Source organism: Lynx rufus, unplaced genomic scaffold (genome assembly GCF_022079265.1).
Source record: "Lynx rufus isolate CCGP_SWC_20201006 ecotype Redwood Valley unplaced genomic scaffold, mLynRuf1.p SCAF_7, whole genome shotgun sequence".
NCBI lineage: Eukaryota > Metazoa > Chordata > Mammalia > Carnivora > Felidae > Lynx > Lynx rufus.
Window position 1 is genome coordinate 44,547,078 of NW_025814889.1, and position 68,225 is coordinate 44,615,302.

The 68,225-nt window shown below is 38.2% G+C and overlaps 2 protein-coding genes across 2 annotated transcripts; both read right to left on the reverse strand.

Moving 5' to 3' along the window:
* Positions 1–4,359: 4,359 nt before the first annotated feature.
* Positions 4,360–22,689, reverse strand: LOC124502405 (NKG2-A/NKG2-B type II integral membrane protein-like). Its single transcript, XM_047067044.1, has 6 exons — positions 21,932–22,689; positions 21,534–21,611; positions 21,018–21,071; positions 20,325–20,476; positions 4,769–4,872; positions 4,360–4,537 (listed from the first exon to the last, which is right to left on the reverse strand). The coding sequence occupies exons 1-6, from the start codon at positions 22,116–22,118 to the stop codon at positions 4,417–4,419; spliced, it is 696 nt and encodes a 231-aa protein (XP_046923000.1). The 5' UTR covers positions 22,119–22,689; the 3' UTR covers positions 4,360–4,416.
* Positions 22,690–32,564: 9,875 nt separating this feature from the next.
* On the reverse strand, positions 32,565–50,290 carry LOC124502575 (NKG2-A/NKG2-B type II integral membrane protein-like). The gene is made up of 6 exons (XM_047067290.1): positions 49,989–50,290; positions 49,583–49,660; positions 49,075–49,128; positions 48,448–48,599; positions 33,422–33,525; positions 32,565–33,165 (listed from the first exon to the last, which is right to left on the reverse strand). The coding sequence occupies exons 1-6, from the start codon at positions 50,173–50,175 to the stop codon at positions 33,045–33,047; spliced, it is 696 nt and encodes a 231-aa protein (XP_046923246.1). The 5' UTR covers positions 50,176–50,290; the 3' UTR covers positions 32,565–33,044.
* Between the last annotated feature and the right edge of the window lie 17,935 nt (positions 50,291–68,225).

Below are 68,225 nucleotides of genomic sequence, written 5' to 3' on the forward strand. Positions count from 1 at the left end.
TCTGAGCCCTGGGCACTCTCACTGCTTCAGAGCAGAAATCATGGTTTTCCCAGCACTGTGTGCTGTGTCAGGTTCAATCTCCATTAAAGAAAATAGAAGAAAAGGGGATTTAAGTTACATTGAAGTGAAAACATTCAGGATCCCTGGTGGGACAGAGGAAAGAGCTTTGTCTCTCTAGTGGAATGGGATGCTCCAACTGGGAACAGTCCTTTAGCTGGGGCTTCTCATGATCACATTGTTTATTTGGCTCAGAATGGCTCCTTGCCTAAACCAGGAAGCCAGAGGATCCCTGTTAAAGTACATAAGATTAAAAGGAAAGCATTAAAGGCTGGTCATTTTGGGGGCGCCTGGGTGGCTCAGTTGGTTGGGCATCCGCCTTCGGCTCAGGTCATGAGATCTCTCTTGTCCTGAGTTCGAGCCCTGCACTGGGTTCTGGCTGACAGCACACAGCCTGGAGCCTGCTTCGGATTCTGTATCTCCCTCTCTCTCTGCCCCTCCCCCACTCACTCTCTTGTTTCTGCTTCTCAAAAATGAATAAACGTTAAAAAAAAAAGAATAATTCCCATGGTTTCTTATGGGTACAGGTAATAATTTACGCGCTGTTTTTTGTATGTATTTAGACATGTAAAACATGCTTTGGAAGAAAATGGGAGGTGTTCTACATTAGAATGTATTTAGCAGCATCTCTTAAATTTCTCCATTCTTAGTGGTAATAGATGCATATGTGTGGATGGGATACACCAACATTGGAAGGGAAAGGACATTTCGGTCCCTTCTTCCCCTTGGACCCTGAAGGATCCCCGAATCTAGGAATCAAACAGGTTATCATGTCACACTTTAACAATCCCTTTCAAATTCTTCAATTCCAAAAGAGACAGTCTTTGCATATGCCTAGATAACACACTTTGTGAGGAGACTGGGGTTCTTGACCAATAAGGGAAACAACAGTAATTCCAACTTGATTTCAGAAGAGGAAACATATATACAGAAAAAAATTACTCTAGTGCACATACATGATGCGTATTGAATTTCTCACCTTTTTTAAGTGCAAATTTCTTTAATGTATATGATCAAAATCGTTGTCAAATTACATTTCTATGCCTGGCTCTTTCACTGGCTGGAAAGAAGAAGACAATTATATGGCTTTGGTTTTATTGGAAAATGGCCTTTATTGAACATTGGGAAAAGCAAAATATGAAGAGATCACAGACAGCACGACCTTCATGTGCTTGGGCTTTATTTTAAGGATCTGTAAGCATTATGTTATTTATTATTATTTGTTCCTCAGAACAGCCTATGAAAGTGTTATAATTCAGATTATCACAACACAGGTGATGGCACAAAAGCTTCAAGATCTTAAGCCGAAATACCTGAGAGAGAGTGAATACTTATGGGCCAAGAAGTACTGTTCAAATAATCTTCAAGTAACTATGAACAAGATCCTCTTTTTATCATATTTTCCTTCAGAGGAACCTGAGCCAGAGCAGTTCTGTAACTGAGCCCCAGGGCTAAGAGTGTGCACTTAGAAATTACATGAAGTGACCAGTTTCACTGCCAATGTCCTTAGACTGTATTTCATTCTGCTTATACCTTATTTGATCAAGGACCATGGTGAAAGCATCTAAACCCCCATGTTTGGCACTGTACAAAACTGCTTTACAAGGATTTTGGGCACAGAAGCAAAAATTCCAGATGGGAAGGGAAGAGAGTACTAAATTTTAAATCTATTTCCCGGTAATTTTCTTTTACAAGCTTATCTATCTCATGAAATGTAATAAAAAAAAATCCCTATGGCTACAATGTTAGATTAGGTTATTTTCAGTGAATCTACATTTCTTCCCTCTGACCACTTTGAAAAGAGTATACTCTACAGACAACCATGAGAAGTTGGCCCATGTGATTTGTTTTCACAATATAATGTAAGGATGTGATCACTTGTTTTCACAATATAATGTGAGTGGGAATGTGATATCTTATGAATTCAGAGACCGGGCAATAAGAAACCCATTTCTGCTAGCTGTTACCTCTGGTATTAAAGATCATATGCCATGTAGCTTGGTCCTCTAAGAATGAAACCTATAAAGAGATCTGAGCTGAATCTGTATGTAGTCTGCAGTCAAGTACATGCACGCCCAGCCTCAATCAACCCTATCATAGCCCAACCACAAACAGGTGAAAGAAAAATAAATGCTTAATTTTCAATGTCATTGTAATCTTGGGTTGTATGAAACACGACTTTAGTAATTAGTTACAGCTACCATTAACAATTATTCAATTCATTTTGAATGTTCATATAATTTTTCTAGAAGAGCATGAGGATTATGTACAGAGAAAATGAAGAATATGTCTATCTCCATAAACAAAAGTGTATATGAAATATGAATTTCTTTTGCAAGTAATAATCCAGTTTAAACTCTCTCCTTCTTATAATTGATTTGGGCTGGAAATATCTCTGAGTCATTATCAACTTACTCAAGTTTATCTTGAATTCTGGCAATAACTAGCTGTTGGACCCATGCAAATATCTGTCGATTTTAATTTTTTGTTTTCTCCATTATTTAGCATTTTATTTTTTTGCATTGTTGTAAAGACTGTGAGAAGTGTGTGCATAAAAACATTAAAAAAACTAAATCTCTTCCAAAATATCTGAACCCAGGTGAGGAAAACAACATATAAGACACTGGTTATTATCCAATTAGAAACCAATCTCTACCTTGAAATGAGTGTAACCTTTGATCGTGTGGCACCAAGACAGATTGGGAGAGTACACTTTGGTTCCATTCTCAGAGGAAGTGGGGCCAATTTGAATGGCTCTTATACACCCACTCTGTGGTTGTTCTATGATAATCCCTAGGGGCAGTTCATTTAGTACTCTCAGCTCCAAATCCACCCTCAGTGCCCTTTTCTCAGATAACGGTGTAAGATCCTATCCATTTTCTCTCTGGTCATCTCACATGAAATTGACTTTTGTCAGTAAGAGACAATGGAGAGACAGTGCAGCAGAAAGGGCTCTTCTTCCTGGTTTCATGATATTTTCTCTCCTTTGGCCACTATGGCTTTGTTGCGAGGTGCATGCTTGCAAGAAGTCCTGTGTATTCGTCCTCCAGCAAGTTCTTATAGCCAATCTGTCAGTTTCCTGCCTTCTGGCCTTTTCTCCTGATGCTCTAACAGGGAGTTGTTCCTGTTTGCCAGTCACAGCCTGAGATCCTTCCTCACCAGGTTCAGCCCGTGGAGTGTGGAGCTGCTCTGTCCCAGGCCATTTCAGTGAGCGTGTCAGCCGTGAAGCTGTGTGTAGCCACATCGTCTACAATGGCATCTGAATCCCATCTTCAGAGAGTAGACCTGGCTTCAGTGATCCGTCCTTTAATTCTATGATAGTCTTTGTAATTTTCTTTATTTTAGTAGGCTTTCCTCTTCGTAGACTTTCCCTTCCAAGCAGATAGTAATTGTTTACCTCAACTTCCCCTTGTTTCTGTCTCCTGCCTTAATTCTGACTCATACCTTTGTCACCCTGGGTTGCTCAATCCTCATTTGAGGCCTTTTAAAGGCTAGGAGAAATCAATTAAGTTGGAAATGTAAGTGCAATTACTCACTTCCTTCAGAATTTTACAATAATATTATGATATCTAACTTATATACAATTTGTTTTACTAAACAGCAAAAGCTTAAGAAATGAGTAATATATACCTGAGTATATTTTTTTACATTAATATAATTAAATTGGAGAAACAGTTCTGTGACACCAATGGTGAAGTCTCAAGTACACTTTGGACTTTGGGTGATTTATATGCATTGATGTGAATTCATCCTTTAACATTTTTTTTATTTTTATTTATTTTGGAGACAGAGAGAGAGAGAGACAGAGCCTGATTGGAGGAGGGGGCAGAGAGAGAGGGAGACACGGAATCCGCAGCAGGCTCCAGGTTCCGAGCTGTCAGCACAGAACCTGATGCAGGGCTCAAACCTACAAACTGTGAGATCATGACCTGAGACGAAGTCGGACGCTTAACTGACTGTGCCACCCAGGCGTCCCAATGCAGACTCATCCTTGGTAAGAAATGAAACCTTCTAGTGAGTGATGGTGATAATGGGAGAGTCCATGGATATGTGCAGACAGGGACAATATAGGAAATCTCTGTACCTTCCTCTTAATCTTGTGAACCTAAAATTATACTAAAAACCATCTCTTAAAAATATGCAGAGAAAAGGATTGGATGGTTTTTGAACTAATGAGAGATGTATTCTTTATAAGAGGGAAAGAACATCCAATGGAAAAAAGACAGCCTCTTTAACAAATGGTGCTGGGAGAACTGGACAGCAACATGCAGAAGGTTGAAACTAGACCACTTTCTCACACCATTTACAAAAATAAATTCTTTATAAATGATGAAATAGCATTATGCCAAACTGAAGCAACTAACATGCCTGGTGCTTACAAACATACAGTCTTATTCCAAAGCAGGGTGCAAAACCAAATTTTTTTAAATAAAAATAGAAATATGGACAATTCTTGTCACTCTTTGAAGATACTGACAACCTGAAATAGAAAGAATTATACCTCATTAATCTTAACAATATATACCGGGGTATTTTGTTGAATAAACCATTAACTTGACTAATAGTTATATACCTCAATCCGAATATTTCCCATACTATTCTATGGAAAAACATCAACAACTCTGTTTATCTGATTCTACACATATTGCTCTGTTTCTTTCAAAGATTAATCCTTGTAAGGCATAAAATACAAAGTTGTCAAGAAACTTACACTTTGGAAGAAAACGTTAAGGCTTTTGGCTGCACAGATGAACTATGATGGCTTTTCTGGGAGCCTCTAATCCATACAGTATAAGAGAGTAATTTCGACAAAAACTATGAGAAAATAAATTTCATTAGAAGTCAAATACAAGCTCTTATACTCAATTAATTCTGTAAAAGCAAATAAAAGTTCATCTTTTCTTCCTTTATAGAAGCTTTCAAATTATAATATAATGTTATGCACTGGACACTAAAGTATAAAATTATCTTAGTAAGACTAAGTGAAGAGGACAAACTGACCGTGAAAACAATTTCAGAGTTTAGAAAATGGATCACAGGTAATAACACTTATGAAATACGTACATTGGAAAAAATCCTGGAGATTCAAGTCAGAAGCACATTTGTCATCTTCTCGCCTAGGATGCTCCCGTGCCTCCCCACCTGCCCACCCCTGGCTCAGTGATAAGAAGACTGCAGCTGTTACAACTGGGAGAAGCTGCAAAGAGCAAGGGTGCTGGGAGACCTGATCAGCACTGGGGATGGGGACAGGTACCCATTGATGTTTGAGCTCCAAGTGCTGATTTTGCTCGGTAATGATGAAGAAAACCCATTCTTGTCCTGGTCAGAGCTTGCGGTGTTTGTGTCAAGAACTGTGAGCCCCATAAATATAATGGAAAGATACTGGATGTGAGAATATAACGGAAGAGTTGACATTGGCTCTCTAACACTCTTAGCTGATGGAGAAAATATGCACAGATGGAGAGGAGACTAAGAGGAACCCAGGAGAATGTAAGAGCACAGGAGGTCAGAGAATTGGTAGTAAAGTTATGAACAGTCCCCTCCCACACTCAGGCACACGTGTGCAGACCTCACATTGTGGAAGGTGGAAGCCTACTGACCTGCAGTGTTTGAACACATCCTTTCTAAAAAAAAAAAACAACTAGTAATTAACATCAGAGCTACAAAGTCACATGGTCATAAAGTAAGCAATAAGAATTGGGAAAAATTGAACAAGACTATCAGCAGGGGGACTTTAGTGGAGAAGATTCTGCCATAAAGTTTTTGCACACAAAAAAATAGTAAATCTAGGGGTGTTGGGTGGCTTGTTGGTGAAGCGTCCAGCTTCGGCTCGGGTCATGATCTCCCAGTTGGTGAGTTTAAGCTCCGCGTCGGGCTCTGTGCTGACAGCTCAGAGCCTGGAGTCTGATTCAGATTCTGTGTCTCCCTCTCTCTCTGTCCTTCCCCTTCTCACACACACACACACACACACACACACTCTCTCTCTCAAAAATAAATAAAACATAAGAAAAAAATTAAAAATAATAAATCTAGGAAAAATTAAATAATGCGTGTTTCCTAAATGATATTTTAAAAGGTGTCCATCTAAAAGTTAAAAAATATGATGAGAAATTGGAAAATGTCTTCCAACAAAGGGAAAGCATAGGTCAATAGAAACTTCTACTGGGATAAGTTGTTGTACATATTACAAAAAAAATGTATTTAAAAGTCATATATATTGTACATACTACAAAAAAAGTATTTACAAGTCATATTTATAAATATATGTAAACTACACAGAAAACTTAGTTGCAATAATTACATGAACATGTGATGGCAGAAATATAGCAAGTAGGAAAGATCAACAGAGAAATAAAAGTATATGAAGAAACCACAGAGAATCTAAGTGAACAAATACATACCTGAAATGGAAAATTCACTGAATTTCCTCTACAGAAAATCTGGGATGCAATAGAAAAGAACTGATGAAATTGGAGGAGTAACAAAATTTATTTATATCTTTGGATGAGACAGAAAAAAGAGAAGAATTTACAGAATTCAGAGACTTTCAAAACAGTATCAGGAAAGCCAGCATAGGTCTAAGTAGTATACGAGAACAGCAGAGGCAGAAAAAAACAGGACAACGATCATAAAGTGCAATGAATGAACAACTTACTAATATCATTTAAAATATTTATAGACACCAGAAACTTAGCAAACTGCTACCAGAATGAACACGTACAAATCCATGTCTCATGACATCATAATGAAATGACCAAAGAACACTGGCAAATACAGACGAAGAAATACACTTGAGGGAAGAGAGTGGATTGTGAAGTCACTTAAGTCAGTGTGAAAATCAGGGATGGGTGACACATCTTCCACCTCCATCAGCCTTACAACACATTATCTACCACAGAATCCATACCCCTGCTCTGCACACTAGTTCCGACTAGAACGGGATACAAGCAGCAAGATGAAGGAACAGAAAGAGACAGACCCTAAACCCCCCATGGAAACAATCCCTTAAAAATATCCAGACACAAACCATGTATAATCAGTCTAATCAGTTTTGATAAAGGTACCAGGACCATTCAGTAGGGAAAGACAGCATCATTCAAAAAGGGTGTTTGGAAACTGACTACCCACATGCAGAAGAATGAGGCTGGATGTTTACATTTACACCACACACTAAAATTAACTCAAAATGGACTAAAGACACAAATATAAGTTGTAAACCTATAAACTTCCTCAGAGAAAAAATGGGGGAATATAAACAACATTGTATTTGGCAACGATTTCTTGGCTATGCCACCAAAACCACAGAGCAGAAAGGAAAAGTCCATTGTAGACAAATGGGCGATATCAACCTAAAACATTACTGTGCATTAAAGGGAATGATCAACAATGAAAAGACAGAGTGGAAAAAACACTTGCAAATCATATATCAAACAAGGGAATCATATCTAAAATATATACGGAATCTACAAGTCACTAACGACAAAAACAAACACCGAAAACACAAAGAAAAAATGGGAAAAGAAATTAAATAGGCATATTTCCAAGGAAACATACAAATGGTGAAAAATCATATGCAAAGATGCTCAATATCGCTAATGATCAAAGAAATGCAAATCAAATCACCATGAGTTGTCTCCTCATACTCATTAGGATGGATGCTATAAAAAAAAATGTGTCGGGACGACTGGGTGGCTCAGCTGGTTACGATCTGACTCTTGGTTTTGGCTCACGTCATTGTCTCACAGTTTTTGGATTTGAGCCCCACATCGGGCTCTGTGTTGATGGCGCAAAGCTGGCTTCAGTTGCTCTCTCCCTCCCTCCCTCTACACCTCCTGTGCTCGCTCTCCTCTCTCTCTCTCTCTCTCTCTCTCTCCCCCTCTCTCAAAAGAAATAAATACATATTTTTAAAAAATGTTTCAGGGGCGCCTGGGTGGCGCAGTCGGTTAAGCGTCCGACTTCAGCCGGGTCACGATCTCGCGGTTCGGGAGTTCGAGCCCCGCGTCGGGCTCTGGGCTGATGGCTCAGAGCCTGGAGCCTGTTTCCGATTCTGTGTCTCCCTCTCTCTCTGCCCCTCGCCCGTTCATGCTCTGTCTCTCTCTGTCCCAAAAATAAATAAACGTTGAAAAAAAAAATTTAAAAAAAAAAATGTTTCAGTGTGGAGGTTGAAAGCGAGGAGACTCACACACTGTTCTTGGGAATGTAAATCTGTCAACCGTTATGAAGAAGTGTATGGAGCTTCTTCAAGAAATTAAAAATGCAATTACCACATGGATCAGCAATCCCACATGGAGGAAACTAAAAGAATTGAAAGCAAGATCTTGACGATAGGTGCACACCCATGCTCAGTGCAGCATTATTCATAACAGCCACGTGATAGAAGCAGCCCAAATGTCCACTGATGGATGAATGGAGAAAGAAAGCGTAGTATACACATAACACTGTAATATTATTCAGCCAGAAAAAGGAAGGAAATCCTACCACCTACTACAATATGGATGAAACTCCAGGACATTATGCTAAGTGGAATAAGCCAGTCATACATACGAAGTAAAAATAAAACTGTATGATTCCACTTATACGAAGTATCCAAAGTAGTAAAAGTGATAGAGCAAGTAGAATAGTGATTGCTCAGGGTTGAGGGGAAAGAGGAAAACGGGAATTATTGTTCAGTGAGTTGAGTTCCAGTTTTACAAGCAGAAAGTTCTAGATACCTTTTGGGCAACAATGTGATAGCACTCCTAACCTGTGTGCTTAAATTGGTTAGGTGCATCATCTAGTTAAGGCAAGTGTAAGATGCGAGATAGTGTAAGATTCCCACTATATCACAATTTTGAAAAAGCAAAATTATACAGACAGTAAATACATCAGTGATTGACAGGGTTTAGGGGAAGGAAGGATGGATAGGGGGAGCACAGAGGATTTTGAAGGAAGTGAAACTCTTCTGTATAACTCCATAATGGTTGATACATGTCATTCTATACTTCTCCAAACTCCTAAAATGCACAACATCAAGAGTAAACCTAGACCACCCCACTGAGGGCTTTTGCAAATGAGAGAGTCCATGAACTGCTTGTGCATTGACACATAGACAGTAGGGGAATACAGCATATATCGGTGCTATGTCTGAGTTTTGCTATGAACCTAAAGCCGCTCTAAGAAAGTAGTCGATTTTTTGAACATGGGTAATGCGGTAGATTTTATGTTATGTGGGCTTTTATTTTGCAACAGCTGAAAAATAAAATGAAAGGCAAACAAACAGAAAGAAGTGATCTTGACAAAAAGCAAGGGAAAAACAACTCATTATATTTAGGAAAATAGGAATGTGACTAAAAGAGGTGTTTTCACCAGAAAAATACTGAAAAAAAAAAAAACGAAGCAAACCCACTCCCTGCACACACGCAGAAAAAAACAAAAAAAAAACACCTGTCAAACAAGAATTATAAATTCAGCAAAACAGTCTTTCACAGAAGAAGAAACACAAAGACCCCACATCAAACACAAAACCAAACAGGGTTTCTACTTAGGACACCTGCTTTTCAACAATGTTCTTCAAGCTGCAAGTAAATGACGCTAGATGGTAATGCATATCCACAAGAAAGAATAGAGATCAGCAGGAATGATAAATATGTCGGTAAAATTTACAATCTCTGTGTGTATTTTCCTTTCCTTTACAATCTCTGTGTGTATAGCTTTAAAAGATAAGATATTTGAGGCCATAATTATAGCAGTCACTGTATGGTGGGATCTATAGCATAAACCTTATAGTTTTTAGCATTTGTTCCTTTTTGTGGTACAGTCTCCACAAATGCTTCATTTCAGGGACCCAATATGAAATCACGAAAGCAGAGAAGGTAAAGATGTGAACCAATTGTGTTCAGAAACCAGGGCTAGCTTTCCTCAGGACAGCACTGTTAGAAGTACATGTTTCTCGTTCTCTCTGAAAGTAGGTTGTTCCTTATGAAACCTTTCCTAAGCCGAGGTGGTATAAATTGAAATCGCAAGTATCATTAATTCACATGGGAAGATTGTTGAGCTTTCCCCGATGCAAAAAATAACCAGCGCCCAAAAACCCAAATCACAAAAGATACCCTCCCTTAGGCTTTTCTGACACCTCAAAACACACCTTGTGAGTGGATGCACAAAATAAATTGAGATGAAGCACAGACACTCAAAAATACAGTTCAAACTTCTGCTTGATACTGATATACAGAGTATATAGTTTCTGAGAAATGAACTTGACAGGACGAATCTTGCTGCTTGGGGTGTGAGCTGACACTAACAGTAAAACCAGTACTGAGCACAATTTCCACTTTTCGCCTTTTCTCCTAAAAACAAAAGTCCCCTTCAGATTTCTCCTCTTCAGCAAAAACTGGTACTGATGTAGTTCTTTCACAAAAGCAAAGTGAAGTCATGAAACTTTTTGGAAAGTTGAAGCATACCCATAACACATGGTGGGAACGGAGCTATGTTAGTGTTAATTTAATATATTTTGTTGGAAATTAGTCAGGATTAATGTGACGTAGATGACAATCAGTTAATGATACACGTATAAAGAGCGCCATCAGCAAGAAAGAGACCGAGGAGGCCACAATGCTCATCTGCCCACAAAATCAATCGGAACAATAAACCAACAACTTCAAGCTAAACACGGCTCAGGGAAAGCTCTAGACAACAAAGAAGTCGCAAAAATCAGGTGCTGATCAAAAATCCAGGATGGTCCCGTGGAAAGTAAAGGAAGCATTTTGCCTGCATCACCCAACCCTCCAGCTGAGAGCCACTTGGCTCCTGGAGGAATGCCCTCTGGGGAAGTCACCTCATGGAGAGAAGGGGAGCAGGAGAACCCAGCAAGCTTCAACTCTGTGCATGTGTTCAGCTTTTGCAACAGAGGTGCCTCACCAATGCTGATCCCACTTCATGCACCAGCCCAGAGTGCCCCCTCTACACCTATTCTCAGAGGCTGGAGCTGTTGCAACAGTGAGGGTTGCCTTGAGGAGCTCTTCTCTTAGGGATTGGTTGCCATAGCTCCTCGTCTGTAGGAGACTAGAGCTGCCTCTGATTTTTGCCCACTCCTGTCCTAGTTGGGGCTTTGTCTCACACTACTGGGGCTGTTTCCTGACCCCAACGTCTTAATATGTGCCTTAGCTGCAACTAGTGGTGCATACGTTGCTGCCCTGAGCCCCACTCACCATGTTCCATTTTATGACCCTGTGTCTTCATTGTAAAGGATGTTCCTGCTATTCGGAACCCCAAAACCTCCCAGGCCTTGACTCTGAACTGCCATAGCTAACACCCGAAGACTTTTCTCCGCCTATGGTAGCTCAAGGCTCTGACCCGTCATTGGTAGGCCAAGTCACCACTGCCTTGAGCCCCATCTCTTCGGTCCCACTGTAGGACTCAGACGCTTCATTGCTGCTACTATACTGCTGCATCCCAAGACACTTTCAGTTTCCACGTGACCGCTTAAGCTGTCATTCGAGGCCATGTGGCTAGAGGTCTGTGTCCAGATCCCCGGGTCCTGGTACATGGCTTTAATAAATCATGAATGGATCATTCTGCTGCTCTCTAGTGACTGCCACTTGGGACAGACTTGAACCTTTGACTCACCCTCCCCACTGTATGTTGCTACCACACGCTGACCACTGGCTCCAAGCCACCACTGTACCTTGTCATCCAGGGCCTGTGTGACTGCTATATTCCTGTGCCAGTCAGAGTTACAACAGTGAGCCCCTGAGACCCAGGTATAGTTGCCATGGAATATCTACACATGTCACCTCCCTAGTGCCACAGCCACAACAAGGGAACTTATGTACCGAGACCCAGTTGTTATGGTAGTTCCATGTGGTGCCTGGTCTTGGGCAACAGCTTCAAAAGTGCTTTGAGGGCTCTGAGGTCAGCATGCCATGCCAGACACCAAAAAGGAACATCTCACAAGATCTTCTTCCCATAGAATGACAGAAGAAAGCGTGATGACATTTTGAAAGTGGTCAAAGGGAAAGAAACAGTCAACCAAGAATACCTTACTCAGCAAATCTGTCATTTAGAAATGAAGAAAAGATAAAGACTTTCCCAGCATCCTGGAGGGTGGTGTGTCAACGTATCGACACTTGCCCCATATTGCAGTCAGGGGAAAGCAGCAGAATGAGGCCTGTGGTGGTTAAAGTCAGGTGTCAGAAGAAATTAGACCTGCCCTATGCAAATGTTAAAGGGCATTCATTAAGCTGAAACTAAGAGACAAAAATTGGTCACATAAAACACATAAAAAATATAAAATCACTGGGAGAGACAAAAGGGAAAAGATCCTTGACTTTGGTTAGGTAATGAACTCAGGGATAAGCCCTCAAAATCACAGGCAACAAAAACTAAAATAAAAAAAGCAGGACTGCTTTAAATGAAAGACCTTCTGCCCAGCAAAGGAAAGAATCAAATAATTGAGAGATCATGGACAGAAGAGAAAAAAATATCTGAAATCCAATATCAGATAAGGGACTAATATCACATGTATATAAAGAACACAAACAATGAAATAAAAGCAAAGAAAGAAATCTAAAATAAAAATGGGCCAAGGGCCTCAGTATACATTTTTCTGAAGACATGCAAATGGCCAATAGGTACATGAAAGGTGCTCAAAATCACTGATCAGGGTAATACAAATCGAAACCACAATGAGATATCACCTCACAGCTGTAAGAGGCTCTTTCCAAAAGATAAGAGAGAATTAATGTGGTGAGGATGTGAAGAAAATGAAATCCTTTGGGGGAAATGTAAACTGGTGCTGCCACAAAGGAAAATAGTATGGCAGTTTTTCAGTAATGTCACTTTTACATACGTATTTAAAGGAACTGATCAGTGGGCCACCTGGGCGGCTCCTAAGGTTGAGTGTTCGACTTTGGCTTTGGTCATAATCTTGTTTGTGGGTTCAAGTCCCCTCTTGGGCTCTGTGCTGAAGCTCCAAGCCTGGAATGTGCTTTGGATTCTGTGTCTCCCTGTCTCTCTGACCCCCCCACTCCTCTCAAAAATAAATAAACATTAAACATTTTTCAAAATAAATAAAGGCACTGATCAGCTCCTCAAAGGTCTATCTGCACACCCATGCTCGTTGCAACATTATTCCCAATAGCCGAGAAATGAAAGGAACCTAAGTATCTGCCAACTGACATATAATTAAAGAAAGTGTGATATATATACACATACATACCCATACACACACACACACACACACACACACACACACAAACACTGAAATATTATTTAAGCAGGTAACAGAAGAAAATCTTGCCATTTGTGGGCAAATGGAAGGGCCTTGAAGGCATTATGTTGAGTGACAAAAATAAGACAGAGAGAGACAAATATTGTATTGCCTTACATAGGAAATCTAAAAAACTGAACTGGTAAAAACAAAGAGTAGAATGTGTTTATCAGGAGTTGTGGGTTGGGGGGTTTCGGAAGATATTTAAGAATACAAATTAACGGGGCTCCTGGGTGGCTTAGTCAATTAAGCACCCAACTTTGGCTCAGGTCATGATCTCACGGTTTCTGAGTTTGAGTCTCATGTCGGGTTCTGTGCTGACCGCTCAGAGCCTGGAGCTTTCTTCACATTCTGTGTGTGTGTGTCTCTCTCTCTCTGACCCTCACGCACTCATGTCTGTCTGTCTGTCTGTCCCTCTCAAAAAATAAACATTAAAAAAATTTCTTAAAGAATACAAAATTATAACTAGCAGATAACAATTGCTGGAGGTCTAATATACAATGTAGTGATTACAGACAACATTACTGTTTTATAAACTTTGAAGTTGCTGAGACTAATTCTTAGCTGTCCTCAACACACACAAAGAATGATAAACATGTGACATGACAAAGGTGTTACCTAACATGGCCACAGTAGTCATATGGCAATACATAGACTTATCAAAGGAACACATTGTAGACCTTAAATGTATACAAGGTTAGACGTCAATTTCATCTCCATAAAAACAAGCAAAAGATTTGTAATACCTACCACTCCTACTAAGGAAAAAGCTTAAGAATATAGCTAAGACATCAATAGAGGAATTAAATGGAACTCTAATATATGTTTAATACAAACGATATCATGCAAAATGGAAAAAGAAAACAAGACATAAATATAGAGTAAATAGCGAATGGTATACTTAAATCCAACTATCCCAGTAATTGCATTCATGTGAATTAAATAAATATTCCAATTATACAATAGAAAGTGTCATCCTGAATAAAAGAGTAGCATCCATCTATATGCTCCCTGTAATGGACACATGGTAGATTCAAAGGCAAAATTGGAGAAAATAAAAGGATACCAAAAAAATAGACCCTACAAGGAATAATCAGAAATGGCCAATAACAAAGCCAATATTCTAATGACAAAGTAAGTGTTAAAACAAGAAATATTAGTAGAAATTAAAAGAAACATTTCAAAACGTTAAGGCTCTCAATATAAGAGGAAGATAAAACAATTATAAACATAACATTATTCACCTAACAAGAGAATCCTTAAACACATGGAATAGACATGACAGTATTAGAAGGATAAATAGACAACTCAATGAGTTTAGTTGAAGACTGAAACCTTTTCCTTCAGTAAGACCAGCTATTCACAAAATCAGGGAGACTAAGGAAGACTGTCAAAATACTAGGAACTAGCTTGACGTAACTGACGTACATAGGAAGAGTTCCAGGGCATCGATAGGGATCAAAAATTTTGAGGATGGAAATATTCAAAGTATTTTCTCTGAAGACAAAGAAATCAATGAGAAGAAACAATGGAAAGAAATCCGGGAAATTTCCAACACGTGGACAGTGATAGACTTCTGAAAAATTTACCTTTCAAAGATGAAATCTTTGAAAATATCTTGTGCCGGATGACAGAAATTACCTTGTACTGGTTGATAATAAACTGAGACTACATCATAACTGTTAGGATGAAACTAAAGTCGGGTAGAGACAATTTTGACCTTCGTCAATTACGCCACAAAGGAAGAACATTATAAATGCATGGTCTAAGTTGCTTCCCTCTCAAGAAGCAAGAAGAGAAGGGCCACTTAAGGTTATAGAAGGAAGAAATGATACACATACGTTTAGCTAAAACCTGACTGTAAAAGATGTGTAGTCGAATAAATCAAAGAAGCCCCAAATGGATCAATACCCAAATATCCAAGAACGTCAGCAATAGAATCAGTGAATACATTGTAGTAGAATCCGACAACAGAACAACAAAGAGATGTGGACAATTTACAACCGGTGCAGCTATAGGGATGAATCACACAAGTTTACCTTCACCTGAAAATGCCAAAAATACAATATGCATACCGTATGATTCCATGTATATAAACCGTTTTTAAAATGCAGAAAAGAACTTGTTAGTGGCATTTTGCAATGCTGGTAACACTCATTTTCTCATTCCATGCAATGGTCACACTGAAAACTCAGCCCGTCTATTGGCATGTATAGCTGTGATCCATCTGTATGTACATTACACCACAATAAAAACTATCAGAGGAGGGGCGCCTGGGTGGCACAGTCGGTTAAGCGTCCGACTTCAGCCAGGTCATGATCTCGCGGTCTGTGAGTTCGAGCCCCGCGTCGGTCTCTAGGCTGATGGCTCGGAGCCTGGAGCCTGTTTCCGATTCTGTGTCTCCCTCTCTCTCTGCCCCTCCCCCGCTCACGCTCTGTCTCTCTCTGTCCCCAAAATGAATACAAACCGTTGAAAAAAAAATTAAAAAAAAAAACTATCAGAGGAGAATATTATGAAGAAACGCAAATATATTTAAATGTGATTCCTCTGATGAAGAAGGCACCTGAAAAAACTAATATTTATTCTCATTTTTAAAAAGCCTTTAGAAAGGGGCACCTGGGTGGTTCCATTGGTTGAGCATCCAACTCTTGATTTTGGCTCAGGTCATGATCTCAATTTGTGAGTTGCAGCCCTGCATTGGGCTCTGTGTTGACAGCGGGAACCTGCTTGGAATTTTCTCTCTCTTCCTTTCCCTCTCTCTGTCCCTCTCCTGTCCACTTCCCTCTCACACAAAATAAATAAATAAATGTAAACATTTTTTAAAAACTTTAGAAAGATACAAATGAATAGGAAACATCCAGGAAGATCCTGAATAGATAAAATAACTCTGAAAAGGAACTTGTATAAACTCACCGTTTACCAAAGGACAATTTAGGGGGCAGCTGGGTAGATCAGTCAGTTGTGCTCCTGCCTAGGTCATGATCGGATTGTTCCTGAGATGGAGCCCCAAGGCAGGCTCTGTGCTGACCCCCTACCCCTCCCACCATTTGCATTCTCACTGTCTCAAAATAAATACATAAACATTTAAAATAAAAAGGAAGGTCTTTTTTAAAAAAAATTAAGCTTTATTTATTTGTGTGTGAGTGTGAGAGACAGAGAGAAAGAGAGAGAGTTAGTGGAGGAGGAGCAGAGAGAGGGAGACACAGAATCCAATGCAACCTCCAGGCTCTAGCAGTCAGCACAGAGCCTGACGCAGGGCTCAAACCCATGAACCGCGAGATCATGACCTGAGCCAATGTTGGATGCCCAAATGACTGAGCCACCCAGTCACCCCCAAGAAAGTATTTAAATTATGAAACTAACATTAAAAAAAACATAAGGACACTAATTAAACACATGAGAAAGTGCAAAATTTGTACCCACACAATACGAAATTCAGATTTCCAAAAAATGCACATTCATTGGAATAGTATAGTCTTTTCAATAAAGGCTGTGGAAACAATGGAGTATTAAATACTATTAATAATTATATACTTTATACTATATTAAAATGCTCAAAATTGATCACACATAATTGAAAACAAAATCTTTCGAAAAAAAATTTTTTTTAATGTTTATTTATTTTTGAGGCAGAGAGAGACAGAGCATGAACGGGGGAGGGGCAGAGAGAGAAGGAGACACAGAATCAGAAGCAGGCCCCGGGCTCTGAGCCATCAGCCCAGAGCCCGACGCGGGGCTCGAACTCACGGACCGCGAGATCGTGATCTGAACTGAAGTCGGACGCTTAACTGACTGAGCCACCCAGGCGCCCCGAAAACAAAATCTTTCAAGACGTATTATAAAAAGTGCATGACCTACAGTTGGGCAGAGATATTTTACACAAAATACCAAGAACACAATCCATGAAAGAAGAACTTGATGAAGTGTAGTTCATCAAGATAATGTCTGCTCTTTGAAGAGAAAAGAAAGTCATAAACTTGTGAAGAAACATGTACAAATCATACATCTAATAAAAGGCTTGCCGCCAGGGTACGTAAAGAGTTCTCAAAATACAATGAAACAAAGTAAAAATATTACCAAAATATTTCTATAGATACTTCACCAAACACCATGTGGACATGGCCAATGAGTACAGGAAAAGATGCTCAACACCATGAGTCTTAGGAGCATTCAAATGAAAACCACCCCAGACCAGACTTTCTGTTCTGGAAAGATAGACTGGATAGACTTTTCCCTATTCCTCCCACCAATACAGCTACAATCCCTGGGTATTATTCCTAAGACAACATAGAGTCAGAAAGATAACGAGAAAGACGACAGATCCCAGCCCTGGAGACCCAAGGAATGACATGGTGGTGAGCTCCCCGGAATTTCCCTCTACTTCACATAGACTGGTGTCAGAGAGCCTAACAAACCACAGACACCAACAGGTACATACCCAAGTCTCCAAAATATTTTTTCTCTCTGGTCAAAATGACAGATAAAAGGCATTCTAGAAAGGTAGAAAAGCTTTAGACACTAACTGGGTGATTCTAATAAAAAACCATTGACTATCCACCAAAAATATCAATAGGCATCCTAATCAAGACTTTGTCTGATAAAGGAAAACTAAGAAAATGTATCACCACCAGACCCACTCTGAAAGACCTCCTAAAGGGAATAAATGGTAAAAGAAGGCATTTTGGATCATAAGGAAGAAAGAGAGAAGAAAACTAAGAATAAAATTCTTACTAGGTTAATGGACTTTCCTTCACCTCCTGTGTTTTCGAAATTGTTCGATATTTGAAGCAAAATTATCAGTTGAAGCAAAATTATAAATTCCATGTGATTCTCAAAGTAAGTGGAGAAATAGTTAGAACACTTAGAGTATAACTGGGACATGGTAAGGGGTCATAAAGTCAAGTAAATCTCTGCATTTTACTCAAACTGCTGTGGGTTGTGATGGACTGTATAGACCGTGATCTATGAATATATACTTCTCTATATAAAGATATATAATATCTATATTATTTATGTAAAGTAGATTAGAGAATATGTATACATATATAGCTTTATGTATATAAAATTATTGATGAAGAAAAGACCTACTTTGCTATAAATGATGCTCCATCACAGAGGTAATGATGTAGAAAAATATAACCTTCACTTTTATCTCAGCATCAGAAATATAGCATCACAAAAAATAAATTCTATTTGGATAATAAACCATAATTAAAAGTTAAAACATAAGTAAATAAAGAAAAAGGTAAATGCAGGAATATAATAGAGGAAATTATATTCATGAACTTTCGCTAACTCCTCAAATAGGTCCGTAATAATCATTGTAACACACAAAATGCTAAGTAGGACCATGGTAACATTAAAATTCTATTCATTCCAAAAAGAGAGAAAGAAAAATGAAGAAGGAGGTGGGGAAAAAGAAAAGAAAAGAAAATTGACCAAAGAAACTATACGGCTTAAGGTACAATGCTGAGTGAAATAAGTCAGTCAGAGAAGGACAGATATCATGTTTTCACTCATATGTGGATGTTGAGAAACTTAAGAATAGACCGTGGTGTAAGGGAAGGGGAAAAAAATAGTTACAAACAGAGAGGGAAGGAGGCAACCCACAAGACACTCTTAAATACAGAGAACAAACTAAGGGTGGATAGTGGGGTGGGGGATAGAGGAAAATGGGTGGTGGGCATTGAGGAGGGCACTTGCTGGGATGAGCATTGGGTGTTGGATGTAAGCCAATTTGGCAATAAATTATATTTAAAATAAATAAATAAATAAATAAATAAATAAATAAATAAATAAATAAAAATTCTGATCATTAAAGACTCCAGTATGAGAGTGAAAATGCAGATGCAGGTATTTGCATCTTAAAAGCTCAAAAAAGAGATCATATCTGAAATATGACAAAGACTTCTAAGAAGTGAAAAGAAGACACCATCCTGGAGAAATGGGCAAGAGACACAACCCAACACTTCTCATTCTCACAAAAGAGAATAGCCTTGAGATTTACAACCCAGGAAAATGGTACTGTTTCTAACCATCAGAACTTTTAATTCATTTTTCTGAGACTGCTGAGCTTTGGATCAAAGGCCTATTTGGTACAACATATTTTACACCATAAAATAGAAAAATATAGGGATAATTTCGTATAGTGAAATATACACATATCTACGACTGTGCAATTTCCTACTAATGCTTACAGGGAAGTGTAGTATAATTATACATAAATACAATCATTTTACATTTATACATCATTATTTTATTATGAAAACCATATTATATTACATAGTTATAATATGTATATTATATATATTATGTAGTTATATATGTTATGTAGTTATATATATATATATATGTAGGTATATATAATAAGTGATTATGATATGTTGAGGAAGACATAGAAAAGAATTTTCATAAAATTTTATTCATAATATCCACATATTAAAAAAAACTAAATTTCTGAGAATGGTTTTTAAAATGTCATATTCATATAAGACAGCAGTGAAATTTCACAAACTATAGACATATGTGTTTATATAGACACATTACAGATAGTATCTGGGAGAGAAGGGAGACACACAGAAAAATGCACATTGAATGATTCCATTGGTATAAAGCTCCAAATAAACAGAGATATTTCATAAAATGAAAATGGGCAGGCCTGATAAAGGCTCTAAACTTCTGTCTCATGATGTAATTTGTAACTGTGTGATTCTATTTTGTAATCAATTTGCACATCATATGCCTAGTTTCCTTGATGTGTTGTAAAATTAAATGTAAAGTCTATTTCAGGAAAAAGAGCATTTCTAGAAACACAGGTTTCTATGAAAAGTAAGACCTAGAAATGATCAAATATACATTAAAAGTATAAAAATGTAAATAATGTGTCATAGAGTCAAACCATGGAATATTAGACTTTAAAATATGTAAACTATAAATACATATGTAACTATGGATGAACTCTACAAGCATAATATTAACTCACAAGCTTTTAACAGAATCTGGAAACATCTTGAAAACTTACCTCATCCTCTTCATCATCATAGTAGAGCAGGGTAGAATTCTTAGAAGCACAAGACGTCAAACTCTCGTTCCATGATTTTTCCTCAGTGCTAATGTAATAGCAGTTGTTGGAATACGTAACCCACTCTTTCAGACAATGACAACAGAGACACGCTGGAGACAGATTATGAGATATTATCCAAAAAGCTTTGACTATTACAAAATGAAAATTTACATACTGTATATGGATACACATACGTGTACATAACATATTCGTAGACCCTCACAAGCTGGTAAAAGTAAAGCAAAACACACACACACACACACACACACACACACACACTCAGAGAAGAGTCAGGCTTTCATCCCCTAATTTATTGTGCCCATATAAAGCAAACACAAAAATGTCCATCTCTACATGTCCTTAGAGTCAGTGAACAAAACCACCTTTATGGAATGATTTATCTTTTATCATGTTATAGGAGGAGGGAACGTGAGGCAATTGTTAACAACAGGTACAGTAATTTTAAATGAGTATTTCTTAGTGTTGTTGCCTGAGAAGTAATACTCTCCTATAATCATTATTTCTGAAAGTTCATTAGGCGATTTCCTAATTCACTTTTCCCAAAAGAATCTATTATCCTCTTTGCCTAGTTGAAGATAGAGCTAAAATAGACACGAAACTAATATCAGAACTTTGCAAGGGATGTTGTACCTTTGTGGATCCTTGTTTCCAGGAATGTTTTGTTCTGTTCTGGTCCTTCAGTAGCTAGAACATTAAAGCAATTCTCAAAAAACATAATATTCAATGAAATAAATCATAATAATTTGAGTTTCCTACTTTAAAATTGGGTGTGCTATTTTACCAGACAAATTTAATGAAGTAATGAACATGAGGGAGGAAATACTTCAAAATATTAAAAAACCAAACCTCACCATCTCTTACAATATTTGGTTTAAGCAACCTCAAGAATTAATGAGTATTTCACCATAAAGTCTCTTCTATGACTTGCCTTAGAGTTATTAAATCCAAATATATGTTTAATTCTCCCTAAATGTATTCTGTTATTTCTACTTTAGATAACCTCTAAATAATCATTCCACACTTAGAGCATGCATTAAAAATGCGTTAAAATGAGATAATAAATTCAAAGTATTTACACACTATGTCGAGGAAGTAATGATCAGTAAGGTGAAATATTCCCTTTTAGTCATTCAAACACGTACTTACAGGGGATAACAGCTATTTTTACCACAGTGGACATCAAGACGAGGCAGAGGATTCCTAAGATACCAGCAATGAGCTTCTCTGGACATGATGGTGAATAGTAGGAAGAGAAAGGCAAACACTGAGAAAGGATGCCTGGAAACAATCATTTACGAGATATACAAGCAAGAGAACCAATAATGCACAGGGAATCACATACAATAACCTGCACCTCAAACCCATCACTATCATTGGAATCTTCTCTCAGAATATACCAATGCATTCAAATCAATACCATATTCCAACCTCCAGCTCTGGTCCTCACAAATGAAAACTATGTGAAATCCTATTCTTTCCCCACACACCTGCACCCTACCTTCACATCCTAAAACAGATATACCTGCTTGTATTAAATGTTTTACCTTTGCAGGGAGAGTTCTTGCCATTCCCTTGAAGGTCCCGAGAAGCATTTTGAAGATTCAATTCTGCATAGGTTATCTCCTCCTCGGTTACTGAAATGGAACTTTCCGTGCCCTTAGGTTGCACTTGCTGTCTTTTTGAGCCCTTAGCATGATGGAGTTCCGCATAAGTCACGCCTTGGTTGTTCATGTCTGCAGCTGAGTAGTGTCAGCTACAATGTGGATGAAACTGCCCTGAAGGTCTTGATCAAGAGTGTGGGTCATGTGCTGACGACATTGCTAGTCCAGTGACACCGTGTGGGGTGCAGGGTGAGGGAGACTCCTCATTTGCAGTTGAATAATGTAAAATCTGGTACTAACTTCCATAGAGCTTGAAATAAGTGTTTCATGATAGAATAAATGTTTTTTATTTACAATAATAGCACAATAATACTGATTGGAAAACATGTAAGGCACTAAATTAGTGAAAAAGAAAGGAATTCATGAATAATAATGTCCTCATGAATGTAAGGACAGTTTCCACAGACATATTTCAACACTATGAGAATAACCAGGTTAAAATTAAAACGCTGTATTAGAAACAAAAGTGTTGCACCATTTTTTGACAATGTTAAAGCCATTATTGGTTAAAAATTAAGTGCTCTAAGATGGGAGAATATTATTTTTAGCACATGTAGGAATTTCCTGTTGCAAATGACTTTTATTTGTGGTTTTAAGTTGTTTCCAAAAGTAATGCAGTACTATCAAAATGATATTTTATTTTGAACATCTGCAGAGTTCTGAGAATTGTTAAATTTTAGAAGAAATATTTCATATGTTGCAAAATGTTGCATGGCACAATAAGTTATCCAAAGCAGGAACAACAGTGGAAACAGAAAACAAAAAACAAAAAACAAAAAACCATTTTTAAAAGAAGACTTAATGAACATCAAACAGTGACAACTGATTTAATGTCAAAGATATGAAACCTTTATGATAAATAAAAGGGTAGATCATTTTTGGAGGAACGCAATTGTTACAAACTTCTAGAAAGATCTTATTTCAAAGGCAGTGAGGGTAGACTCTAGTTGTACAGTTATACTAATAAATCACGTAAATGTAATTTCACACTTCAGTCAATGAGCTCTGCAGTCAGTGGACTCTGGAATTACTCCTGGCTCTCAAAGTGCAAAGTATCACCTTTAAAAATTCTTTCATGATGAGGCGCCTGGGTGGCTTGGTCGGTTAAGCGTCCAACTTCGGCTGAGGTCATGAACTAATGGTTCATGGGTTGGAGCCGTGCACTGGGCTCTGTGCTGACAGCTCAGAGCCTGGAGCCTGCTTTGTATTCTGTGTCTCCCCCTCTCTCTGCTCTTCCCCCACTCGCGCTCTCTCTTTGTCTTTCAAATATAAAAAATTGTTAAAAAAAATTTTAATTATTTCGTGTCTAGCTATCTCATTTACTAATCTAAAATAGGAATTAAAATATGTAGAATGTGATGCATATAAGGCACTTAAACTCAATCTGACTGTTCTAAGATCTCAATAACATATTAGTTATATTAATTATTTTTAACACAATAATTGTTTATCATTAGTGATTCATATCATTTAGACCATGTAACATAATTCATTAGACAGGAGTGTCTTTCAGTATTGAATATCTTTCTTGGCCAAGTTTTGTTCAATTTTATAAATAGTCTTTGGATTGTTTATAGTTAAGTTTAAGTTAGCATTTTTATAGAAGGTACCTCATTTTGCATTTTATAAAAAATCAAACTGCTTTCATTTATTGAAGTAAATATATGAGGAATTACATTTGACCTATATGATATAATGGATTCATTTGAAGAATCTATTTTTAAAGGCTGGGTAAATATCAAATAATATGTAATATATCATTGATGACAAATCCAAATTAAGTGTCCTTCGTCATGATGCTTATTTGATCTCACCCGAAATTATATTGATTTACAAACCCAATTATGCATATGAATATGCTCTTAATGACTTCTCCACAGGCAAGAATTTGAACATTGTAAGATCTCCAACATATTTCATGCTCATTCTTGTTTGTTACCCTGACTTGTTGGAATGCAGATACCAATGTTCTCTGTGATTTCATTGTATATTAGCTGTGTCTCAGATGCATCCCACCAGCATTTATAATCTCCCACTCACTGAGGTGACTACTAGAAAGGCAGGACCGTGATGACACATACCTTCTGTTGGCCAGTCACGCATCGTCCAGAGGGAACCAGGTTCCTCTTGTAAACAGAAAATATCTGTGGTCTTCACAGCCTGCCGGCCCTGTGAGAGCTCAGAGTGAGGCAATAATGGAAAAAGTAGATTTCTCATCAATGAGTCACTTCAAATTTGAACAGGAAATTCTTACTCTTGGGCTATTTTGAAGACACTTTATCTCCTCACACACCTCCAGAATGTAGACGCTTTGAGCTGGCAGTGTGTCATTTAGTTTGTCCCTCAGCAAATGCCTCTGACAAATTTTATGTTCCACGAGCTACTGGGGTCAGAGACTTAACCACCCAGGCTGTTCACTTGCTTCCCTCTGAATGACAAACACTGAGGACTTAGGCCTTGTGTAAAATATCTTAGATGTTTAAGTTTTACTTTTAGACAATTTTGCTACATCTTGACATTATGTCCTTTTTCTTCTGTCCTTATTGTGTCATTTCCACTATACCAAAAATATTCTAAAATCATCATCCTATCGACAGATATTTAATTATATTTGACACTAATAGAGAAGATTGACTACATTTTCCATTTTATTGTAACCGTCATAAAGACATCAATTTCTGAATTTATCTCATCAATTTTCTACCTTAGTTTTTAATATAGCTACATTCTATTTTTATTATTTGTAAACAAGTTTAAGTTACTGCTAAAAAAAAACAAATCCTGTGGGAAAGATAAAATATTAGACAATATTGAACAATAGCACTGTATGAGATATTTGAATATTAAATAATTATTCATTTTATTTATTTATTCCTCTTCCAATGATAACTAGGTGCCTGTATTTTAATGGGAATATTTGTCGGAAATGAAAAAAAGCCTAAGTCTAACTATGTAGAGGATATTAACAAATGTTTAAAAATTTCACTTAACTCAAAATATTGGAGTAGGACAGAGAAAGTACTTTTTTATTTTTTTAATGTTTATTTTTGAGAAGGCAGGGGTAGGGGTGGAGAGAGAGGGAGACACAGAATCCGAAGCAGGCTCCAGGCTCTGAGCTGTCAGCACAGAGCCCAACGCAGGGCTTGAACCCACCAACCAGGAGACCATGACCTGAAGTTGGATGCACAACCAACTGAATCACCGAGGTGCACCTCTCATTGTGGTTTTGATTTGCATTTTCTAGATCATTAGTAATGTTAAGCATCTTTTTATGTGTCTATTGCCTATCTGTTTATCTTCTTTCAAAGAATATCTATTCAGGTCCTCAGTCCATTTTTAATCACTTGTATAGGTTCCTTTGGTGTTGAGCTGTAGAAATTCTTCATATATTTTAGACTTTAACCTCTTGTCAGATATATCATCTGCAAATATCATCTCCCATTCAGTAGGCTGCCTTTTTGTTTTGTAGGTAGTTTCCTTGGCTGGGCAAAATCTTTGTAGTTTGCTGTATTATTTTTCATTTTCTCGCCATTTCTATGAAGACAGACCCAAAGAATAAAGATGACACCTCCCTCCTACAGTTTATTACCTACACTTTCTTTAGGAGTTTTATGGTTTCAGGTCTTACATCTATGTCTTTAATTCATCTTACATTTATTTTTGTGTATGTTGTAAAGAAACAGTCCAGTTTTGTTCTTTAACACATAGTTTTCCAGGTTTTTTTAATTACCATTTACTGAAGACTCTCTTTCCCCCTTTGTCTCTTCTTGCCTTCTTTGTCATATATTAATTGACCATATGGACAAAGGCTTATTTCTGGGCTTTCTGTTCCATTCCTTTGTTCTATGTGTCCATTGTTGTGCCATACTGATTTGATTGCTAGAGCTTTGTAGTATAGTTTGAAATGTAAGGCCATGTTTCTTCCAGTTTTGTTCGTCTTTCTAATGATTGTTTTGAATATTCACAGTTTCTTGTAGTTCTATACAAACTTTTAGATAATTTATTCTAGTTCTGTGAAAATGTTATTGGTGTTTTCTGTGGGGGGCCGGGCCCCAGCGCCAGGCTGAGACCGGGTCAAGCAACGTTCCCTGTTGACTTAGCCAACCCGGTGGTTCCCCCTCCCATTCCCCCACTTTCAAGGGCATACGAAAGCCTTGTCAAGGCTGAGAAAGTTAATTCCTGAAGCCTGTGGTCTGCAGGTGTTGGCAGTAATGCTACCTCCCTTTTTCTACCCCGAGTCAGATAGACACAAACATGGGAACTGTGTTTTGCTAGCAATCTATCAACAAGGTCTTGTGACCCGTTCAGAAAGTTCACAAGGTACACAGAACTAAATGTTTTGGCTGGCAGTGATCATGTGAAACCTGTTTATTCTTCGAATGACCTGATCCATAAAAGTCTTATATTATAAAAGATTGTGTACAGCAACAATAAAGCCGTCACTTGGGCCATCAGCCCAGGGGACCCTCCTGTTCCCAAACTTTCTCTTCTCTCTTTTTTTTCTTGCATTCCCCTACCCTCAGGACCCTGACCTCGGTGTTTGTCACGCCGGTCGCGACAGTTTTCATAAAGGATTACATTGAATCTATAGGTCATTTTGCATAATATGGACATTTTCACAGTATTAAATCTTCCACTCCATAAGCATAGTATATATTTTCCCATTTATTTATTTGTATCAATTCAAATTTCTTCTATCTATGGCCTATGGGTTTGGAGTATAGGAATTTTACCTCCTTGGTTAAATTTATTCTTAAATAATGTATTCTTATAAATGCAATTATAAATGCAATTGTTTTCTTAATTTCTCTTTCTCACAGTTTTTTTACTAGTGCATAGAAATCTAATGATTTCTGTATATTAATTTTGTACCCTACAACTGATCTTATTTAATTCATTAGTTCTAACAGGTTTTTTTTGGTGGAGTCTCTCAGTTTTTTATCTAGAGAATCATGTCATTTGCAAATAGTGGCTATTTTGCATTTTCCTTATCAATTTGAGTGTCTTTTATTTCTTTTTCTTTTCAGATTTCTGTGCCTAGGACCTCCAGTACTATGTTGAATAAAAGGGATATGAGTGGACTTCCTTGTCTTGATCCTGATCTGACAGGAAAAGCTTTTGGCTTTCCATTATTGAAAATGTTGTTAGCTGTGGGCTTGTAATATATGGCCTTTATTCTGTGGAGGTGTAGTCCCTCTCTACACTCTTTGTTGGGGTTTTTACCATAAATCAATGTTGAATTTGGTTGAATGCTTTCTCTGCATCTGTTGAGATTTACCACATGATTTTGATCTTTCAGTCAGTTAATATGGTGTGTCAAGTTGTTTGATTTGCAGATACTGAACCATTCTTGCATATATGGAATAAACCCCCCTTGATCATGCCGTATGATGTATGGTGGAATTCTGTTTGCTAATATTTTGGTGAGAATTTTTGAATGCGCATCAGCAATATGGGCCTAAAATATTCTTTGTGTGTGTGTGTGCGTTGTGTCCTTGCTTTGTTTAGATATCAAGGTAATGTTGTCCATGCAGAGGTAATTTGGAATTTTTCATTTGTCTTAAATTTTGGGACTAATTTGACAAGTGGTTTAAGTCTTGTTTAAAAATTTGGTAGAAAAGGCCATATTTCATTCTTTCTCATTACCAAGTAGTATTCATAATCAAAATTATTCAAGTTTGTTTTGAATTCTGGCAATAACTAAACGTTTGACCCACACTAATTTCTGTAGATTTTAATATTTTGTTTTCTCTATTATTAACATTTCATTTTTTTTGCCTCAAAGTATTTTTTAGCACGGTTGTAAAGACTGACAGAGGAGTAAACACAAAGATGCATGAAAACCTTAAAAATATAAATCTTTTCCAAAATATCTGAATCCATGCAAGGAAAAAACAAATATGACACCGGTTATTATCCAACTACAAACCAATGTCTACCTCGAAATGAGTGTAACCTTTGGTAGTGTGGCACCAAGACAGATTTGGAGAGTGCACTTTGGTTCCATTCTTGGAGGAAGTGGGCCAATCTGAATGGCTCTTATACAGCAACCCTGTGGTTGTTCTATGATAACCTCAAGGGGCCGTTCATTTAGTACTCTCGGCTCCAAATCCACCCTCAGTGCCCTGTCCTCAGATAACAGTGGAAGATCCTATCCATTTTCTCTCTTGTCATCTCACATGAAGTTGACTTTTGTCAGTAAAAGACAATGGAGAGCCAGTGGAGCAGAAAGGGCTCTTCTTCCTGGCTTCATGGTGTTTTCTCTCCTTTGGCTGCCATGGCTTGGTTGCCAGTTGCAGTCTTGCAGGAAGTCACATGTATTCGTCCTCCAGCAAGTTCTTGTAGGTAATCTGTCAGTTTCCTGTCTTCTGGTCTTTCCTCCTGACACTGTGACACGGAGCTCTTCCTGTTTGCCAGTCACAGCCTGAGATCCTTCCTCAAGGTCAGCCCATGGAGTGTGGAGCTGATCTGTCCCAGGCCAGTCCGGTGAGCCTGTCAGCCGTGAAGCTGTGTGTAGCCACATCGTCTTCAATGACATCTGAATCCCATCTTCAGAGAGTAGATCTGGCTTCAGTGATCTGTCCTTTAATTCTAGGATATTCTTTGTAATTTTCTTTAGCTACTATCCTTTCCTCTTAGTAAGCTTTCTCTTATAAGTAGATAATTGTTTACTTCAAGTGTCCCCTTGTTTCTGTCTCCTGACTCATTTCTGACTGATAACCTCGTCACCCTGGGTGATTCAATCCTCATTTGAGGTCCTTTAAGGGTTAGGACAAATTAATTAACTTGGAAATACAAATGGAATTATTCGCTTTGTTGAGAATTTTTACGATAATATTATGATTTGTAATATATATATACATACATATATATATATACAGACATATACATATAATTAATGTTACTAAATAGCAAAAGCGTAAGAAACAAATAATATATACCTCAGTATATATTTTTTACATTAATATAATTAAATTTGAGAACAGTTCTATACCACAAAGAATAAGCCTCAGGTACACGTTGGACTTTGGGTGATATATATGCATTGATGCGGATTCTTCCTTGATAACAAATGAAACATTCTAGTGATGTTTCAGTCAGTTAATGTGGTGTGACAGGTTGATGGATTTGCAGGTCTTGAAGCATCCTTGCATAAGTGGAATAAACCCATGCAATCATTGTGTTTGAACCTTTTCTTGTATTGTGGAATTCAGTTTGCTAATATTTGAGTGAGGATTGTTGCATGTTGGTCAGGGATATTGGCGTCTATTGTGGGGTGTATGTGTGTGTGTGTGTGTGTGTGTGTGTGTGTGTTTGGTTTCCTTGTTTGGTTTTGGTTTCGGGGTAACGCTGTCCATATGGAATGAATTTGGAAACTTTCCATTGTCTTCAGTTTTGAGACTAATTTTAGATGCAGAGGTGTCAACTCCCGTTAAAAGTTTTGGAGAATTGGGACGCCTGGGTAACTCAGGCAGTTGAGACTCTAAATCATGATTTCAGCTCAGGTCATGATGCCAGTGTCAAGGGTAGGAGCCCCACGTCCGGTCTGTACTGAGTGTGGAACCTGCTTGAGATCCTCTTTCTCTCTCTCTCTCCTGGCCCTCTCCCTTTTCAAATGCTCTTTCTCTCTCCCCAAGATAAAAATAAATAAAAATTAAATAATATAAAACTAATGTTTTCTTGCTGTTGTTCTGCTTGCATGATTTCTACTACCTTGTTTTCCAGCTAGTTGACCCTTCTGCATCACCTAATCTGTTATTGATACATTCTAATGTCGTTTTAAATTCCCATTGTTCTCTCTCCATCGTACTCTTCAGGTCTGATTTTTTTTTTAATTTTCCATTTCTTTGTTGAGGTTTCACTGTGTTCATCTACCTTTCTCTTGAGTTTGGTGAGCATGTTGATGACCATTATTTTCAAGTGGTTATCAGGTAGATGGCTTATCTCCGTGTTATGTCCATCTTTTTCTGAGATTTTGTCTTTTCTATCATTTGGAACATATTTCTCTATCTCCTCGTTTTGTTTGACTGCTTCTTTCTATATATAGGTAGGATTCATACAAAGCATTAATCCATGATGCCAAATAATGTAAAATTCACTAATGTCTTCTAAAGTTGGAGGTACTTATATCTATTATTCCTGCATTCATTCACATTTATGTTTAAATTAAATAATTTATATTATCCTTTGTTACACATAGAAACATGGGTTCCCATTTTTGGCGTTTAACTTGAATGAAATCTATGCCTAGCAGTGTAAAAAACACCACACTCAAAAGGACTCAAAATAATATGGGTACTTAGAATGTATTTTTTATGATATCAAGTATCTGACTATTTCTAATAATGGCAAACCAATTGACGTAGGAACGACAGATGAATTAGAAATGAACAAAAAGTGGGGGCGCCTGGGTGGCGCAGTCGGTTAAGCGTCCGACTTCAGCCAGGTCACGATCTTGCGGTGCGTGAGTTCGAGCCCCGCATCAGGCTCTGGGCTGATGGCTCAGAGCCTGGAGCCTGTTTCCGATTCTGTGTCTCCCTCTCTCTCTGCCCCTCCCCCATTCATGCTCTGCCTCTCTCTGTCCCAAAAATAAACATTGAAAAAAAAAAAGAAATGAACAAAAAGTGAAAATATCTTTGGAATATGATGGCAAGGTGTAGTAGTTTTCAAGGACTCTTTTTAAAAAAAACTTCATTTATTTTGAGGGTGAGAGAAGGAGACAGAGAAAAGAGGGAGAGGCAGAGAGAGGGAGAGACAGAATCCCAAGCAGGCTACATGCTGTCAGTGCAAAGCCTGATGTGAGGCTCAGTGTCATGAACCAGGAGATAATGAAATGAATGTGATAGCTCATGACTTCAGAGACCAGGCACTAAGAAACACATTTCTGCTAGCTGTTATCTCTGCTATAAAATCATAGACCAGGCAGCCCGGAGTTCTCATAATGAAATCTATACAGGGATCTGAGCTGAACGTGTATGCAGTCCGGAGTAAGGTCCAGCCTTGATCAGCTATAACATGTAGTCTGGAGTCAAGTCCAGCCTTGATCAGTTAGAACATAGCCAAACCACAAACAGGTAAATGAAAAATTAATGTGTAATTTTCAATGTCATTGCAAACTTGGGTACTATGAAACACAACTTTAGTAATTAGTTACAGTTCCCATTAACAACTATATTCAATTCATTTTGACTATTCATATAATTTTTCTAGAAGACTATGAGGATTATGTACAGAGAATATAAAGAATATGTCTATCATCACAGATATAAATGTATGTGATATATGAATTTGGTTTGCATGTAATAATAGAGTTTAATCTCTTTCCCTCTTATAATTGAATTAGGGTAGAAATATCTCTGAATCATCGACAAATTACTCAAGTTTGTCTTGAATTCTGGCAATAACTAAACATTTGACCCACACTAATTTCTGTACATTTTAATTTTTTGTTTTCTCTATTATTGAACATTTTATTTTTTTGCCTCAAAGTATTTTTTAGCATGGTTGTAAAGACTGACAGAGGTGTGTGCATGAAAACATTAAAAAAAAATAAATCTTTTCCAAAATATTTGAACCCATGTAAGGAAAACAACAAATAAGACACTGGTTATTATCCAACTAGAAAGCAATCTCTACCTCAAAATGAGTTTAACCCTTGATAGTGTGGTACCAAGAGAGATTTGGAGAGTACACTTTGGTTCCATCATTGGAGGAAGTGGGCCGATCTGAATGGCTCTTATACAGCAACCCTGTGGTTGTTCTATGATAACCTCAAGGGGCCGTTCATTTAGTACTCTCGGCTCCAAATCCACCCTCAGTGCCCTGTCCTCAGATAACAGTGGAAGATCCTATCCATTTTCTCTCTGGTCATCTCACATGAAGTTGACTTTTGTCAGTAAAAGACAATGGAGAGCCAGTGGAGCAGAAAGGGCTCTTCTTCCTGGCTTCATGGTGTTTTCTCTCCTTTGGCCGCCATGGCTTGGTTGCCAGTTGCAGTCTTGCAGGAAGTCACGTGTTTTTGTCTCCAGCAAGTTCTTGTAGGCAATCTGTCAGTTTCTTGTCTTCTGGTCTTTCCTCCTGACGCTGTGACAGGGAGCTCTTCCTGTGTGCCAGTCACAGCCTGAGATCCTTCCTCACCAAGTTCAGCCCGTGGAGTGTGGAGCTGATCTGTCCCAGGCCAATCCAGTGAGCCTGTCAGCCGTGAAGCTCTGTGTAGCCACATCGTCTTCAATGACATCTGAATCCCATCTTCAGAGAGTAGATCTGGCTTCAGTGATCTCTCCTTTAATTCTAGGATATTCTTTGTAATTTTCTTTAGCTACTATCTTTTCCTCTTAGTAAGCTTTCTCTTATAAGTAGATAAATGTTTTCTTCAAGTGTCCCCTTGTTTCTGTCTCCTGATTCATTTCTGACTAATAACCTCGTCACCCTGGGTGGTTCAATCCTCATTTGAGGTCCTTTAAGGGTTAGGACAAATTAATTAATTTGGAAATACAAATGGAATTATTCACTTTGTTGAGAATTTTTACAATCATATCATGATATGTAATATATATATATATATATATATACAGACATATACATATAATTAATGTTACTAAATAGCAAAAGCGTAAGAAACAAATAATATATACCTCAGTATATATTTTTTACGTTAATGTAATTAAATTTGAGAAACAGTTCTATACCACAAAGAATGAAGCCTCAGGTACACGTTGGACTTTGGGTGATATATATCCATTGATACGGTTTCATCGTTGATAAAAAATGAAACGTTCTAGTGAATGATGATGATAATGGAAGACCCCATGCACGTGTGCAGACAGGGGCAATAGAGGGTTCTCTGCAACTTCCTCTTAGTTTTGTTGTGAATCTAAAATTACACTAAAATACATTATCTTCAAAAAGTGCAACGAAAACAATTGTATGGCTGTGGAAGTAATGAGTGATGGATTCCTTATCAATGGTGAAACAGCATTCTACCAAAATGAGGTAACTAAAATGCCTGGTGCTTACAAACATATCGTCTTCTTACTGAGCACGGTTCAAAAGAAAATTTGTTTGTACCAAAATCGATATATTGACAATTCTTGTCATTCTCTGAAGATACTGACAACCTGAAATACAGAGAATTAAATCTCATTAATCTTACCATAAGATTACTTATATCTCTTACTATGTACCACAGTATTTTGAGGAATAAACCATCCATTTTGACTCATACTTATATATCTCCATCTCAAGATTTCCCATACCATTTTTCTCTGGAAACACTTCAACTACTGTGTTTATCCGATTGTTCACACATTGCTGTTTTTGTTTCTAAGAACAATTCTTGTGAGGCATAAAATAAAAAGTTGTCATGGCACTTACACTTCGGAAGAAAATGTTAAGGCTTTTGGCTGCACAGATGAACTATGATGGCTTCTCTGGGAGCCTCTAATCCAAGGTGTAATAGAGAGTAAATTCAACAAAAACTATGAGAAAATAAAATTTATTAGGAGTCAAATACAAGCTCTTATACTCATTTGAATTCTGTAATGACACAAAAAGTTCATCCTTGCTTTCTTTGTAGACACTTTCAAATTATAATATAATGTTACACCGTGGACACGAAAGTATAAAATTATCTTAGTTGGACTAAGTGAAGAGGACAAACTGACTGTGAAAACAATTTCAGAGTTTAGAAAATGGATCAAAGGTTAGTAACTTATGAAATATGGACAGTGGAGATTCAAGTCAGATGCACATTTGTCATCTTCTCGCCTAGGATGCTCCCGTGTCTCCCCACCTGCCCACCCCTGGCTCGGTGATAAGAAGACTGAAGCTGTTACACCTGGGAGAAACTGCAAAGAGCAAGGGTGCTGGTGCCACAGGGGGACACCTGATCAGCACTGGGGATGGGGACAGGTACCCATTGAATTTCAGCTCCAAGTGCTGATTTCGCTCGGGAATGATGAAGAAAACCCATACTTGTCCTGGTCGGAGGTTGCAATGTTTGTGTCAACCACTGTGACCCCCATAAATATAATGGAAAGATACTGGATATGAGAATATAATGGAAGAGTTGACATTGGCTCTCTCTACACTCTTAGTTTATGGAAAAAAATAGATACACATGGAGAGGAGACTGAGAGGAACCCAGGAGAAAGTAAGAGCACAAGGAGACTTGGGAACTGAGAGTAAAGGTCTGAACAGTCCCCTCCCGCATTCACACACAGGCACTGATGTCACACTGCAGAACGTGGAAGCTGTACTGACCTGCAGTGTTTGAACACATCCTTTCTTAAACAAACAAACAAACAAACAAAAAACTAGTAATTAACATCAAGGCTTCAAAGTCACAAGGTCATAAAGGTAAGCAATAAGAACACCGAAAAATTGAAGAAAACTATCAGCAAACAGACTTCAGTGGAGAAGATGCTGCCATAAAGTTTTTACAACAAAAAACCATAGTAAATCTAGGAGAAATGAAACAGAACGCATATATACTAAGCTGTATTTTAAAAAGTGTCTACGTAAAAAGTTAAAAAACGTGAAGAGAAATTGGAAAATATCTTCCAACAAAGGGAAAGCATATGTCATAGAAACTTCTAATGGGGTAATTGTTGCACATATTAGAAAAAAGCATTGAAAAGTCCTACTTATAAAGATATGTAAACTATACAGAAAACTTAGTTGAAATAATTACAGGAGCATGTGATGGCAGTAATTTAGCAAGTAGGAAATATCAATAGACAAATAAAAGTATATGAAGAAACCACAGAGAATCTGAGTGAACAAATACATACCTGAAATGGAAAATTCACTAAATTTTCTCTACAGAAAATCTGGGATGCGATAGAAAAGAACTGAAGAAATTGGAGGGGTAACAAAATTTATTTATATCTTGGGTTGAGACAGAAAAAAGAGAAGAATTTACAGAATTCAGAGACTTTCAAAACAGTGTCAGGAAAGCCACTTTCAGGCGAAGTAGAAGGTGAGAAGAAAAGAGGCAGAAAAAAAAAAACCAGGACAACAATCGTAAGGTACGATGAATGAACAGCTTACTAATATCATTTAAAATATTTATAGACACCAGAGACGTAGCAACTGCTAACAGAATAAGCACGTACAAATCCACGTCTCATGACATCATAATGAAATGACCAAAGAACACTGGCAAATACAGACAAAGAAATAGTCTTGAGGGAACAGAGTGGATTGTGAAGTGACTTAAGTCAGTGTGAAAATCAGGGATGGGTAACACGTCTTCCACCTCCATTAGCCTTACGCCACATTATCTACCACAGAATCCATACCCTTGCCCTGCACAATAGTTCCGACTGGAACAGGATACAAGCAGCAAGATGAAGGAAAAGAAAGGCACAGATCTTAAATCCCCCATGGAAACAATCCCTTAAAAATATCCAGATACAAACCCACGTATAATCGGTCTAATCAGGTTTGATAAGGATGCCAGAACGATTCAATAGGGAAACAATGGAACTTTTCAAAGGGTGTTTGGAAACTGACTACCCACATGCAGAAGGATGAAGTTGGATGTTTACATTTACACTGTATACTAAAATTAACTCCAAATGAACTAAAGACATAAATTTAGATGTAAAACTATAAAGTTCCTCAAAGAAAGAAGGGGGGATATTAAACAGCATTGTATTTGGCAATGATTTCTTGACTATGCCACCAAAACCACAGGGCCAAGAGGAAAAGTCCATTGTAGATAAGTGGGCAATATCAACCTGAAACATTGCATTAAACGGCATGATCAGCAATGAAAATACAGAGTGGAAAAAAAACACTTGCAAATCATATATCAAACAAGGGAATCATATCTAAAATACATAAGGAATCTACAAGTCAGAAATGACTACAGCAAACACCAGAAACACAATTAAAAAATGGGTAAAGAAATGAAATACACAAAGTTCCAAAGAATATCTACAAATGGTGAAAATCATATGAAAAGATGCTCAATATAGCTAATGAGTAGAGAAATGCAAATCAAATGCACGATGAGTTATCACCTTACACTCATTGTGATGGATGCAACATGCACACACACACACACACACACACACACACACAAATGTGTCGGGGCACCTGGGTGGCTCAGTTGGTAAAGTCTGAATCTTGGTTTTTGTTGAGGTCATGATCTCACAGTTTGTGGGTTTAGCCCTGCATCGGGCTTTTGTTGATGGCGTGGATCTGGTTTCAGATGCTCTCTCTCTCCCTCCTCGGCACCTCCCCTGCTTGCTCTCTCTCTCTCTCTCTCTCTCAAAATAAATAAATAAACATTTCTTAAAAATGTGTCAGTGAGGAGGTCGAAAAGGAGGAGACTCACACACGGTTGTTGGGAATGTAAATTGGTCAGCCCCTATGAAGACGTGTATGGAGCTTCTTCAAGAAATTAAAAATACAATTACCACATGAATCAGCAATCCCAAATGTAGGAAACTATCTAAAAGAATTGAAAGCAAGATCTCAAAGATATACATACACCCATGTTCACTGCAGCATTATTCCTTAGAGCCACGGGGTAGAAGCCACCCAAATGTCCACTAAGGGATGAATGGAGAAAGAAAGCGTGGTATACACATAACACTGTAATATTATTCAGCTGTAAAAAGGAAGGAAATCCTATCACCTACTACAGTATGGATGAAACTCCAGGACATTATGCCAATTGAAATAAGCCAGTCATACATACGAAGTAAAAAATAAAACTGTATGATTCTACTTATATGAAGTATCCAAAGTAGTAAAAGTGATAGAGCAAGTAGAAGAGTGATTGCTCAGGGTTGAGGGGAAAGAGGAGAAGGGGAATTATTGTTCAGTGAGTTGAGTTTCTGTTTTACAAGGTGAAATTTCTAGGTATCTTTTGGGCAACTATGTGATAGTTAACACTCCTAACGTGTGCTTACGTTGGTTAAGATGCATGATCTAGCGAAATGCAATGTAAGATGTGAGACTGTATGATTCCCACTATATGACCATCTGGAAAAAACAAAATTATGGAGACAATAAATAGATCAGTGGTTGACAGGGTTTAGGGGGAAGGGAGAATGGATAAGTGGAGCACAGAGCATTTTGAAGGACAGGAAACTATTCTGTATAACTCCATACGTGTCCTTAGATATTTTTGCAAACTTTTAAAATGCACAACATCAAGAGTACCTGAAAGTAAACTATGGACTTTGGGTGATAAAGAGGTGTCAGTACGGGTTTATCAGTTGTAGCAAGTGAACCGCCCATGGAGGGATTTTGAAAATGAGAGAGTCTACGAACTGCTTGTGCCTTGACACACAGACAGTAGGGGAATGCAGAAAACCTCTGTGCTATGTCTGAGTTTTGCTATGAAACTAAAACTTCTCTAACAAAGTAGTCTATATTTTCAACATGGGTAATCTGGTAAATGTCGTTTTGTTGTGTTTTTTTTTTTTTTTTTGCAACAGCTTAAGAATAACATGAAAGGCAAACCAACATAAATAGGTGTCATAGCAAGAGAAAGAGAAAAACAACTCAGTATATTTAGGAAAATAACAATATGATTAATAGATAAGTTTCACCAGGAAAATACTTAAAAAAAAACAAAACAACAACAAAAAACCAACTCCCCGCACACATACATAAAAACCCAAAACAAAAGAAAACAAAGGAAAAAGACCTGTCAAACAAGAATTATAATTCAGCAAAGCTGTCTTTCAGAAAGAAAAGATGCATAAAGACCCCACATCAAACACAAAACTTAACAATTTTTCTTAGTGCACCTGCCTTTCAGAAATGTTCTTCAAGATAAAAGTAACTGATATAGATGGTAATGCATACCCACAAGGAGGAATAGAGATCAGCAGAAATGATGGATGTGTCAGTAAATTTCAAAACCTGTGTATTTTTCTCTCTGAATTATGTTGAGAAAGAAGATTATCAAGGCCATTATTGTAACACTGTATGGTCGGATGTATACCATATACCTTATATTTTTTAGCAGTTACAAATATTTGTGTTGCATAGTCACCACGAATGCTTCATTTCAGGTCTCTAATGTGAAATCATGAAAGCAGAGAAGGTAAGTTGACGAGTAACTGGTGTTCAGTAACCAGTGCTAGCTGGCCTCATTACAATGTGGGTAGAAGGTTGGATTTCCCGTTCTCTCTGAAAGCAGATTGTTTCTATGAAAGCTTTCCGAAGCTGAAATGGTGTAAAGTGAAAAAGCAAATAACATTGATTTACATGGAAAAATGATTGAGCATTTCCTGATATAAAAAACAACCACCCCAAAAAACTTATAACACAAATAACCTCCTTAGGCTCATGACACCTCAAGACATGCCTTGTGAGTGGATACAAAAAATAAATTGAGATGAAGCACAGACACTCAAAAATACAGTTCAAACCTATGCTTGATACTGATATACAGAGTATACAGTTTCTGAGAAATGAACTTGACAGGACGAATCTTGCTGCTTGGGGTGTGAGCTGACACTAAACAGTAAAACTAGCCCTGAACACAATTTTCACTTTTCGCCTTTTGTCCTAAACACAAAAATCCCCTTCAGATTTCTGTTGTTCAGCAAAAACTGGTATTCAGAGTGCTTTCAGAGAAGCAAAGTGAGGTAATCCAACTTTTTGGAAAGTTGAGGCATACCTATAATAGGTGGTGGAAAGGAGCTTGTTAGTGCTAATTTAATATATTTTATCGGAAATTAGTCAGGATTCATGGGGCGTAGATGACAATCAGTTAATTGTATATGTGTAAAGAGTGCCATGAGCAAGGTGGAGATCTAGCAGGTCACAGTGCTCATCTGCCCACAAAATCAGTCAGAACAGTAACTAAACAACTTCAAACTAAAAACGGCTCAGGGAAAGCTCTAGACATCAAAGAAATACCAAAAATCTGGTGCCGATCAAAAACCAGGATGGTCCCATGGAAAGCAAAGGAAGCATTTGGCCGGCATCACCCAACCCTGCAGCTGAGAGCCACTTGGCACCTGGAGGAATCCCCTCATGGAGAGTCACCTCATGGAAAGAAGGGGAGCAGGAGAACCCACTAAGCTTCAACTATGGGGATGTCTGCAGCTTTTGCAACAGAAGGGGCTCATCCATTCTAATCCCAGTTGTTGGAGCAGCCCAGAGAGTGCCCTCTACACCTCCTCCCAGAGGCTGGAGGCGTTGCTATGATGAGACTTGCCTTCAAGGCCTCCAATCCTGCTCTTTAGGGATTGGTGGCCATAGCACGTCGTGTATACAAGACTAGAACTGCATTTGATTTTTGCCCACTCTTGGTCCCAGGTTAGGGCATTGTGTCACATTACTGGGGCTGTTCCTGAGACCTGACCCCAGATCCTAAGGTGTGCCTTAGCTGCCACTATGGGTGCAGATATTTGCTGCCTTGAGCCCCACTCACCATGTTTCATTTAATGACCCTGTCTCTTCATTGCAAAGGATGCTCTTGCTCTTTGGAACCCCAAAACTTCCCAGACCTAGACTCTGAACAGCCATGGCTAACACCTGAAGACTTTTCTCCACCTATGGTAGCTCAAGGCTCTGACCCTTCATTGGTAGGCCAAGTCACCACTGCCTTGAGTCTCTTCTCTCCGGTCCAACTGTAGGGCTCTGAATCCTCATTGCTGCTGCTATACCGCTACATCCCCAGACACACTTTCAGCTTCCACACTAAAGCCTTAGCTGTCATTGGAGACCAAGAATCTAGAGGTGTGTGTCCAGATCCCTGGGTCCTGACACATGGCTTTCACAAGCCACCACTGGATCATGCTACTGCCACTTGGGAAAGAGTAGAAACTTGGACTCCCCTTCCCCAGCATATGCTACTACCACACACTGCCCATGGCCCTAGTCACCAATGAACCTTGTCATCCAGGGCCTCTGTACTTGCTACAATCCGCTGCTAGCCAGAATCTCAATGGTGAGCCCCTGAGACACAGGTACAGTTTGCATGGAATATCTACACATGTCTCCAACCGAGACCCCAGTGCCACAGCCACAACAAATGAACCTATGCACCAAAAGCCAGTTGCTTTGGTAGTTCCATCTGTCCCTGATCTTGGGCAACAGATCCAATACTGCTATGAACAGTCTGCGGTCAGCTTGCCATAACAGACCCCAAAAAGGATCATCTCACAAGATCTTCTTCCTGTAGAAAGCAGGAGACAATGGGATGACATTCTGAAAGTGGTCAAAGGTGAAAAAAAAAAATATCAACCAAGAATGCCTTACTCAGCAAATTTTCATTCAGAAATGAAGAAGAGATAAAGACTTTCCTGGCATCCTAGAAGATGGTGTATCAAAGTTTCAACTCTTGCCACAGATGGCAGTCAGGGGAAAGCAGCAGCATGACTCCAGTGGTGGTTTTGAAAGCCATGTGGCAGAAGAAATTAGACGTGCCCTACAGAAATGCTAAAAGGAATTCATTCAATTGAAAAAAAAAAGACAAAAATTGGTAACATTAAAATATATAACAAATAGAAAATCATTGATATAGGCAAAAGGAAAAAGACCCTTGATTTTGGTGTAGGTAATGATTTCAGGGATAAGTCAGAAAAATCACAGCAAATCTAAAAGAGAAAAGAGGGACTGCATTAAACTAGAGACCTTCTGCCCAGCAAAGGAAAGAATCAAATAGTTGAGAGATCATGGAGAGAAGAGAAGAAAATATCTGTAAACCAATATCAGATAAAGGACTAATATCCAATATATATAAAGAACTCATACAACAGAATAAAAACAAAGAGAGAAATCCAATGTAAAAAATGGGGTAAGTGCCTCAGTACACATGTTTTTGAAGACATACAAATGGCCAATAAGTACATGAAAGTTGTTCAATATCAAGAATCATGGAAATGCAATCCTTTGGGATTGCAAGTCCTCCAGTCCTTTGGAGGAAATGTAAATTGGTTCTGCCCCAATGGAAAATAGTACGTCATTCTTACATATGTGTTTACAGGAAGTGATCAATGGGGCACCAGGGTGGCTCACTCGGGAGAATGTTCAACTTCAGCTCAGGTCATGATCTCCTTGTTCATATGGATGAGCCCCACATCGGGCTCTGTGCTGAAAGCTCAGAGCCTATAGCTTCCTTTAGATTCTGTGTCTCCCTCTCTCTCTGCCCCTCCAGACCTCAAAAATAATAAACATTAAAATTTTTTTCAAAATAAACAAAGTAAGCGATCAGCTTCTCAAAGGTATAGCTGTACACCCATGCTCATTGCAACATTATTTGCAATAGCCAAGAAATGGAAGGAGCCTGAGTATCTGGCAACTGGCATAAAGTTAAAGAGTGTGATATACATACACGTACAAACACACAGACACACACATACACTCACAGTGAAATATTATCTAGCCAGGTGAAAGAAGGAAATCTTGCCATTTGTAACAAATGGATGGACCTTGAAGGCATTATGGTAAGGGACGAAAATCACACAGAAATAGACAAATATTGTATTGTCTTTCGCATGAAATCTGATAGAATGAACTGGTAAAAACAAAGATTAGAATGTGTTTATCAGGGACTGTGGGTTGGGGGTTTTTGAAGATGTTTAAGAATACAAATACACGGGACTCCTGGGTGGTTTAGTCGGTTAAGCATCCGACTTCGGTTCAGGTCACGATCTCATGGTTTCTGAGTTTGAGCCCCACGTCGGGTTCTGTGCTGACAGCTTAGAGCCTAGAGCCTGCTTCAGATTCTGTGTCTCCCTCTCTCTCTGAACTTCCACCGCTCATGTCTGTCTCTCTCCCTCTTTCTCAAAAAATAAACATTGAATTTTTTTTAAAAAAAGGAATACAAATTTATAGCTAATAGATAATTTTTGGAGGTGTAATGTACAACATATGATTACAGACAACATTGCTGTATTATAAACTTCAAAGTTGCTAAGACTAATTCTCAGCTTCTCTCAACACATACAAAAAATGATAAATATGTGACATGACAAAGGTGTTATCTAACATAGCCATAGTAATCATATGGCAATACATAACTTTATCAAATGAACAGATTGTCAGCATTAAATGTATGCAATGTGAGATGCCAACATCATCTCCACAAAAACAAACAAAAGATAGGTTTGTAATACCTACAACTATTGCTAAGGAAATAAGTTAAGAATATACTAAAGACAACAGTAGAGGAAGTAAAATGGAACACTAATGTAGCATATGTTCAATACAAAAGATGTGAGGTAAAGTGGAAGAGGAAAACAAGACATAAGTATAGAATAAATAGCAAATGGGATACCTAAATCCAAATTTCCCAGTAATTATACTCATGTGAATTAAATAAATATTCCAATTATAAGATAGAAAGTGTCATCCTGAATAAGAGAGTAATATCTGTCTATATACTGTCTGTAACAGACACACTGTAGATTCAGACACAAAGAGGTGAAAATAAAGGGATAACAAAAAGTAGACCCTACTACCAGTAAGCGAAGATGTGAGCAGAAATGGCTGTTCGAATATCAAAGCAGCTGTTAAAACAAGAAATAATAATAGAAAGTACAAGAAACATTTCCAAATGTTAAGCCTGTCAATATAAGAGGAAGATCAAACAATTAAAAACATACATTATTTACCTAAGAACAGAACCCTTAAACACAGGAAATAGAAACTGACAGAATTAGAAGGGTAAGTAAACAATTCAATGAGTATAGCTGAAGACTGAAATCTCTTCCTTCAGTAAGTAAGACCAGCTTGTCACAAAAGCAGGAGGACTATGGAAGATTGTCAAAATAGTGGAACCAGCTTGACTTAACTGACATATATAGAAAGTGTTCTAGGTCATCCATAGGGATCAAAAAGTTTAAGGATGGAAGCATGGAAATATTCAAAGTATTTCCTCTGAAGACAAGGAAACAAATGAGAAGAAACAATGGAAAGAAATCTGGGAAATTTCCTAACATGTGGAAAGTGAGAGACTTCTGAAACTTGTACAGTTCAAAGATGAAATCTTGGAAAGTATCTTGTACTGGATGAGAGAAATCCCCTTGTACTGGATGATAATAAACAGAGAATACATCAAAGCTTTTAGGATGAAGCTAAAGTAGTGTTTACAGACAATGGGTACCTTTGTCAGTCACGCACAAAGGAAGAATGTTATCAATGCACGATCTCAATTGCTTCCCTCTCAAGCAGCATTAAGAGATCAGCCAGGTAAGGTTATAGAAGGAAGAAATGACACACACACATTTAGCTAAAAGCTGATCGTGAAGAATGTATAGTAGAATAACTCAAAGCAGCCCCAAATGGCCAACACCCAAATATCCAAGAGCATCCGCAATAGAATGGGCGAATGCAACGTAGGACAATCCGACAACAGAACAGCAAAGAGATGTGGACCATTGACAACTCATGCGGCTACATAAGGATGAACCACACAAGTTTGGCTTCGCCTGAAAATGCTAAAAACAAAATATGCATACTCTATGATTGTATTTCTATAAAGTGTTTTTAAAAGGCAGACAAGAAATTGATAGGGGCATTTCACAGTGTTGGTAATATTCATTTTCTCATTCAATGCAGTGGTGACACTGAAAACTCGGCCATCTGTTGGCACGTGTACCATGTGACCGATCTGTATGTGCCTTGTACCACAGTAAAAGTAACAGAGGAGGATATTATGAAGAAATGCAAATATATTTAAAACTAGACAGAACATTGGAAAAAATCCTACCAAATACAACGTGTGAACCAAAAGAACTAGAAAAAAAAATATCAGAAGTGTCTTAAAATTTCTAATACAGGGGGCGCCTGGGTGGCTCAGGCTGTTAAGCATCCGACTTCGGCTGAGGTCGCGATCTCGCGCGTGCGTGAGTTTGAGCCCTGCGTCGGGCTCTGTGCTGACAGCTCAGAGCCTGGAGACTGTTTAGGATTCTGTGTCTCCCTCTCTCTCTCTGCCCCTCCCCCGTTCATGCTCTGTCTCTCTCTGTCTCAAAAATAAATAAACGTTAAAATATTTTAAAAAATATAAAATTTCTAACAATTTTTTCTGTAATTCAGAAAAATTTTCACACTCAGAAAGTATTTAGATGTTTATGAATAAAGAAAAATGTAATGCCAGTTTAAAAAGCAAAAAGAAATCATTGTAGGGTCAGAAAAGGAGGCTAATGAAATATGTGTCATATACATTTTGATGGGAATACTCAAAAAAGAAGGAAATAACATATCAGGACAATCATAAGTAGATTTATTGAAGTAGTGCCCTGTTGTATTTACATTTGAAATGCCATAAATAATCTGAATTTATCACATTAGCATGAAGATCAATTCATGTGATTTCCGTGATACAGAAGGTAAATGATAAAACTAATATTTATTTTTATGTTTACAAAACCTTTCTAAAGGGGTGCCTGGGGGGTTCATTGGTTGAGTGTCCGACTCTTGATTTGGGCTCAGGTCATGATATCAGGGTTTGTGAGTTTGAGCTCCGCATTGGGTTCTGCACTGACAGAGCAGAACCTGCTGGCAAGTTATTCTGTCTCCATCTCTCTCTCTCTCTCTCTCTGTCTCTGTCTCTGTCTCTGTCTCTCTCTCTCTGTCCCTCTCTCATGCACGTTCTCTGTCACACAAAATAAATAAATAAAAAATAAACATTAAATAAAACCTTTAGAAAGATAGAAATGAATAGGAAACATCCATGCAACGATCCTGAATAGGTAGCATAACTCTGAAAATGAACTTGAATAAATTCACAGTTTAAAAAAGGACAGTTTTGTGGGCACCAGGGTAGATCAGTCATTTGTGCCTCTGAGTCTTGATTACTGCTCATGGTTCCTGAGATGGGGCCCTAAGTCAGGCTCTGTGCTGACACCATGGTCCTTGCTTGGGATTCTCTGCCTCTCCCTCTCTTCCTGCCGCTCCCTCTGCTGGCATTCTCACTCTCTCAGAATAAATTAAGAAACATTTAAAATAAAAAGGACGATTTTAAAATACAAAACAGACATAAAAATACATAAGAACATTAATTAAACAGATGAGAAAGGGCAACATTTGTACCCACACAATACGAAATGCACAACTGCACAAAAATGCAAAGTCATTCAGTGGAGAAAGTAGAGTCTTTTCAACAAGTGTTCTGGAAACAATGGAATATCAAATATGATTAGTGATTATATACTTTATACTACACTAAAGTGCTCAAAATTCATCACACATAAAAAAGTTCAAATGTTTTATTAAAAACGCATGACCTACAGTTGGCCAGAGATTTGATAGAGCACCAAAAACACGATCCATAGAAGAAGATATTGATGAAGTGTAGTTCGTCAAGATAATATCTGGTCTTGGAAGAGAAAAGACAGTCATAAACTTGTGAAGAAACATTTAGAAACCATACATCTAATAAAAGACTTGCCTCCAGGGTACATGAAGAATTCTCAAAATACAATGAAAAAAAAAGTAAAACTATTAGCAAAATATTTCAATAGATACGTCACAAAACACCTTGTATAGATGGCAAGTGAGTACAGGAAAATAGGTCCAACACTATTCATCTTAGGAGCATTCAAATGAAAGCCACCGCAGACCAGACTTTCTGTTCTGGAAAGATGGAATGGATAGACTTTTCCCTACTCCTGCCACCAATACAGCTACAATCCCTGAGCGTTACACATAAGATGACATAAGATTCAGAAAGCTAATGAGAAAGCTGACAGATCCCAGCCCTGGAGACCCGAGGCATGACGTGGTGGTGAGCTCCCCGGAATTTCCCTCTCTACCTCACATAGACTGGTGTCAGAGAGCCTAGCAAACCACAGACATCAACAGGTACACACCGAAGTCTCCAAAATATTTTTTCTCTCTGGTCAAAATAACAGAAAAAAAGGTGTGCTAGGAAGACAGAAAATTTCAGACACGAACTGCGTGATTCTAATAAAAAAGAAAAAAACACTTTTTTTATTAAAAAATAAAAGGCATTGACTATCCACCAAAAAAATCAACAGGCATGCAGGGGGAAATCAAGACATTCTCTGATAAAGGAAAACTGAGAAAATGTATCACCACCAGACCTGCTCTGACAGAACTCCTAAAGAGAAAAATTGGTAAAAGAAGGCCTCTTGAATCATCAGGAAGAAAATGAGAACAAAAGAAAGAATAAAACTCTCATTAGGTCTAATGGACTTTCCTTCACTGGGTTTTCTAAATTGTTTGATATTTGAAGCAAAATTATCAGTGAAGCAAAATTGTAACATCCATGTGATTCTCAATGTAAGTAGAGAAATACTTAGGGCACTTATAGTATAAATAGGACACGGTAAGGGTCCATAGAGGCAAATAAGTCTCTGTGTTTTACTCAAACTGCCGTGAGTTGTGATGGGCTGTATAGACTGTGATCTATGAATATACAATTATCTGTATAAAGATATATAATATCTATATTCTTTATATAAAGGAGATTAGATCATATGTGTACTATATACAACTTTAGGTATATGAAGTTGTTTATGAAGAAAAGACCTACTTTGCTATATGATGCTCTGTCAATAAGATCATGATTTAGAAAAATATAAGCTTCACTTTTATCTCACAGCATCAGAAATATAGCATCACTAAAAATAATTTCTAATTGGATCATAAACCATAATTAAAACCATAAAGCATCCTTAAAACCATAAAGAAATACAGAAAAAGGTCAATCAAGGAAAGTAATATAGGAAATCATACTCAAGAACTTTGGCTAACTTCTGAAATAGATCCCTAATAATCATTGTAAGACACAAAACGCTAGGTAGGACCATGGGAACATTAAAATTCTGATCATTAAAAGACTCCAATATGAGAGCAAAAATGCATGTCACAAGTATTTGCATCTTAAAATCTCAAAAAAGAGCTCGTATCTAAAATATGACAGCGACTTCTAAGAAGAGAAAAGAAGACACTGCCCTGGAGAAATGGGCAAGAGACACAACCCAGCATTTCTTATCCCACAAAACAGAATCGCCTTAAGCTTTACAACCCAGGTAAATGGTATTGTTTATAACCATCAGAACTTACTAATTAATTTTATGGAGTTTGGGATCAAAGGATGATTTGCTATAATGTATATTTACACAATAAAATAGAAAAATGTAGAGATAATTCAATATATTGAAATATACACATATCCATCACTGTACAAGTTCATACTAATGGTTACAGGGTAGTGTAGTATGAACATATGTAAATACAATTATGGTATATTTATACACTTTTATTTTATTATGAAACCCATAACATTTATATAACATGAATATACTATGTAATATGTCGCTATGTGTAATGAATGATTTTTTTTCAACGTTTATTTATTTTGGGGACAGAGAGAGACAGAGCATGAACGGGGGAGGGGCAGAGAGAGAGGGAGACACAGAATCGGAAGCAGGCTCCAGGCTCCGAGCCATCAGCCCAGAGCCTGACGCGGGGCTCGAACTCACGGACCGCGAGATCGTGACCTGGCTGAAGTCGGACGCTTAACCGACTGCGCCACCCAGGCGCCCCAGTAATGAATGATTTTAAATATGATAGGTGGAGGAAGACAAAGCAAAGAGTTTTCCTAACATAATTATTCATAATACCCACATGCGAAAAAGGAACTAAATTTCTGAGAATGGTTTTTAAAATCTCATATTCATAGGAGAGCAGTGAAAATTCTCAAACTATAGACAAATGTGTTAATATAGATGGATTACAAGTAGCACCTGGGAGAGAAGGGAGACACATAAAAATGCACCCTGAATGATTCCATTGATATACAGCCCCAAAAGAAGCAGAGATATTTCATAAAATGAAAAGGGCAGGCCTCATAAAGGCTCTAAACTTCAGTCTCATGATGTAATTTAGAATTGTGTGATTCTAAGTCTATTGTAATCAATGTGCACAATCGTATGTCTAGTTTCCTTGATGTGTTGTAAAATGAAATAGTAAAGTTAATTTCAGACAAAAGAGCATTTCCAGAAGAACAGGTTTCTATGAAAAGCAAGAACTGGAAATTATCAAATGTACATTCAAGGTATAAAAGTATAAATAATGTGTCAGAAAGTCAAACCATGGGATATTAAAGACTTTAAAAGAAAGAAACTACAAATACATATAAAACTATTGATGAATTCTGGAAGCATAATACTAACTGACAAGCTTTTAAAATTTTTTTTAATGTTTATTTATTTCTGAGAGACAAAGAGAGAGCATGAGCAGGGGAGAAGCAGAGAGAACAGGGAACTCAGAATCTGAAACAGGCTTCAGGCTCTGAGCTGTCAGCCTGACAGAGCTTGATCTGGGACTTGAACTCACCAACCTTGAGATCATGACCGGAGGAGAAGTCAGATGTTTAATAGACTGAGCCACCCAGGCGCCCCATTAACTGACAAGCTTTTAATAGAATCTGGAAACATTTGAAAACTTACCTTGTCCTCTTCATCATCATAGTAGAGCAGGTTAGAGTTCTTAGAAGCACAGGTCGTCAAACTCTCATTCCACGATTTTCCCTCAGTGCTAATGTAATAGCAATTGTTGGAATACGTAAACCACTCTTTCGGACAATGACAACAGAGACACGCTGGAGAGAGATTGTGAGATATTATCCAAAAAGCTTTGAATAGTACAAAATGAAACTTTACATAGTGTATATGGATACACATATGTGTACATAACATTCGTAGACCCTCACAAGCTGGTAAAATTAAAACAAAACACACACACACACACACACACACACACACACACTCAGAGAAGAGTCAGGCTTTCATCCCCTAATTTATGTGCCCATATAAAGCAACCAGAAAAATGTCCATCAATACATGTCCTGAGAGTCACTGAACAAAATCAGCTTTATGGAATGATTTATCTTTTATCATGTTATAGGAGGAGGAAATGTGAAGCAATTGGTAACAATGGCTATGGTGATTTTAAATGAGTATTTCTTCATATTGTTGTCTAAGAAGTAATACTCTCCTATAATCATTATTACCTACCTTAAGACAGAGATAGAAAGACACTAACCTAATAGTAGAAATTTGCAAGGGATATTGTACCTTTCTGGATCATTGTTTCCAGGGATGTTTTGTTCTGCTCTGGTCCTTCAGTAGCTAGAACATTAAAGCAATTCTCAAAAAACATAATATTAAATAAAATAAATCATAATAAGTTGAGTTTCTTAGTTTAAAATTGGGTGTGCTATTTTACCAGACAAATTTAATAAAGTAATGAACATGGGGGGGAAACAATTCAAAAGCTTAAAGAACGAAACCTCGCCATCTCTTACAATATTTGGTTTAAGCGATCTCAAGAATTAATGCATATTTCACCATATTTCACTCTTGTATGAGTTGCCTTTGAGTTATTAAATACAAATATATGCTTAATTCTCCCTGTATTTATTCTCTTATTTCTACTTTAGATAACCTCTAAATGATCATTCCACACTTAGAGCACACATGCACTAAAATGAGATAATAAATTCAAAGTGCTATACAATATGTCGAGAAACTAATAATCAGTAAAGTGAAATATTCCCTTTTAGTCATTCAAACACGTACTTACAGGGAATAACAGCTATTGTTACCACAGTGGACATCAAGACGAGGCAGAGGATTCCCAAGATACCGGCAATGAGCTTCTCTGGACATAATGGTGAGTAGTAGGAAGAGAAATGCAAACACTGAGAAAGGATGCCCGCAAACAATCATTTAGGAGATTTACAAACAAGAGAACCCACGATGCACAGGGAATCACATACAATAACCTGCACCTCAAACCCATCACTATCATTGGAATCTTCTCTCAGAATATACCAATGCTTTCAATTACAATACCATATTCCAACCTCCAGCTCTGGTGCTCACAAATGAAAACTATGTGAGATCACTTCCTACTCTTTCCCTACACCCCTACACCCCAACTTCAAATCCTAAAACAGACATACTTGTCTGCATTAAATGTTTTTTACCTTTGCAGGGAGAGTTCTTGCCATTCCCTTGAAGGTCCCGAGAAGCATTTTGAAGATTCAATTCTGCATAGGTTATCTCCTCCTCAGTTACTGAAATGCAACTTTTCGTGCCCTTAGGTTGCACTTGCTGTCTTTTTGAGCCCTTAGCATGATGGAGTTCCGCATAAGTCACGCCTTGGTTGTTCATGTCTGCAGCTGAGTAGTGTCAGCTACAATGTGGATGAAACTGCCCTGAAGGTCTTGATCAAGAGTGTGTGTCATGTGCTGACGACATTGCTAGTACAGTGACACCGTGTGGGGTGCAGGGTGAGGGATACTCCTCATTTGCAGTTGAATAATGTAAAATCTGGTACTAACTTCCACAGAGCTTGAAATAAGTGTTTCATGATAGCATAAATGTTTTTTATTTACAATAATAGCACAATAATACTGATTGGAAAACATGTAAGGCACTAAATTAGTGAAGAAAGGAATTCATGAATAATACTGTCCTCGTGAATGTAAGGAGTTTCCACAGACATATTTCAACAGTATTAGAATATTCAGGTTAAAATTAAAATGTTGTATGAGAAACAAAAGTGTTGCACCAATATTTTGACAATGTTAAAGCCATTATTGGTTAAAAATTAAATGCTCTAGACGGGAGAATATTATTTTTAGCATATATTGGAATTTCCTGTTGCAAATGCCTTTGATTTAGATATCTCTACTAAAATATTGCTATTAAAGCAATATTTTATTTTGAACGTCTATGGAGTCGTGAGAATCGTTAAATTTTAGAAGAAATATTTTATATGTTGCAAAATGTTACATGACCCACTAAAATTACCCAAAGCAGGAACAATGGTGAAAACAGAAAGAAACAAAGCACTTTTTAAAAGCGGACTTAACATCAGAAAGTGACAACTGATTTAGTGGCAAAGATATGAAATCATAAAATGATAAATAAAAGGGTAGATCATTTATGAAAGCACACATTTGTCACAAGCTTCTAGAAAGTTCTATGTTTTCAAAGGCAGTGATGGCAGCTCTAGGTGTATAGTTATGCTAATAAATCACAGAAATGTGTTTTCAGACTTCAGTCAAGGAGCTGTGCAGTCAGTGAACTCTGGAATTACTCCTGTCTCTCCAAGTACAAAGTACCACCTTTAAAAATTATTTCCTGTCTAGCTATCTGGTTTACTAATCTAAAATAGGAAATAAAATATGTAAAATATAATGCATATAAAGCAGTTAAACTCAATCTCTCTGTTGTAGGGTCTCAATAATATATTAGTTAGTTTATTTTTTTTAACACCATAACCATTCATCATTACTGATTCACATCGTTAGACCATGGAAGATAATTCATCACACAGGAGTGTCTTTCAGTATTGAGTAACTTTCTTGGCCAAGTTTTGTTCAATTTTATAAAAATTCTTTGGATTCTTTACAGTTAAGTTTAAATTAACATTTTACAGAGAGTACCTCACTTGTATTTTATGAAAAATCAAACTGCTTTCTTTTATCGAAGTGAATGTGTGAGGCATTACATTTGACCATAAAGGTCATAAAGATATACCATAAAGATATAACGGATTCATTTTAAGAATCTATTTTTGAAGGCTGGGTAAACATTGAATAATGTGTAACACATCCTTGATGACAATTGATGACAAATCCAAATTAAGTGTCCTTTGTCATGATGCTTATGTGACCGCACCCGAAATTCTCTTGACATGCAAACCCAATTTTGCATATGCATATGCTCTTCACGACTTCTCTACAGGAAAGAATTTGAATATTTTCAGATCTCTGATATATTTCATGCTCATTCTTGTTTGTTACCCTGACTTGTTGGAATACAGATACCGATGTTCTCTGTGATTTCATTGTATATTAGCTGTGCCTCAGGTGCATCCCACCAGCATTTATAATCTCCCACTCACTGGGGTGACTACTAGAAAGGCAGGACCGTGGTGACACATACCTTCTGTTGGCCAGTCACGCATCGTCCAGAGGGAACCAGGTTCCTCTTGTAAACAGAAAATATCTGGGGCCTTCACAGACTGCTGGCCCTGTGGGACCTCCGAGTGAGGCAACAGTGGAAATAGTAGATTTCACATCAATGTGTCACTTCAAATTTGAACAGGAAATTCTTACCCTTGGGCTATTTTGAAGAGACGTTATCTCCTCACACACCTCCAGAAGCTTTGAGCTTGCAGTGTGTCATTTAGTTTGTGCCTCAGCAAAGGCCTCTGACAAATTTTATGTTCCACAAGACATTGGGGTCAGAGACTTGACCCCCAGGTTGTTCCCTTGTTTCCACCTGCATGACAAACACTGCGCATTTAGGTAGGCCTTGTGTAAAATATCTTTGATGTTTAAGTTTTATTTTTAGGCAAGGTTGCTACATCTATATATTATGTGCTTCTTTTTCTTATGCCCTTGATGTGTCATTTCTATTATACTGAAAATATTCTAAAATCATCAACCTGTCCACAGGTATTTAATTATATTGGACACTAATAGTGAAGAATGACTACATTTTCAATTTTTTTTAACTGCCATAAAGACATCAATTTCTGGATTTATCTGCTCAATTTTTCTACCTTTGTTTTTACTATATCTACATTCTATTTATATTATATGTAAATAAGATATTGAAGCTTCTGCTGGAAAAATAAATGCCTGTGGGAAGGATAAAACATAAAATAATATTGAGCAGCAGCACCATGCCAGAGATTTGAATATTAAATAATTATTCATGCTATTTACTTATTCATTCTCCAATGGTAACTAGGTGTCTGTATTTAAATAGGAATATTTGAGGATTCTGGGAAGATGGCGGCGTAGGAGGACGCTGGGCTCACCGCGCGTCCTGCTGATCACTTAGATTCCACCTACACCTGCCTAAATAACCCAGAAAACCGCCAGAGGATTAGCAGAACAGAGTCACCGGACCCAAGTGCAGACGAGAGGCCCACGGAAGACGGTAGGAAGGGCGGCGAGGCGGTGCGCGCTCCACGGACTGCCGGGAGGGAGCCGGGGCGGAGGGGCGGCTCGCCAGCCAAGCAGAGCCCCTGAGTCCGGCTTGCAAAAGCGGAGGGGCCTGACGGACTGTGTTCCGACAGCAAGCGCGACTTAGCGTCTGGGAGGTCAGAAGTTAACAGCTCTGCTCGGAAAGCGGGAAGGCTGGAGGACAAAGGGAGGGTGAGCTGCGGAGCCCCCGGACGACAGAGCTCAGTTTGGCGGGGAACAAAGGCGCTCGCCAGCGCCATCTCCCCCGCCCATCCCCCAGCCAAAATCCCAAAGGGAACCGGTTCCTGCCAGGGAAATTGCTCGCTCCACGCGAACACCCAACTCTGTGCTTCTGCGGAGCCAAACCTCCGGCAGCGATCTGACTCCCTCCGGCTGCCACAGGGCCCCTCCTGAAGTGGATCACCTAAGGAGAAGCGAGCTAAGCCTGCCCCCCCTGCCGCCGTGCACCTTGCCTTCCCACCCCAGCTAATACGCCAGATCCCCAGCATCACAAGCCTGGCAGTGTGCAAGTAGCCCAGACGGGCCACGCCACCCCACAGTGAATCCCGCCCCTAGGAGAGGGGAAGAGAAGGCACACACCAGTCTGACTGTGGCCCCAGCGGTGGGCTGGGGGCAGACATCAGGTCGGACTGCGGCCCCGCCCACCAACTCCAGTTATACACCACAGCACAGGGGAAGTGCCCTGCAGGCCCTCACCACACCAGGGACTATCCAAAATGACCAAGCGGAAGAATTCCCCTCAGAAGAATCTCCAGGAAATAACAACAGCTAATGAGCTGATCAAAAAGGATTTAAATAATATAACAGAAAGTGAATTTAGAATAATAGTCATAAAATTAATCGCTGGGCTGGAAAACAGCATACAGGAGAGCAGAGAATCTCTTGCTACAGAGGTCAAGGGACTAAGGAACAGTCACGAGGAGCTGAAAAACGCTTTAAAGGAAATGGAAAACAAAATGCAAACCACCACGGCTCGGATGGAAGAGGCAGAGGAGAGAATAGGTGAACTAGAAGATAAAGTTATGGAAAAAGAGGAAGCTGAGAAAAAGAGAGATAAAAAAATCCAGGAGTATGAGGGGAAAATTAGAGAACTAAGTGATACACTAAAAAGAAATAATATACGCATAATTGGTATCCCAGAGGAGGAAGAGAGAGGGAAAGGTGCTGAAGGGGTACTTGAAGAAATAATAGCTGAGAACTTCCCTGAACTGGGGAAGGAAAAAGGCATTGAAATCCAAGAGGCACAGAGAACTCCCTTCAGACGTAACTTGAATCGATCTTCTGCACGACATATCATAGTGAAACTGGCAAAATACAAGGATAAAGAGAAAATTCTGAAAGCAGCAAGGGGTAAACGTGCCCTCACATATAAAGGGAGACCTATAAGACTCGTGACTGATCTCTCTTTTGAAACTTGGCAGGCCAGAAAGAATTGGCACGAGATTTTCAGTGTGCTAGACAGAAAAAATATGCAGCCGAGAATCCTTTATCCAGCAAGTCTGTCATTTAGAATAGAAGGAGAGATAAAGGTCTTCCCAAACAAACAAAAACTGAAGGAATTTGTCACCACTAAACCAGCCCTACAAGAGATCCTAAGGGGGACCCTGTGAGACAAAGTACCAGAGACATCACTACAAGCATAAAACATACAGACATCACAATGACTCTAAACCCGTATCTTTCTATAATAACACTGAATGTAAATGGATTAAATGCGCCAACCAAAAGACATAGGGTATCAGAATGGATAAAAAAACAAGACCCATCTATTTGCTGTCTACAAGAGACTCATTTTAGACCTGAGGACACCTTTAGATTCAGAGTGAGGGGATGGAGAACTATTTATCATGCTACTGGAAGCCAGAAGAAAGCTGGAGTAGCCATACTTATATCAGACAAACTAGACTTTAAATTAAAGGCTGTAACAAGAGATGAAGAAGGACATTATATAATAGTTACAGGGTCTATCCATCAGGAAGAGCTAACAATTATAAATGTCTATGCGCCGAATACCGGAGCCCCCAAATATATAAAACAATTACTCATAAACAGAAGCAACCTTATTGATAAGAATGTGGTAATTGCTGGGGACTTTAACACCCCACTTACAGAAATGGATAGATCATCTAGACACACGGTCAATAAAGAAACAAGGGTCCTGAATGAGACATTGGATCAGATGGACTTGACAGATATATTTAGAACTCTGCATCCCAAAGCAACAGAATATACTTTCTTCTCGAGTGCACATGGAACATTCTCCAAGATAGATCATATACTGGGTCACAAAACAGCCCTTCATAAGTTTACAAGAATTGAAATTATACCATGCATACTTTCAGACCACAATGCTATGAAGCTTGAAGTCAACCACAGGAAAAAGTCTGGAAAACCTCCAAAAGCATGGAGGTTAAAGAACACCCTACTAACGAATGAGTGGGTCAACCAGGCAATTAGAGAAGAAATCAAAAAATATATGGAAACAAACGCAAATGAAAATACAACAATCCAAACGCTTTGGGACGCAGCGAAGGCAGTCCTGAGAGGAAAATACATTGCAATCCAGGCCTATCTCAAGAAACAAGAAAAATCCCAAATACAAAATCTAACAGCACACCTAAAGGAAATAGAAGCAGAACAGCAAAGGCAGCCTAAACCCAGCAGAAGAAGAGAAATAATAAAGATCAGAGCAGAAATAAACAATATAGAATCTAAAAAAACTGTAGAGCAGATCAACGAAACCAAGAGTTGGTTTTTTGAAAAAATAAACAAAACTGACAAACCTCTAGCCAGGCTTCTCAAAAAGAAAAGGGAGATGACCCAAATAGATAAAATCATGAATGAAAATGGAATGATTACAACCAATCCCTCAGAGATACAAACAATTATCAGGGAATACTATGAAAAATTATATGCCAACAAATTGGACAACCTGGAAGAAATGGACAAATTCCTGAACACCCACACTCTTCCAAAACTCAATCAGGAGGAAATAGAAAGCTTGAACAGACCCATAACCAGCGAAGAAATTGAATCGGTTATCAAAAATCTCCCAACAAATAAGAGTCCAGGACCAGATGGCTTCCCAGGGGAGTTCTACCAGACGTTTAAAGCAGAGATAATACCTATCCTTCTCAAGCTATTCCAAGAAATAGAAAGGGAAGGAAAACTTCCAGACTCATTCTATGAAGCCAGTATTACTTTGATTCCTAAACCAGACAGAGACCCAGTAAAAAAAGAGAACTACAGGCCAATATCCCTGATGAATATGGATGCCAAAATTCTCAATAAGATACTAGCAAATCGAATTCAACAGCATATAAAAAGAATTATTCACCATGATCAAGTGGGATTCATTCCTGGGATGCAGGGCTGGATCAACATTCGCAAATCAATCAACGTGATACATCACATTAACAAAAAAAAAGAGAAGAACCATATGATCCTGTCAATCGATGCAGAAAAGGCCTTTGACAAAATCCAGCACCCTTTCTTAATAAAAACCCTTGAGAAAGTCGGGATAGAAGGAACATACTTAAAGATCATAAAAGCCATTTATGAAAAGCCCACAGCTAACATCATCCTCAACGGGGAAAAACTGAGAGCTTTTTCCCTGAGATCAGGAACACGACAGGGATGCCCACTCTCACCGTTGTTGTTTAACATAGCGCTGGAAGTTCTAGCATCAGCAATCAGACAACAAAAGGAAATCAAAGGCATCAAAATTGGCAAAGATGAAGTCAAGCTTTCGCTTTTTGCAGATGACATGATATTATACATGGAAAATCCGATAGACTCCACCAAAAGTCTGCTAGAACTGATACATGAATTCAGCAAAGTTGCAGGATACAAAATCAATGTACAGAAATCAGTTGCATTCTTATACACTAACAATGAAGCAACAGAAAGACAAATAAAGAAACTGATCCCATTCACAATTGCACCAAGAAGCATAAAATACCTAGGAATAAATCTAACCAAAGATGTAAAGGATCTGTATGCTGAAAACTATAGAAAGCTTATGAAGGTAATTGAAGAAGATTTAAAGAAATGGAAAGACATCCCCTGCTCATGGATTGGAAAAATAAATATTGTCAAAATGTCAATACTACCCAAAGCTATCTACACATTCAATGCAATCCCAATCAAAATTGCACCAGCATTCTTCTCGAAACTAGAACAAACAATCCTAAAATTCATATGGAACCACAAAAGGCCCCGAATAGCCAAAGGAATTTTGAAGAAGAAGACCAAAGCAGGAGGCATCACAATCCCAGACTTCAGCCTCTACTACAAAGCTGTCATCATCAAGACAGCATGGTATTGGCACAAAAACAGACACACAGACCAATGGAATAGCATAGAAACCCCAGAACTAGACCCACAAACATATGGACAACTCATCTTTGACAAAGCAGGAAAGAACATCCAATGGAAAAAAGACAGCCTCTTTAACAAATGGTGCTGGGAGAACTGGACAGCAACATGCAGAAGGTTGAAACTAGACCACTTTCTCACACCATTTACAAAAATAAACTCAAAATGGATAAAGGACCTAAATGTGAGACAGGAAACCATCAGAACCTTAGAGGAGAAAGCAGGAAAAGACCTCTCTGACCTCAGCCGTAGCAATCTCTTACTCGACACATCCCCAAAGGCAAGGGAATTAAAAGCAAAAGTGAATTACTGGGACCTTATGAAGATAAAAAGCTTCTGCACAGCAAAGGAAACAACCAACAAAACTAAAAGGCAACCAACGGAATGGGAAAAGATATTTGCAAATGACATATCGGACAAAGGGCTAGTATCTAAAATCTATAAAGAGCTCACCAAACTCCACACCCGAAAAACAAATAACCCAGTGAAGAAATGGGCAGAAAACATGAATAGACACTTCTCTAAAGAAGACATCCAGATGGCCAACAGGCACATGAAAAGATGTTCAGCGTCGCTCCTTACCAGGGAAATACAAATCAAAACCACACTCGGGTATCACCTCACGCCAGTCAGAGTGGCCAAAATGAACAAATCAGGAGACTATAGATGCTGGAGAGGATGTGGAGAAACGGGAACCCTCTTGCACTGTTGGTGGGAATGCAAATTGGTGCAGCCGCTCTGGAAAGCAGTGTGGAGGTTCCTCAGAAAATTAAAAATAGACCTACCCTATGACCCAGCAATAGCACTGCTAGGAATCTACCCAAGGGATACAGGAGTACTGATGCATAGGGGCACTTGTACCCCAATGTTTATAGCAGCACTCTCAACAATAGCCAAATTATGGAAAGAGCCTAAATGTCCATCAACTGATGAATGGATAAAGAAATTGGGGTTTATATACACAATGGAATACTACGTGGCAATGAGAAAAAATGAAATATGGCCTTTTGTAGCAACGTGGATGGAACTGGAGAGTGTGATGCTAAGTGAAATAAGCCATACAGAGAAAGACAGATACCATATGGTTTCACTCTTATGTGGACCCTGAGAAACTTAACAGGAACCCATGGGGGAGGGGAAGGTAAAAAAAAAAAAAAAAAAAAAAGGACGTTAGAGTGGGAGAGAGCCAAAGCATAAGAGACTGTTAAAAACTGAGAACAAACTGAGGGTTGATGGGGGGTGGGAGGGAGGGGCGGGTGGGTGATGGGTATTGAGGAGGGCACCTTTTGAGATGAGCACTGGGTGTTGTATGGAAACCAATTTGTCAATAAACTTCATATAAAAAAAAAAAAAAAGAGAAATAAAAGAAAAAAGAAAAGAAAAAAGAAAAAAAAATAGGAATATTTGTTATAAATAAAAAAAGCCTAAGTCTTACTTACTACATAGGGGAAAAATTAGTGAATGTTTAACAATTTTGCTTAACTCAAAATACTGGGGCAGGGCAGAGAAAATACTTTTAAAAGACATTTAAATAACATGAACATCCAAGCAAAAAACTATATATTTAAATTACCTACTTTGCATCAACGGAATTCTTTTGCTTTTTGCCATTGTTGGATTTGATATGCTAATAATTTGGGGCATATTTACCTGTATGTTTCTTTTGGTCTGTAGTTCTGTTTTGTTTTGTTCTTTGTAAAAGGGGTTGACAATACTATTTTCATTTTCATGTATTCATTTTTCATGCTGTATAGTTAACATGTGATATTACATTAAGTTCAGGTGTAGACATAATCATTCATCATTTATACACATTATGCTATCATCATCGTGATAAATCAGCATGATCACCCATCACCATACAAAATTAATATAAGAGTATTGACTATATTCTCTATGTTGTAATTTACTGTGGGAAATAAGCTTAGGAATCCCCTGGGCTTACACCAATGGGTTAAGAAGGCATAAAGAAATACAAAGCCAAAGGACGCTCACACGTGAGTTTGGGTAAACAAGACAAGGCAACCATGAATAGGGAGGTGCAAAGGCAACCCAGAATAGAGAGGGGGTGCAGAGCCCCCGGAATAGAGAGGGAGGGGCAAAGGCACCAATATAGAACGTAGGTATATGAAATAAACAAGATTACATATTCAGGGTGGAAACACCCCCTATTTAGTACTAGAGCAGGAAGATGCTTTCACAAGAAGAAAGGGCCAAGTTAGGTAAACAGGTAAGTTGGGCTATAGATCGCAGTGCTCCAGGTGAAGCAGCCCAGAGCAGAGATGATTAACAAAAAAAAAAGGTGCCTTGTTAACTCTGAGGGTATTTCCCCTCCTGCCTCATCCCCTAGACTAGCTAAGATATACAGAGGTGATGCCTCATGTCCGCTGTAAACAACCTTCCTCCTGACTGCCAGGCGCCCAGATTTTGTTTTGTTTTAACCCAAACCCCTAACCCCAAATATCTTCAAGAACCCCTTTCCCTCACGTCCACAAGTTAATGTTCCCAGATTCATTGTCTCTTTGTGCACATCCGTCACCATGTTTGTAAGCCTTCTGATTGTAATAAAAATGGGGCAAGGACCCTTATTCGGAGTTCTTGTGTTTTCCTGGACATTAGCCATCTCTCATTTTCCATCCTGTGTCCCCCTCTCTTGCTTGACAAGAGAGAACTTTAGACCCAGAGTCTACAACCATTTACATCCCTGTGAATTATTTATGTTACAGCTGAAAGTTTGTGCCACTTACTTTCTTTCAACCATCCCTTGTCCCCACTACCTACGGAAATCAACAGCTTTGGTCTCTCTGTATATGAGTGTATTTATTTTGTCTGTTTATTTGTCTGTTTCTTTGTTTTTGATTAGACATCATTAGGTAAATCATATGGTATTTGCTTTTCTCTGTCTGCTTCATTTCATTTAGCAGAAAACCCTCTTGGTCCATCAATGGTGTCAAAAAATGAGAAAAGTTTTTGAGGAACCTCCATATTGTTACCCGTTGTGACTATATCAATTTAAAATCCCACCAACAGTCCGTACGATTCCCTTTCTCCACATTCACACCAATATTTGTTATTTCATGTGTTTTTGATTCAGACATGTGTGAGGTGCTATCTCGTTATGGTTTTGATTTCATTTTCCTGATGATAAGTGATACTGAGCATCTTTTCACATGTCTGTTGGTGATCTGGAATGTCTTCTTTTAGGAAATATCTATTCAGGTCCTCGGTCCATTTTTTAACCACGTGTTTGTATCCCTTTTGTGTTAAGATGTAGGAATTCTTCATATATTTTGGATATTAACCCCTTGTCCAATATATCATTTGCAAATATCATCTCCCATTCAGTAGGTTGCCTTTTTGTTTTGTTGACAGTTTCCTTGACTGGGCAAATGCCTTGTGGTTTGTCATATTGTTTATTTTTCATTTTGCTGCCATTCTCTATGAAAACAGAACCAAAAGAATAATGATGAGAACTATCTCCATGAGTTTATTGCCTATGCTTTCTTTAGGAGTTATTGTTTCTGGTCTTACCCCTACATCTTTAATTCATTTTAGGTTTCTTTTGCGTTTGGTATAAGCAAGTAGTCAAGTTTGATTCTTTAACACGTATTTTTCCAGTTTTATAAACACTATTTACTGAAGACTCTCTTTTCCCTTGTGTCCCTTCTTGCCTTCTTGTCACATTTAATTGATCACATAGACACAGATTTATTTCTGGGCTTTTTACTCCATTCCTTTGATCTATGTGTCTATTGTTGTCCCATACTGCTTGGATTGCTAGAGCTTTGTAGTAGACTTTGAAATCTGTTTCTTCCAGTTTTGTTCCTCTTTCTGATGATTGCTTTGGGTATTCAGAGTTTCTTGTAGTTCCATAAACTTTGAGGTATTTAATCTAGTTCTATGAAAATGCTATTAGTATTTTCATAATGATTACAATGAATCTATACATCATTTTGCATAATATGGCTATTTTCACAATATCATATCTTCCATTCCATAAGCACAGTATATATCATCTTATTTATTTCTTTGTGGCATCCTCAAATTTCTTCTAACAATAGCTTAAACTTTCAGCGTGTAAGAATTTCACCTCCTTGGTTAAAATATTCTTTGGTAATTGATTCTTATAAATGCAATTATAAATGTGATTGTTTTAATTTCACTTCTCATAGTTTATTACTACTGTATAGAAGGGCAACAGATTTCTCTTTATTTTGTATCCTGCAATTTAACTGATTTCATTTATTAGTTCTAATATGTTTCTTCGGCGTAGTCTCTCAGTATATTTTTTTTTTTCTAGAGAATTATGTCATCTGCAAATAATGACTTCTTAGTACTTTCCATATCAGCATGGGTGTCTTTTATTTATTCTTCTCAGATTTCTGTGTCTGGGACCTCCAGTGTCAAATAAAAGTGAATAAATGCTGTAAGAGTGGACTTTCTCATCTTGATCCTGATGTGAAAGGAAAAGCTTTTAGCTTTTCACTGTTGCAAATGATGTTAGTTGTAGGCTTGTAAAATATGAGCTTTATTATATGGTGGGACATTCCTTCTCCACACACATTCTGGGAAGTATTTATTATAAATGAATGTTGAATTTTGTCATGTGCTTTCTCTCCATCTATTGAGATTAGCATATGAGTTTGATTTTCAGTCAGTTAATGTGGTGTGTCAAGTTGATGGGTTTGCAGGTCTTGAACCATCCTTGCATAAGTGGAATAAACCCATGTAATCATGGTGTAAGATCCTTTTCTTGTATTGTGGAATTCAGTTTGCTAATATTTGAGTGAGGATTGTTGCATGTTGATCAGGGATATTGGCGTACAATGTGGTGTGTGTGTGTGTGTGTGTTGTGTCCTTGTTTGGTTTTGATTTCAGGGTAATGCTGTCCATATGGAATGGATTTGGAAACTTTCCACTGTCATCAGTTTTGACTAATTTAAGATGAAGATGTATTAACTCACTTTAAAAGTTTTGTAGAATTGAGGCACTGGGGTAGCTCAGTCAGTTGAGACTCTAACTCGTGATTTGAGCTCAGGTCATGATCCCAGTGTCAAGGGATCAAGCCCCACATCTGGTTCTGCACTGAGCATGGAACCTGCTTCAGATTCTCTTCCTCTTTCTCTCTCTCTCTCTCTTTCTCTCTCTGGCCTGTCCCTCTGCCTATTCATGCATTCTTTTTCTCTCTGAACAATAAAAGTAAATAAAAATAAAATAAAATATAATTAATTCTTTGTGATTGTTCTGTTTGCATGATTTCTACTACCTTGTCTTCCAGGTAGATGATCCTTTCTGCATCACCTAATCTGTTATAGATTCATTCTAGTGTATTTTTAAACTTCCATCATTGTACTCTTCAAGTCTGATTGGTTCTTTTTTTCTATTTTCCATTTCTTTGTTGAAGTTCTCACTGTGTTCATCTACCCTTTTCTTGGGTTTGGGGAACATGTTTATGATCCTTCCTTTGAACCGGTTATCAGGTACGTTGCTTGTCTCCATGTTATTTCAATCTTTTTCTGAGATTTTATCTTATTCTGGCATTTGGAACATAGTCTTCTATCTCCTCATTTTGCTTCACTGTTTCTTTCTATGTATAGGTAGGATTCGAACAAAACATTTATTAATGATGCCAAAGAATGTAAAATTCACTAATGTCTTCTGAAGTTGAATGTCTTATATCTATTATTCCTGTATTTGTACACATTTATGCTTTTCATTACATAATTGATAATGTTCTTTGTTACATGTAGCAATGTGGGTACCCATTTTTGGCATTTATCACTAATGAAGGTCTATGCCTAGCAGTATAAAAGCCAACACACTCAAAATTACTCAAAATAATATGGGTAGTTAGAATTTACTTTTTATGATATAAAGGTATATGTTTAACTATTTCTAATAATGGCAAACAAGTGACCTAAGAGAGATGGATGAATTGGAAGTCAAAAAAAAGTGAAAATATGTTTGAAATATGATGGCAAAGTGAATTTGTTTTCAAGGATTATTTTTGAAAATGAATATATTTATGCTGGAGGGGAGAGGCAGAGGGAGAGGGAGAGAGAAAAAGGAAGAGAGAGAGAATCCCAAGCAGGCCCTGTGCTGTCAGCGCAGAGCCTGACGAGCCACTCGATATCATGATCCATGAGATAGTGAACTGAGCCAAAATCAATTGTCAGACACTAAACCGACTGAGCCACCCAGGTGCCCCTCTAGTTTTCTCTTCAACTACATGCATTAATTACCAGAAAACAGAATTTTCAGATTAGTACCTTTGGTGCAAGAGATTAGGGATACACAGCTGAGTCCTTTCTGCATTCTCCTTGGCAATGGCTGCCTGTAAAGAATACAGTTTCTGCTCTGTTCCAACAAAAGTCGCTTTTAAAAGGGCACCATCTTCCTCTGAATTTATTACTAAATGGGTAATTTAATTCTGGAATCCAAAATAACAAGTTCATTATGTTCGATACCTATGGATATTCTCCCAAAGGTAGACACAGAGAAAATTACCAATTTGATCTTTATATCCCTGACTTCTCTGTGACTCTTTCTATTCTCAATCTATTCTTGATTAGCAGCTCCTTAATAATGTTCCATACTTATATATCGCCAGTGGTTTTTGTACATCCCCTAACCCAAGCTCAAGAATAATTCCCATGGTAGTGCTCTTTCTGCGATCCCAGCAGGGCCTTGGAGCCCTGGCCCAGAAAGGGGTCTTGCCAAACTTTTGCTGCCCCTTTCTAGGGTTCTCTCCTTTCTGAGCCCTGGGCACTCTCACTGCTTCAGAGCAGAAATCATGGTTTTCCCAGCACTGTGTGCTGTGTCAGGTTCAATCTCCATTAAAGAAAATAGAAGAAAAGGGGATTTAAGTTACATTGAAGTGAAAACATTCAGGATCCCTGGTGGGACAGAGGAAAGAGCTTTGTCTCTCTAGTGGAATGGGATGCTCCAACTGGGAGCAGTCCTTTAGCTGGGGCTTCTCATGATCACATTGTTTATTTGGCTCAGAATGCTCCTTGCCTAAACCAGGAAGCCGGAGGATCCCTGTTAAAGTACATAAGATTAAAAGGAAAGCATTAAAGGCTGGTCATTTTGGGGGCGCCTGGGTGGCTCAGTCGGTTGGGCATCCGCCTTCGGCTCAGGTCATGAGATCTCTCTCGTCCTGAGTTCGAGTCCTGCACTGGGTTCTGGCTGACAGCACACAGCCTGGAGCCTGCTTCGGATTCTGTATCTCCCTCTTTCTCTGCCCCTCCCCCACTCACTCTCTTGTCTCTGCTTCTCAAAAATGAATAAACGTTAAAAAAAAAAAGAATAATTCCCATGGTTTCTTATGGGTACAGGTAATAATTTACGCACTGTTTTTTGTATGTATTTAGACATGTAAAACATGCTTTGGAAGAAAATGGGAGGTGTTCTACATTAGAATGTATTTAGCAGCATCTCTTAAATTTCTCCATTCTTAGTGGTAATAGATGCATATGTGTGGATGGGATACACCAACATTGGAAGGGAAAGGACATTTCGGTCCCTTCTTTCCCTTGGACCCTGAAGGATCCCCGAATCTAGGAATCAAACAGGTTATCATGTCACACTTTAACAATCCCTTTCAAATTCTTCAATTCCAAAAGAGACAGTCTTTGCATATGCCTAGATAACACACTTTGTGAGGAAACTGGGGTTCTTGACCAATAAGGGAAACAACAGTAATTCCAACTTGATTTCAGAACAGGAAACATATATACAGAAAAAAATTACTCTAGTGCACATACATGATGCGTATTGAATTTCTCACCTTTTTTAAGTGCAAATTTCTTTAATGTATATGATCAAAATCGTTGTCAAATTACATTTCTATGCCTGGCTCTTTCACTGGCTGGAAAGAAGAAGACAATTATAAAGCTTTGGTTTTATTGGAAAATGCTCTTTATTGAACATTGGGAAAAGCAAAATATGAAGAGATCACAGACAGCATGACCTTCATGTGCTTGGGCTTTATTTTAAGGATCTGTAGGCATTATGTTATTTATTATTATCTGTTCCTCAGAACAGCCTATGAAAGTGTTATAATTCAGATTATCACAACACAGGTGATGGCACAAAAGCTTCAAGATCTTAAGCCGAAATACCTGAGAGAGAGTGAATACTTATGGGCCAAGAAGTACTGTTCAAATAATCTTCAAGTAACTATGAACAAGATCCTCTTTTTATCATATTTTCCTTCAGAGGAACCTGAGCCAGAGCAGTTCTGTAACTGAGCCCCAGGGCTAAGAGTGTGCACTTAGAAATTACATGAAGTGACCAGTTTCACTGCCAATGTCCTTAGACTGTATTTCATTCTGCTTATACCTTATTTGATCAAGGACCATGGTGAAAGCATCTAAACCCCCATGTTTGGCACTGTACAAAACTGCTTTACAAGGATTTTGGGCACAGAAGCAAAAATTCCAGATGGGAAGGGAAGAGAGTACTAAATTTTAAATCTATTTCCCGGTAATTTTCTTTTACAAGCTTATCTATCTCATGAAATGTAATAAAAAAAAATCCCTATGGCTACAATGTTAGATTAGGTTATTTTCAGTGAATCTACATTTCTTCCCTCTGACCACTTTGAAAAGAGTATACTCTACAGACAACCATGAGAAGTTGGCCCATGTGATTTGTTTTCACAATATAATGTAAGGATGTGATCACTTGTTTTCACAATATAATGTGAGTGGGAATGTGATATCTTATGAATTCAGAGACCGGGCAATAAGAAACCCATTTCTGCTAGCTGTTACCTCTGGTATTAAAGATCATATGCCATGTAGCTTGGTCCTCTAAGAATGAAACCTATAAAGAGATCTGAGCTGAATCTGTATGTAGTCTGCAGTCAAGTGCATGCACGCCCAGCCTCAATCAACCCTATCATAGCCCAACCACAAACAGGTGAAAGAAAAATAAATGCTTAATTTTCAATGTCATTGTAATCTTGGGTTGTATGAAACACGACTTTAGTAATTAGTTACAGCTACCATTAACAATTATTCAATTCATTTTGAATGTTCATATAATTTTTCTAGAAGAGCATGAGGATTATGTACAGAGAAAATGAAGAATATGTCTATCTCCACAAACAAAAGTATATATGAAATATGAATTTCTTTTGCAAGTAATAATTGAGTTTAAACTCTCTCCTTCTTGTAATTGATTTGGGCTGGAAATATCTCTGAGTCATTATCAACTTACTCAAGTTTATCTTGAATTCTGGCAATAACTAGCTGTTGGACCCATGCAAATATCTGTCGATTTTAATTTTTTGTTTTCTCCATTATTTAGCATTTTATTTTTTTGCATTGTTGTAAAGACTGTGAGAAGTGTGTGCATAAAAACATTAAAAAAAACTAAATCTCTTCCAAAATACCTGAACCCAGGTGAGGAAAACAACATATAAGACACTGGTTATTATCCAATTAGAAACCAATCTCTACCTTGAAATGAGTGTAACCTTTGATCGTGTGGCACCAAGACAGATTGGGAGAGTACACTTTGGTTCCATTCTCGGAGGGAGTGGGGCCAATTTGAATGGCTCTTATACACCCACTCTGTGGTTGTTCTATGATAATCCCTAGGGGCAGTTCATTTAGTACTCTCAGCTCCAAATCCACCCTCAGTGCCCTTTTCTCAGATAACGGTGGAAGATCCTATCCATTTTCTCTCTGGTCATCTCACATGAAATTGACTTTTGTCAGTAAGAGACAATGGAGAGACAGTGCAGCAGAAAGGGCTCTTCTTCCTGGTTTCATGATATTTTCTCTCCTTTGGCCACTATGGCTTTGTTGCGAGGTGCATGCTTGCAAGAAGTCCTGTGTATTCGTCCTCCAGCAAGTTCTTATAGCCAATCTGTCAGTTTCCTGCCTTCTGGCCTTTTCTCCTGATGCTCTAACAGGGAGTTGTTCCCGTTTGCCAGTCACAGCCTGAGATCCTTCCTCACTAGGTTCAGCCCGTGGAGTGTGGAGCTGCTCTGTCCCAGGCCATTTCAGTGAGCGTGTCAGCCGTGAAGCTGTGTGTAGCCACATCGTCTTCAATGGCATCTGAATCCCATCTTCAGAGAGTAGACCTGGCTTCAGTGATCCGTCCTTTAATTCTATGATAGTCTTTGTAATTTTCTTTATTTTAGTAGGCTTTCCTCTTCGTAGACTTTCCCTTCCAAGCAGATAGTAATTGTTTACCTCAACTTCCCCTTGTTTCTGTCTCCTGCCTTAATTCTGACTCATACCTTTGTCACCCTGGGTTGCTCAATCCTCATTTGAGGCCTTTTAAGGGCTAGGAGAAATCAATTAAGTTGGAAATGTAAGTGCAATTACTCACTTCCTTCAGAATATTACAATAATATTATGATATCTAACTTATATACAATTTGTTTTACTAAACAGCAAAAGCTTAAGAAATGAGTAATATATAACCTGAGTATATTTTTTTACATTAATATAATTAAATTGGAGAAACAGTTCTGTGACACCAATGGTGAAGTCTCAAGTACACTTTGGACTATGGGTGATATATATGCATTGATGTGAATTCATCCTTTAACATTTTTTTTTATTTTTATTTATTTTGGAGACAGAGAGAGAGAGACAGAGCCTGATTGGAGGAGGGGGCAGAGAGAGAGGGAGACACGGAATCCGCAGCAGGCTCCAGGTTCCGAGCTGTCAGCACAGAACCTGATGCAGGGCTCAAACCTACAAACTGTGAGATCATGACCTGAGACGAAGTCGGACGCTTAACTGACTGTGCCACCCAGGCGTCCCAATGCAGACTCATCCTTGGTAAGAAATGAAACCTTCTAGTGAGTGATGGTGA

Bases quoted from the DNA above. Each gene is read 5' to 3' on its own strand.
- LOC124502405 (XM_047067044.1), bottom strand. From the start codon at position 22,118: ATGAACAACCAAGGCGTGACTTATGCGGAACTCCATCATGCTAAGGGC. The intron at 21,612-21,931 runs GTAAAACATTTA...CATCATGTCCAG, and splicing joins CAAGAACTCTCCCTGCAAAG to AGAAGCTCATTGCTGGTATC. The intron at 20,477-21,017 runs GTACAACATCCC...ATCTGTCTCCAG, and splicing joins GGAAACAAGGATCCACAAAG to CGTGTCTCTGTTGTCATTGT.
- LOC124502575 (XM_047067290.1), bottom strand. From the start codon at position 50,175: ATGAACAACCAAGGCGTGACTTATGCGGAACTCCATCATGCTAAGGGC. The intron at 49,661-49,988 runs GTAAAAAACATT...CATTATGTCCAG, and splicing joins CAAGAACTCTCCCTGCAAAG to AGAAGCTCATTGCCGGTATC. The intron at 33,526-48,447 runs GTAAGTTTTCAA...ATTTTCTCATAG, and splicing joins ATGATGATGAAGAGGACAAG to TTTTTGTTGAATTTACTCTC.